The sequence below is a fragment of the Aythya fuligula genome, chromosome 4 (genome assembly GCF_009819795.1).
Source record: "Aythya fuligula isolate bAytFul2 chromosome 4, bAytFul2.pri, whole genome shotgun sequence".
NCBI classification, from domain to species: domain Eukaryota; kingdom Metazoa; phylum Chordata; class Aves; order Anseriformes; family Anatidae; genus Aythya; species Aythya fuligula.
Window position 1 is genome coordinate 51201663 of NC_045562.1, and position 70500 is coordinate 51272162.

At 37.6% G+C, this 70500-nt stretch overlaps 2 protein-coding genes across 2 annotated transcripts in view; one reads left to right on the plus strand and one right to left on the minus strand.

Moving 5' to 3' along the window:
* GUF1 (GUF1 homolog, GTPase) overlaps positions 1 to 14656 on the minus strand; it is a 17027-nt gene extending 2371 nt beyond the window's left edge. The window contains exons 1-15 of the mRNA XM_032185959.1: positions 14432 to 14656; positions 13354 to 13465; positions 11803 to 11951; positions 11470 to 11550; positions 10834 to 10911; positions 10372 to 10455; positions 9998 to 10062; positions 8735 to 8938; positions 7102 to 7241; positions 5810 to 5933; positions 5093 to 5225; positions 2780 to 2923; positions 1938 to 2071; positions 911 to 1012; positions 47 to 166 (exon numbers count right to left, since the gene is read on the minus strand). Of these exons, the coding sequence (XP_032041850.1) occupies positions 47 to 166; positions 911 to 1012; positions 1938 to 2071; positions 2780 to 2923; positions 5093 to 5225; positions 5810 to 5933; positions 7102 to 7241; positions 8735 to 8938; positions 9998 to 10062; positions 10372 to 10455; positions 10834 to 10911; positions 11470 to 11550; positions 11803 to 11951; positions 13354 to 13465; positions 14432 to 14569 (1808 nt within the window). The 5' untranslated portion in view covers positions 14570 to 14656. The remainder of the gene's footprint in view (positions 1 to 46; positions 167 to 910; positions 1013 to 1937; positions 2072 to 2779; positions 2924 to 5092; positions 5226 to 5809; positions 5934 to 7101; positions 7242 to 8734; positions 8939 to 9997; positions 10063 to 10371; positions 10456 to 10833; positions 10912 to 11469; positions 11551 to 11802; positions 11952 to 13353; positions 13466 to 14431) is intronic.
* A 22145-nt stretch (positions 14657 to 36801) lies between these two features.
* Positions 36802 to 51123, plus strand: YIPF7 (Yip1 domain family member 7). Its single transcript, XM_032187112.1, has 6 exons — positions 36802 to 36879; positions 39078 to 39194; positions 40119 to 40285; positions 42031 to 42176; positions 46597 to 46778; positions 50845 to 51123. The coding sequence occupies exons 2-6, from the start codon at positions 39079 to 39081 to the stop codon at positions 51005 to 51007; spliced, it is 774 nt and encodes a 257-aa protein (XP_032043003.1). The 5' UTR covers positions 36802 to 36879; position 39078; the 3' UTR covers positions 51008 to 51123.
* The last annotated feature ends 19377 nt before the right edge of the window (positions 51124 to 70500 follow it).

Here is a 70500-nt window from a genome sequence, read left to right on the forward strand (position 1 = left end):
AAGTTTTAAATAGCTTTAAAAAAAGTAAAACAATGGTTTCACTTACGTTTCTCTTGCAATTATTTTCTTGCCAATAGCAGCCTGAATGGCTATTTCAAACAATTGTCTAGGTATAGCATCCTTTAAACGTTCGCACAAGAATTTACCAGTAGCGTAAGCTTTATCACTGAAGCAGAAAGTTTTCATAAAGTCAGTAACTCCTCAAATATATCCGTAGAACAAAGTGTTTGAGAAAAGAGTTATAACAAAGGCTTTCATTTTATCTTCTAAGTTAAACCGACCAGATAACAAATTTACTTCTAATGAGTTGTCTCTGTATGTCACCAATTACAGAAAACTTTCAACATGTAAGTTTAAAATATTTGTAATAAATATCCCAATCATCTATCACACTGAAGCTGTACTGAAAAATTTCACAGCTTTAAAATGCTATTTTGAACTAGAGGGGAATTTCAAGGGGAAATTTTATTTACTGTTTCTGTAATAAGTAGATCATTTGACCTTTCATACCTACATTTTAGAAATATCTTATTACAATGAAAGTTGGGTGGTGTTTTAACGTACTATAGCTACCTGCTAATCAAAGTTATCCAACCATATTTAGCTTATGCATATACATAAGATTTTGGAAAGAGAAAAATGACAAGAAGTCTAGAGAATTACAAGACAGCATTTGAAGGAGGACAAAAAACAAGAAAGTTGATCACCATCCCTTTCCAATAATCCTGAGAAGTTACAGAAAGGAGAACTAACATTGTGAGAAGAAAACAAAGCAAGGAACTCACTCCTGAGACACTTATGTAAACTGAATCATTTTAGCAAGCATTTATCATATATTAGTAATACATGTTTTCATTGTGTATTAATAAGAAGTCTTAGTTCTTTAGAATAGAGAATCCAGTCAACCTACCAGTGTATGATAGTTGCCAGTTCTTCAACTGGATTTCCATTTAGAAGAATATCCATTTTGATAAGGTCTGCTGCCTGGTATCCTGCATCTTCATAATCAAAACTAAACAAAAAGTAACTTAAACATTAGTGATGGTTTTGTAAAAAATATATTCTGCATTCTTTGTTCATTAAATTTTAACTTTTATAAACAATTCTTAATGCAACACTTGAGCATGATGTTTAATAGTCTCACAGTAGGTCACTGTTATCCAAAACAACTCAGACTTCAGCACAGATAAATCTCGTCTCCAAGGCAGCAGAGGACAACATCTTACCTTCCAGCTACTAACCAAGGCAAATCAATCAAATATCCACACGCTTATTGCAATCTCTTCAAGAATATATTCAAACACTTGGAAGTGTCAGTTGGAAATTCCTTAAAACTCCAGTCAACAAAACCCTTCAATACAGCCTCTAAACACTGAGTATTGTAGATGTCAAATGATTCAAACGCTAACGTTAGACTGTTTTCTTCTTCTTACCCCTCTCCTTTGATACACTGTTTATATGACCCATATTATCATAATCTCTGAAAACTACATTTCCCTCTGAAAGAAGGGAAATTGTCCCCCTCTACACTGTCCTTGTGAGGCCCCACTTGGAGTACCGTGTCTCCAGCATGAGAAGGATGCAGAACAGAGCAGGTCCAGAAGAGGGCCACAAAGATGATCAAGGGCTGGAGCCCCACTCTGTCATTACAGATGAGAAAGACCCATGTAGAAGTGAGTGACATTCTGTAAGTCATACTGGATAAATAAGTATCACAAATGCAAACGATTATTAGGTAGTAATGCATATTAATTGTTTTTCAGATTTATTTCCACTCTTCTTCACATTGAATCTAACATATTAGGGTTGAAGTAGAACTAGATTTGCAGCACTAACAAAGGAATATTCTTTTTTATGCCCTTCCATGTTTTCTTTTTTCCACTTCCTCCTCATGGTCCAGGGCAGAGGGAAAAGGAAGACGGAAAGAATATAGTTACCTTGCATAACCAGAAGACAGAGACTTAAGAGCATCATAAAAATCCACCACAATTTCATTCAGTGGAAAAAGGTATTTTAGCATAACCCTGTGTTCATCAATGTACAGCATATCTTTCTGGACTGCTCTACGGTCCTAGACAATAAAAAAATATTTCAGGTGACCTTGAAACATTTTCTACAAATAAATGCAGAGCAGATTAAAATGAACAACTATCTGTTCTTAAAAATATTTTATGAATTCCTTTCGATAGATCATATAATTCTCTGTGCTAATATATATAATACAAAACAGTATAATTGTATCTTAATATGTTAGAAGTTAATAAAAATACTGTGAACAAATTATAAAAAGACAATAGACCTAGTAGTTGAAATAGTTTTAACTAAAAATATTTCAAATGCAGTTTGGGAAATGCATTTTACCATCACTATTGTAACTGTACTCTCCAGAGAAGCACTGTAAAGCAATATGAAGCCTCAGTAAGGGTTGACAAGTATCTTACTTCATTAATTTACTTCTAAAAGACCTAAGATCTTACTCTCCTGCTGCAGATTCCATTCTTTCAGAAAAAGAAAACTAGCTATGAACTTTTCTATTACACAGTGCTCAAGCAGGTACCTGATTATCATCGAGCTTGAACTTTCAGTACAGGGATTCCATACAAGTAATTTTACACAGTGTAAGATACAGTTTAAAATATTTTCCGTCAAAATAATTTAGTAATTACTGTCAAAGATAGCAATATATTAGATAACAGTGACATCTAGAATCTTCACTTTTTTAAAGTATGATATGAAGATTTTAAAAATGCCTATGACAAAACTAAAACCGTATACCAACCTGACACAAAACAATTATTTTCCCAATATATTCTTGAGGTGTTACAATAGTACCAAGAACAGTTGGCTCCAAATATTCAGATACTGAAAGTTTATCGGGAAACTGAGCAGGGTTGATAATGGTAATCTCTGCTTTACCATACTCCTGAAAAACAGACAAACAAAAAGCAACCGATACTGTTATTTCACAAGCAGAGTGAATTACATGCTTAGGAAACGAGACAAATACAGCACTGGAAAAGGCTAAGAAGTGTTTCAATTATTTGGGGACAACTGTGAATTACGGAACCCAAATTCACACAAAGCACAACTTTAAAAAGAGACTTCTACATCACATACAGCAGTTCCTGGATTAGCATATCTTTAAACATGTCACCTAGATCATCAGTTGCATAATGAACCAGAAAAACTGTTTTCTCTGAAATCAGTGAAAATGAAGACTACAAGAACAAAACACGATATTCCATTTCCTCTTTTTTTAAGTTCTGTATCAATTTCAAAAGGTTAGTTTCACGCATTAATTTAATTGTCCTTAAAAAATAGGGCACCTTTCCAGTTTTAGCTATGTAAATAGCACAACTTATTATGTACAGTGGTAACTGGAGTCTGTATGGATCAAAAGTACAATATTTTATACGGAGCTACATATAAATGTTATGGCTGGGAAGTCATCAATGAGGCAGCTGTTGTCCAGCATTTTTGGTTGTCCTTCACTGATATCTCTTATTTATTGTCCATTGGTAAGTTCCCCCACTGCCCTAAACATGAAATCATTATTCTCAATCTCTTCAGCTACTAGCATCAAAATTTTTGACACTAAAAGCTTAGAATCCCATGCAGTATAAGGAAGTTGGTCCATGTAATAACTTTGCAGGAATAGCTTAAGAGAAAATACAGTGTTAATATTATAATAATAAATTTAATTAGCCTAGAAACTATTATTCTGTTTTAAACACAAGTATACGTAGAGTTCAGACTCAAACGACTGAAGATTAACTTGTTTGGAGATTATTAGAATTTAATGTTTCCATGTTGGATTTACTATTAAATAACATTTTTTCACTTCTGAGCTTTGAGAACAACTGTAATAAGTTTGAATCTTGACAGTATAACACTCTCGCCTCTGTATCCCTCAAGCAAAGTTGGAAGAACTGAATACTCTTCTCTATATCTGGTTCCTGAAAGTGTTTTTGGGAAAAATGATATAAATTACTGTTCATTAGGATAGCCAACTAAGCATTTTATCCATTTTTTTTTTTTATTTTTTTTTTTAAACAGAAGTGCTCAGAGCTAGCCAGTGGTATTCACAAAAAATAGGCTTAGAACTTAAACAGTGGGCTTAGAACTTAGGTTTTTGACTCCTGTGCAGGTGTTTTCATTATCTAGCTTTTCCAGTTCAACATCCCTTTACGAACAGGAGTTATCCTTCTGAAATATGGACAAAAGGAAGGTTGTGTTTCTTATTTGTATGTGTATAACCCACCTGCACAACAAAGCAAGTGATTATATCACTTTCCTCAGGAAGACAGTGTTTTTGAACAAGGACCCAACATTCTGCACTGTTTGAAAACTTCATTCCAGTGTCCCATACCAGCAACCAAGAATCACCTATGCAACAGAGGTGTCAACTGCTTAATTCATAGCTGCTACACTTCCTAAGGGAAAAAAAGCTCAAAATAACTGCAGAAAAGTTCTACGTCTCAGAGGTTACTGTATCTGCAAGGTTTCTCATTCAAGTTCAGAATTCACAGATTTTCTATACTGTTTAGAAGAACGTTGAATATTAAGGAGTTAGCCTATTTGCAGTTTACTCTGTCAACAGATGTTCTGAAGTCCAGCTTTGTCTGCCTCAAACATGGGAATTTTCACTGCAATCTGTTCAATGAGCTTTGCATATAGCTGTATCACTCTGATAAAAAAAACTGACTCATCAGTTCCTGCTGCCAATCTGCAGTAGTGTTACAAGCTATTCCTAAAAACGTTAACATCTTCTGACTGGTGAAGTCTCAAGATTATTTTCCCTGCTTTAAACTCAGCCCAGTCAGTATGCACTCAAAACAATATAGCAGGAAATGTTGCATTGTATATAGTGTCATATATAAGGTATATTGTATGTTGTGTCCTCTGTCTTCAAATACAGGTGCACAGGTGAGCACTTCAAGTGCAAAGAGAAAAAAGTTAAAACCTATTTTAACTTAACAGTCTTAAGAAAACCATTAAACATCTATGTTTTTAATGTTTACCATAAAATAAAGTACTAGTCTATGTAAGAAAGTGTACATGCTTATTAGGAGGCTTTTAAGCTGCTGTTTACCTTTATCAACTTTGCTGAAGAAAGAACAGCTTTATATGGAACAGTAGGTGCAGTCAAAATAACAGACATATTATATTCTTGCTCCAAACGTTGATTAAAAACTTCCATATGTAAAAGACCAAGAAAACCTAATCTAGGGAAAAAAAGAAGTCTTGTCAGTCTAAGTATTTCTTTATCACCTGAAATTTCAGAGTGCTTTTTTTCTTCCCTCTGATATGTTTACACAGATAGTTTGGCAACGTCAGGCACAGGAAAGAACATTTAAGAGATTAAATAGAAGTCCTAAAAATGAACACAGTCTCTGAAAACAAACAGTATCACAACAAATTACATACTCCATGTGAATACAGAACATTAGAAAAACTTTTGATCTTTACCTATCATTAAACTGAATTAAAGCTTCTAATCTTTTACAAGGAGGCAGTTCTTTACTCTGAGGGTAGTGAGGTACTGAAACAGGTTGCCCAGAGAAGCTGTGGGTACCCCATGCCTGGATGTGTTCAAAGCCAGGCTGGATGGGGCTATGGGTAAACCTGGTCTGGTGGGAAGTGTCCCTGCCCATGGCAGTGGGGCTGGAATTGGATGGTCTTTAAGGTTCCTTCCAACTCAAACCATTCTATGATTTTGAATTCATTTTAGTTCAATTTTCAGTTGACTTAAATCTGCATTCTCAATTTGTGAACAGTTCCAAAAATGAAAAGAGTATAAAAGCCTCACCTCCATCCAGCTCCTAAGGCAAGGCTACTGTCACGATGAACTGTCACACTGGAATCATTCAATGTCAGCCTTTCCAAAGCACTCTTTAGATTATTATATTCTGTTTGATCTACAGGATACATTCCTGTCAAAACATATTAGACACAAGTGCTGTGATGGAGAGCTTTATCTTTACTTAGTCACACTTGTAGTGTGTACCTTTCAAATATGCCTCTTACTATGAACACAATAATAAAATCAGGAATAACTTACTTTGTTCTAACTAGAAATTTAACTTTTTTTTTTTTTATTCTGAAAAATATTATGCTATTGTACTTTAAAAAGTCTTCAGAAGAAAGTTTTAGATCACCTTGGAGAAACAGAAATTAACATTCAAACCATAACAGTAGAATAATCATCTAATAGTAGAATAATCATCTAATCCTTCACAGCTGTGAAAGATGCAGAACTGAGTTCAATTTTGTGCAGACCTACAATGTAAACAAACAGCTTCTGCATAAGTAAATGAGCAGACATATCTCAGGGATGTCCCTTCAACATGTAATTTTTTAAATGAATAAAAGCAGTTGCCTGTATAACTGCTGCTTGAACTAGGTTCCACTTTTCACATCATGTGTTCACATGATGTAGATTCCTCTTCATCAGGATGCAACACATGTACACACGAAAAAACACATTATTTACAGGATTACACTTTTCCCTTCTATATACACACACAGCATATGTAGTAGTTACTGAAGGTGGCAGCAACAACTCAGTAGAACTGACTGACCTTAGCAAGTCAAATATTTTTTAATTACCTTGAATATTAGCTTTGGTACTTTACCACATTTAACAAAAATGAAAAAGTTGCTCATTTCTTTAAAGAAATAGAGATTCCATAGTAAGTATACAGAAATTAATTATTATCAAGACGAAAAAGTCTATTCCAAGAAAACGGAATTAATTTTTCGAAGTGTTAATCCTTTTCCAGCTACAAAAACTACTGACATTAGAAGCAATAACCATGGCTAAAATTACACATTAGTCTCGTATTCATCTAAAACCAGCCTGCAATTATTATTAATCTTACCTGTTAAATCACAAACAGGCAAAATTACACAAGGGGAAATTACACAAAGCTATATAAATGGTGTGTGCCTCTGCAGCTTAATTTTGCTACAATTCTAATCCTTATAACACTTAATATATGCAGACATTAGAAGCTCTAATAGCTTTTAGAAGCCTTAACAGCTCTCCTGCTCTTGCTGCTGGAAAAAAAATGGTTTCCCTTTAATTAGTTTACTCCTCACCTGCAAAAACCATTGGCTTCGCTGACTTAAAGCCAGGCAAAGGCTCCACTGGCTGTTTATGCATAAACAGTGTGTCTCCTATTTGGGCTTCTGTTACTTCTTTCATTCCAGCAATCAGGTAGCCCACCTGTCCTGCATATCTGAATAAAATTGGGATTATATGGACGTGCTTCTTTGCATTATCACTATTTCCACTATTTTTCCCCAGTCCAGTCAGGTATTCAAATAAATCACCCCCCATGCAGAGTCCAAAACCACATTTATGCTGTTTCTGATCTGAGTTGTGAACTTCATCTCAGGGGATGAACCACGTGTTGATTCAAGTAGATGTACTTATGTTACAATTAAACAGCACATTTACTTCTGGACTTTGAATTATGTGCTATTCCCAATTTGAAAGCTAGAGCTAGTCAAGGATCTAAGATGCAGAAGGCAGAACAGTTCTTAGCTGCCACCACAGCAACTCTCATACACTAAAACAAAGACAAACACCCTCCATCAGTACGCTACTATGTTGAGGAACCCATGGCAGATAAAAAAACAGAATTGTTTTTGATAAGAAAATTAACTCCATCCTAACAGCAGTCCCATACGGTGCCATGGTTTGGGTTCATGACAAAAATGGTGCTGGTAACATAAGTCTTCTCACCCCCCCCGCCCCAATTCTCACTCTGACCCTTCCAGGCTAGCAGGTGGGTGAGAGGCTGGCAGGTGTCACAGCCAAGGCAGCCAAACTGCCCAAAGGGATATTCCATGCCACATAATGCCATGCTTACTAAGAAAAAACAAATTGCATGATCTTTTCAAGGTGGCCACTCACTGACTAGCTGGATTGTCAGGCTGCTTGTGGGTGGTGGTAATGACTGATTTTATGTTACTTTCCCCACCACCACCTTCCCTTTCACTTATTGTCTTTATGTCAGCCAATGAGTTTTCCCTCATTTTCACTTCTGATTCTCTTCCATGCCCTGCTGGTGTTGGGGAAGTAAGCAAGTGGCTGATTGAGTGTTTAATTGCTGGCTGGGTTCAACCCGCCATACATAGTAACATAGTCTCTCACTCGAGAATCCCCCAAGAAAGTCAATGTGTACTTGGAGAAACTGATAAGGCTTCTCCACTAATTCTGAAGTGCCTGATTTTCTTCCCACTGCTGCCATGAAGAGCCAGTTTCTGGAAGGTGTTGCATTCATGGATTTAAAGTTTTCCACCCTCAAAATATGCTGCAGTAATTACTAAGATGAAGTCCCATTCCCTTCTACTCTCAAACAAGATAGTTTCTAGAAATAAACTGGACAGCTAAATAAGAGTATCAAATGCTAGTTTTAAAAAGAACTAGCTGTCCAGATTTTACATGTACTGCAGGTACATGTAAAGGTACATGTACAGGTACATACAATGGCTCCCTCCCCCTGGTAGTGCCTGAAAAACAGTCCTTTAAAGGTTGTGTCAGCACACCCACAATGAAAAAGACTGACATTTAGCATTCAATTGTAAACAGTAAGAAAAAATTAAAAAAAAAAAGGAATAAAAAGCAGAAAACCCAGCCTCACTATTCAAAAACAGAACAGAAATGCAGGATTTTGCATCTTACATCAATTTATGATTTTTTCAATTGAAAGAAATTTTTACTTACAGTTTATCTGTTGGCTGTTCGTTTGGAGTCAGAATTCCTACTTCATTAACTTCGTATCTTTTCTTTGTGTGTGCAGAAACAATTTTATGCCCTTTCTCAATCTCCCCGCCAAAGAGTGCAATGTTAGCTATGACACCTCGGTAATGATCAAAGGTGGAGTCGAATACTAAAGCTTTCAATGGATCAGTAGTATTAAAACTGGGTCTGCCACAAAAGATTTAAAACAATACAGTTAGATTTATCATTCAATATGAAATGAAATAGCACCCCCACTCCAAAAGCATCCATGTTAATATAGCTAAACTATGGAGTAATTTTCAGTAAACAAACACATACCAGACCTCATTTCACTGTTTCATTATGTATTATGCAGCAGGTCTTTACATTTAGTTTTTCCTGTGTGCAGTAGTAGTATAAATAGAAGAGAACCAAACACATACCCATCATTCCCATTTCACAACAAATGGAACTGATGCATAAAATATTTTATTATTTAGAAACAAGATCTGTTATATTCCAACGATCAGACTTAAAAAAAAAAAAAAAAAAGTCCATCAACACTTTGTTATCTTTCATGGAAGCTTAAGCTTGGATTTCATTGTGATTTCTTTTAAACGATAATTAGCTAATAATTGTAGTTCTCATATTAAGTAATAGAAAAAAGCAAAATGCTGGTTTGAAACTTAACTGTAATTCAGAAGTTTTGTCATCAAATTCCTAGATAAAGTAAATGAAACTTAACTTTAAAATGAAACTTAACTTTAAATATTGAGTTCAGGATATGAAACACTAAACTCTTAAATTGCCTTTATCACTAACACCATAACATTCAAAAGAAATAATATACCCTCAAATACTGAGCTTCAGGGGAGAAATCAATGTCTTTAAATGGAAGCTATATATTCAATGAAAACATCTTTAGTGGCTTTCCTCTCAACTTTCGTTATGAATTGAATTCATTTCCCTCCCCTGCCTCTTAAGAAAAGAGGTCTTCCCTGCTGACATCCATTATTACTTTAAAAACTTCACCATAGATACACACATTCATTTTTTAAAAGGTATCTTAAATGTAAAGTGCCATTTTTTCTGATTTACCGTTCAAAAATTAGATTTCTAGCTCAAAAATTAGATTTTCCCCCTACCACCTCTTTATAAAATATAGACCTGATTATAAGTTAATAGTAAGTGTAAAGCTACTGCCAATATACTGTATAAATACAACTCGTGGTTCCCTAGATAACCTTACAAGGTATTGTAACTTACGGTGGAATCTTCTCAATGACCTTTTCAAGAACTTTTTCAATGTTTGTCCCTTGTTTAGCAGAAATCTAAAACAAACCCAACAGTAATTTTATCAGAAATGTGTTTTTCACTTATTCAGTATCCATTAAAAGCATTGTCTTTACTTAAGATAGTTTTGCTGGTCATAGACAATACTACCCATACCAGCAACGTGAAGCACAGGATGCTATTACTATGAAATGCTTACTTGATTATAAATGCCTGTAATGAATCAGATAAATACATGTAGACAGATGACAGCCTGTTGAATTACTTGTGCGTACACAACTTTCCTTAGCTAGGAAGTAGATACAGGTATACTAGCAACTATACTATAAACCTTTAAGAGATCTTACCCTTATACATTCATTAACAGGGATATCGAACAGTTTCTCAATTTGTTTTTCAACTCTTTCAGGGTCTGCATTTTTCAAATCAATCTGAAAAACAACAAATTGCCAAATACACAGGCAATGGCATCTTATGCACAATCCAGCAATGTAGTTCCAAAGCATACAAACAAAGGAATCTTCAAGTGTATTCACAATACTAAACGTTTTTAGAAAAAGATATGTATCAAGAACTTTTCACTACCATGTTTAAAAACTGTGCAATTTCTCATTGTTGGTTACAAAAATGCTTCTGCATGTATTTTAGGAAATAAAAATGAAATTTCCAGTATTTACTGTAAAATATCAAAGACAACAAATACAAAAGTTCTTATTACATACTAGTTATTTTTTCATTACATGCTCCGATTTAAGGACACATTATTCATTACAACTGAACTATTTAGTATGAAATTAAAACTGTATTACCTTGTTTATGACAGGAATTATTGCAAGTTGTGCTTCAAAAGCAAGATAGAAGTTTGCCACCGTCTGAGCCTGAATACCCTAGAAAATATACATTAGAGACATATAACACATATAATGTAGAGCTTAGGGATATGGTTTAGTGGAGGGCTGTTAGCGTTAGGTTGGAGGTTGGACTCGATGACCTTGAGGTCTCTTCCAACCTAGGAAATTCTGTGATTCTGTGATTCTGTAACACAGAATTTCCCTGTTTCTTTTTAAGCATATTGCATATTCTTTTTTGGCATATGCTACCTACTCCTTCACCTGGGCGATGCAAAGTGGTTAATTCATTATACATATTGCTGAGAAAGAAAATTCCCAAGTATCATTTCTCATTATCTGAAAGCAGAAAAATTAATAATGTATGTGTAAGTACATTTTTAAAGATAGCAATTATTTACAGATAACGCCACATTAAGGAAAAAAGAGCAGTCATTTGACCATCATAAATGATGGTACAATCATAAATATGCCATAGTAAGCACTGTCTAAACACTGTGAGAATATGTCCATATTTAAAATAATTTCCTTAAATAAACTTTGGTTTCCTTAAGCAAACTGCTGAAATTCTAAGCAGAAAAAAAGTAAGAAATCTACCTCATTTGCATCCACTACAAGTATAACACCTTGACAGGCAGACAGTGACCGGGATACTTCATAGTTGAAATCTACATGGCCCTGTGGAAAAAAAAAAGTTTATTACTTCACATATTTCTGGAGTCCTTTTCAAAGGCTTATATATTGTAACAGTTTAATTTGTGTATCTGTCCATCTAAAACACAATTCAACAAATAATAACAAAAAAATAAAAGCTAAAAAAGGGAAAGAAAACACTGAATAAACACAAAAAGCCAGAAGTCTGATAGATCATTTTTAAATATAAAGACATTTAGCTTTGTGTGATTGAAACACTGTTTGTACTTAACTTACTGGTGTGTCAATAAGATTTAAGAGGTAGTTTACTCCTTTATGATTGTAGAAGAGAGATGCAGATTGTGCTTTAACTGTAATTCCCCTTTCACGTTCCACTTGCAGTTTATCCAGCACTTGTTTATTACGGTCAGTTTTAGCAATTGTTCCTAAGATGAAAAAAGTTTCATTAGCCTCATTTAAGAGACAGGCTCTGCAAATAATCCACTCTTGAAAATGCCACTAACCAGAAGAACATGGGACTTGCAGCTTCCTGAATAAACAGGATACAAAACAGTATGTTAAGTCTAAATTGGATCTTCAGGAGTAGCTAAATAATTTTGATGTTTAAGTAAGCTTTAACTCTTATCACTGGATAGTAGCTCCATGGCTCCAAACAGTGTTCATCTCAAGGGCAAAAGGAGGTTTATCACAGAGTCTGGAAGACCCAAATTCAAAGCTCCATTCTATAGCATTCTATAGGAAGTAAAAATGCCCACAGTGACATTTATAAGGTAATAACAAATAATAACTTTGATCTAAAGCTTCTCTCCCAGGTTTTGTTTTACCTACTCCTTAAATGAGGAAAAGCAAGACTCTTCCAAAGGGTTTTTCTGAGTAACTAAGTAAAGCTCTACTCGTAAATTGGGCTCTTCTTGGTAGACACAGCAACTGCTTTATAGCTTACCTCAAAGCACCCTCTAAGGTAACCTTTGTCTCTCTCCTCCAAGGTAAGCTTAGTTTCTGTGTCAGTTATATCTATAGAGATCGCTTAGCACTTCTGTCATATTTTCATTTTGTAAGGGGATTTAGATTTCCTTCCCTGAATAACGACACAAAAATAAGAACACTGAAGACAGTATCTCAGGGGAGGCCAAAATAAATACCTCTGAAGAAGAAAGCAACACAACTGCACTAACACTTAGGGTGGAGGAAAAAGCAAGTCTATGAATCAGTTGAGAGTCCATAAAATTTACACTTGACTACTAGCAGTTATTCTACACACTAAATCTAAATCAAAACAGAGCTGTACTTATACAGGATTATCAGCTTCAGTACCAGTGAGCTGCTCCACCATGTAAGACAGTTGTCTACAGTTTGCTTTCAAGAGGGAAGCACACTTACATATTAAGTAAAAACAGTTAGTTCCTCCTTTCAATCGCACTTCTGAAAACTAATTTAACCAGAATGCCTAGGTCATGATCGGTCCCCTTTTGTCCATCCCAAAAGCTGGCAGTAAGCCCTATACTTGCTGTGTACTGGTCTAATGGATGACCAGTCAGGAATGACAGGAGTACCATCTTAAGCTAGGAACTACACTCCTTTTCAATCTCTTTCCAGAATACATTCCTTTCTTGAGAAGATTACACACTTTCTAACCCCTACTTTAACTAGGTCTCAACCAGAAGGAGAAGTACTTTATATTCACATATATAATTCTACAACTTTTGCAGCCTGAAAGTACAAGCAACTTACTGGTAAGAAGTACAAAGGTAATAGCAAATTTAGTAATAAAGCTACAGAAATTTACATATCAAGAGAAGGTGGTGTGGATGAAATTAGAACACTTACCTGTAATTTCCAGCAGTCTGTCTGCTAATGTACTTTTGCCATGGTCTACATGAGCTATAATACTGAAGTTTCTTATGCTTTCCACAGGATATGTTGACATATCTATTTTTTCCTGAAAAACAGAAATTTCTTTTCACAAACCACAGATACAATCTCTATGTTCAATATGACTAAACCTTTAAAAGAAATGTAGTTTTTCTCTAGAATACGCACAGGTGGAAAACCTTAAATTGTCACCAGTGTTTAAAATACTAGCATTTTAGTCATACATAAACATATATTTATTACTGTGATTTACTAGTTTATTGATCAAAGAGTATGCAAAAATGTGTTATGAAAAGTAGTATGTTCCTTTGAATATAGGAAGTTGGAAAACTTAAAACAGTTTGTTAAACTCCTTCAGAACAATGCTGTGACATTACCTGACAATTCAGATAGCAATGACAGCCTTATGATAAGAAGCACCTTCGTTGAAAAGGAAGCTAGAGGTAACATGCACTTTGGCTAACGTAAAAATAAATAAATAAAATTAGAAAAAGCCTGACTACCTTGGCTCACACACAGAAGAGGTCCAGCACTAAAACTTTCTTTTTTGTTACTCCTGCTCATTACAGGTAATACAACACCTTTAAGACTGGCAGCTTTGCTTTTCAAAGCTTTTGCAAGACCTTTTTTCATCAGGTACCAGGAGACCCCTAGTAACAACTGCTGAAAAAACTGATCCCTAATTTCAGAGATACACTTACTCATCTCTCTTACCCAGACCATGCTTACAGCTCCAGGCCTGACAGAAACAGATGTCTGGAGATCTTTAGCAAAGCCTCGAGACCTATGCTAGCATCAGTGCACAGCATAAAGGCACGTTATATGTTTTAAGCACTTGCAGGTGCCTCGGCTTGCAAGTCCAAGTCCTCCTACTGCCAGAGTGAAGGGGTAGGGCTCCTGCAACGGGAAGTCTGACTCGAGAAGACACCACCTGTTTGTAAAAACCGCCTTCTACACGCAGGGCCGTTAAATCAGGGACCCGCTCCAAGCAAATCCCGCGCACGCTACTCCGCCGCCACGGGAGGGGACTCACCTTGCCGCCGGAGCTGTAGGGCCGCCGGCACGCCGCAAGCCCCGCAGCCAGCCCCGCTGGCGGGCCCCTCGGGGCGACACCGGGGCCAGGGCTGAGCAGCCGGGCCCACCACGAGGCCGCCCGGCTGCCGAAAGCCATGGCGCCCGCCGCTGGCTCAGCCCCTCACCGCGCGGCCTCAGCCCCCATGGCGGCCCGCCTCCGCTCGATCTCCTCAGCGCCGCGGCTCCCTGATACCTCCCGCCCCGGCACCGCCTCACGTCCCGCCCGCCGGCGCCTAAGATGGCCGCCGCCACAGGAGCCGCTGGAAGCGCCCATAGCTGGTGGAGGAAGCTATATGGAAAACACCTCCGCCTCCTGCCCGCCCCTCGCGAAAAAAAAAAATAAATAAATAAAGTAAAAAGTAGTTCGGTCCCGCTGCAGTTACCGACAGAATCGTAGATTATCCTGAGTTGGTGGAAGGGATCCGCAAGGATCATCGAATCCAGCTCCTGGTTCCACACAGGACCACCCAAAAATCAGACCCTGTGTTTGAGAGCGTTGTCCAAACACTTCTTGAGCTCTGTCAGGCTCAGTGCTGTGACCGCTGCCCTGGGCTGCCTGTCCCAGTGCCCGACCACCCTCTGGGTGCAGAACCTTTCTGTAACCCCCAGCCTGACCCTCACCTGTCCCAGCTCCATGCCGTTCTCTCGGGTCCTGTCGCTGTCCCCAGAGAGCAGAGCTCAGCACCTGCCCCTCCGCTCCCCTCGTGAGGGAGCTGCAGGCCGCCATGAGGCCTCCCCTCAGCGTACTCTGCTTGGGGCTGAGCAAACCAAGGGACCGCAGCTGCTCCTCACATATCTTGCACTCTAGACCCTTCATCACATCTATTGCCCTCCATTGGATGCTCTCTAATAGTGTTACAACTTTTTTATACTGTGATGGCCCAAACTGCACATAGTGATGCCACATCAGTGCAGAGCAGAGTGGGACAATCCCTTCCCTCAACCAGCTAGCAGTGCCATGCTTGATGCACTCAGTATATGGTTGGCCCTTTTGGCTGCAAGGACATGCCGTCAGCTGTTATTAAACTTGACATCAACCAGAACCCCCAGGGGTTTTTCCACAGAGCTATTCTCTAGCCTCTCAACCCCCATTCTGTACATTCAGGCCTGTCAGCCTGACCTGAGTTCCAGGGAAAGTTATGGAGCAAATCATCTTGGGTGAGATCACATGGTACTTGTGTGGCATCCAAAGGATAAGGCCCAGACAGCACGGGTTCACAAAAGGCAGGTCGTGCTTCTCCAGCCTCAACTCCTTCAATAATTGTGTGACCAGACTGGTACATGACGGAAGGGCTGTTGATGTAGTCTACCTGGAGTTCAGCAAAGCCTTTGACATGGTCTCCCACAGTATTCTCTTGGGAAAACTGGCTTCCCATGGCCTGGACAGGCATACTCTTCTCTGGGTAAAGAACTGGCTGGAGGGACGTGCCCAGTGGGTAGTGGTTAATGGACTTAAGTGCAGCTGGTGTCCCGTTACAAGTGGTGTCCCCCAAGGGTTGGTACTAGGGCCTATCTTGTTTAATATCTTTATTGATGACCTAGATGAGGGGATTGAGTGCACCCTCAGTAAGTCTGCAAACGACACCAAGTTGGGAGGTAGTGTCAATCTGCCTGAGGGAAGGGTGGCCTTTCAGAGGGATCTGGATAGGCTGGACTGCAGGGCTGAGCTGAATGGGATGAGGTTTAACAAGGCAAAGTGGCAGGTCCTACACTTTGGCCACAATAACCCCATGCAGCGCTATAGGCTTGGGGCAGAGTGGCTAGAAGACTGTGAAGAGGAAAGGAACCTGGGTGTGTTAATTGATGCTCAGCTGAGCATGAGCCAGCAGTGTGCTCTAGCCAAGAAGGCCCATGGCATCCTGGCCTGTATCAGGAATAGTGTAGCCAGCAGGAGCAGGGAGGTGTTTGTCCCCCTGTACTCTGCTCTGGTGAGGCAGCACCTCAAGTACTGTGTTCAGTTTTGGGCCCCTCATGACAAGAAGGACATTGAGGCCCTGAAGCATGTCCAGAGAAGGGCTACAAAGCCGGTGAGGGCCTGGAACACAAGTCCTATGAGGAGCGGCTGAGGGAGCTGGGCTTGTTTAGTCTGGAGAAGAGGAGGCTCAGGGGAGACCTCACTGAACTCTACAACTTCCTGAAGGGGGTCAGCCTCTTCTCTCAGATAACTAATGATAGGATCTGAGGAGATGGCCACAAGTTGCACCTGGAGAGATTTAGATTAGATGTCAGGAAAAAAAAAATTATCTCAAGGAATGATCAGGCACTGGAACAGCCTGCCCAGGGAGGTGGTGGAGTCACCATCCCTTCCCTCGCAGTGTTTAAGAAGCACCTGGACGAGGTGCTATGAGATGATTTAGTAGCTTATTGGGTAGTATTGGTGATACGAGGATGGTTGGACTAGATGATCTTGTAGGTGCTTTCCAACCTTGTGTTTCTATGATTCTATGATACAGCCAAGGTTGCTGTGTCCCAAGTGCAGAATCCAGCATCTGCTCTTGTTGAACTTCATGTAGCCGGTGATTGTCCAGCCATCTAATTTGTCAAGATCTCTCTGCAAGGCCTCTCTACCATCAAGGGAGTTAACAATTTCACCTGGTTTAGTGTTGTCTGCAAAGTTAGTATTCATTTGAGTCCTGTACCCAAAGTCTTAGCAAGAACATTCCTCGGACTTCTTTTCTGTAGCTCTTTTTCTAACCTCCATGAAGTACTCAGAGAGAGGGAGAGCATAAATTTTATTCATTATCAAAATGATATTTTGTTTTATTAATCTCAAATATTACAAGCATACCACAGAACTGTCTCCATTATTTTTTTGCTTTTGCTAACAGTCCTTTTTCATACCTTAGGAACTGTGCTACTGTAATCATTACTGGCTATTCTTCAAACACAAGGAAAATGTGTTTAAATATGTTTGTCTTTTTGTCCAAATTCTAGCTTTCACAACAGAGGGGCCTCTAGCTGTTAATACTGATTTTAGAATTGCTCTTCAGATATGCTTTATGCAGGCAGTTCAGCAAGAAGCAGCAAAGAAAAGCTCTGATAGGTTAAGGATCAAACTAGACGGTTCCATTTTGAGCTTGACATGAACCAGCAGTGCACATTTGCAGCTGAGAAGGCCAACTCCATCTTGGGCTGTATCAACAGAGGCATGGCCACTAGGTTAAGGGAGGTGATTGTCCCCCTCTACTCTTCCCTTGTGAAGCTCCAGTTGGAGTGCTGCATCCAGGTCTGAGGCCCCCAGCACAAGAAAGATGTTGATCTGTAGATACAGCAGGCCCAGATGGAGATGATCAGAGGAATGGAGCACCTCTCCTATGAAGAAAGGCAAAGGGAGCTGGGGTTGTTCAGCCTGGAGAAGAGAAGGTTCGGGAGTGACCTTATTGCAGCATTTCAGTACTTAAAGGGGGCTTATAAAAAAGATGGAGAACAGCTTTTTGCTCGGGCAGACAATGACAGGTCAAGGGGGAATGGCTTTAAACTAAAAGAGAGGAGATTTAGACTAGAGGTTAGGAGGAAATTCTTCATACAGACGGTGGTGAGGCACTGGAAAAGGTTGTGGATGCCGCATCTTTAGAGGTGTTCAAGACCACGTTAGACGAGGCCCTGGGCAACCTGGTCTAGTGGGAGGTGTCCCTTCCCATGGCAGGGGGATTGGAACAAGATGATCTTTAAGGTCCCTTCCAACCCAAGCCATTCTATGATTCTGTGAATTCTATGATTCTATGATATTTTTTTCCTGAAATACTTATTTACAGAGGGATCTGTTGTCAATGCCTGCTGCATTGTCAGCATACAGCTTTCTGGCCTTCTCAGTTGTGCTTTGTAAAATTTTAGGAACAGAAGAATGGTGTTTTCTCAGAGCTGCTTTTCATGCATTAGTCTTTATCAAAGACTTTCATGGGTTAACATTGCCTTTTCCAGATATTCTTCTAGTCTATATTTTTCCTAATTTAGCTTGTAGTACTACCTGCATGTTTTTTTGTTTGTTTGTTTGTTTTTGGTTGTTTTTTTTTATTATTTGAACATTTTGCATTAAGGTTTCACCGACTTGGGAAAATATATGCAGGCCTAAGGTCATTCCTCAGCTTACATATGCTGGCTTTATCTTTCTCATTTGGGCAATATAATCAGAATTTCAGCTGTAGCTACATAAAATATTTCGGAAATGCCAATAGGTCACTTAGCTAAGAAAACTACAAATGTATTTGTCAGATTCACAATCTAAAGTCATACCAAATAAAGCAAGATATAGTGTATTTTGAGATTAAAACCATTTAAAGGAAGTTTAATAGCAGAATATAAATACAAAATTCATAAATTCATTTTAAGTTACAATTATTTCATTTCAACAAGCTGCATAAAAGTATCTGATAAATAGTCCAGACGATGCAAGACTTCTTCTATGTATATGAGCCAGAGAGCATGCAGTAGGAGCATGCATTTGCTAGGATAGTTTACTATGCTGTGCTGATCACATTGAACTCAGGTAGTAATGGGATAGAGACCTTTAGCAAATTCATGAAAATGTATAGGGAAGGAGAAGCATGTTCTTGAATGTACAATGAGTGTGACAAGATCCATGAATCCAAAGCCATGGTCCATAGCATACAAAGAAGTATAGCAGCCATTTTTGGAGAAAAACTTTGTTCTGGCTCAACATAGGATGTTTGATGCACTGCAGACATTGACTTACCAAAGTGTAGTAACAAAGAACTTAAATACATAGCAATCCTGTAACTGCTAAATGGATATTATCTTCGCTATCCTAAGAGACGGGAATACAAACAAATCTAAATCTTTGTTATATAGTCAAATTTCTTTATTAGTAGGAATTAAACTATGCTTTATAGAATATCTTGAAATGTCACCACTACAGAGCAATGCAGACAAAGTTTGAGGAATTCAAAAAAGGAAAACCCTTCAGAGGTAGCTAAATCGCACATTCAGAATAGCAGCATACGTTTTTCATTATGTGTAATGACACACACAAAATTGTGTAGTCACAAAAATACCCGCAGAAGCAAAAGTTATTACAAACCAAATAGTGTGACTAAGGTTGCGCTTACACTCCACACCTGCTCCTTAGAGAACCTGCACACCAGGCTGGCTGAATATAGCTGTGATTCAAGGAGGTGTGCTGGAGATGTTGCTGTATGAGCTCAGATGCTGCATCTTCATGCTGGAACCTCCCTTGGTGGCATGGTGTCAACAACTATGGAGTGAGTGCTGGTCCATGCAGAAAGAGATTGGTCCTTAATAGTGAGCTATTGGCAACTTGACCTATTTTAGTATTCTGAAATAAATTAGGATAATCAGGAATGGGCCTGCTTTTCAAGTATGACTCCTAGTCATGCCACAACAATATATTAAACAAGTTCAGATCACTGATCTTTCATTAAGCCACAGTAGAGCAAAGTAAAAATGTCACCTGTCTTTACCTTCATTTTTCAGCTTGCACAAATATGTGAAGCAAATGTAAAGATTTTTCAGCTATTTGCTTTGAGCTCCATATGTAATGAAGTATATTTACTAGAACACTTATGGAAAGACTTACAGTTCAGCAAAATAATAAATGTTTAAGTATTTACAGGACAGCGTATTAGTGGCATAAACATGAATTTTCAAGTGATCCATTTATGTGTCAAAATGTGATGGATGGATGTACACAATTAACATTTCCTGTACTCCAAAAGCCATTAGTTATAATGAGGGTAAATTAAATGTAGCTACCATTAGCTGTATTGACTAACATTGAAGCCAACTACATAGAATGATGAATTCAAATATTTATCAATTCATGACTGAAAATATGAGAAGAAATAAAAAAAAAAAAAAGAGAGAAAGAAACATAAATTTCTTGTGTAATTCCTAAGACAAGAATTTTAGTATAGCTAAGCATGAATGCAGTCTTATCAATAATTATTTCAGTTTAAGAGCTAATATAATTCTGACATAGTTTCAGATCAGTCAGTATTCTGTGTTATTTCCTGGCAATTGTGCTCAATAGAAGCAAATATGTTCTCTAATTGATGTGGTATCACAGCCTGAATTTTAATAGGGGCTGTATGTTTTCCTATAAACTGACAAAATTGCAGAAGTAAGCGTTTACACATTCAGTGATTTTAGTCATCTGCTAAACTTCCTTAAGTGTGACGGTCACACAGAATGGAATAGCATATCGCAATGCAGTGAAGAATAGGAAAGGTAAACAAGCATTCCCTCGATAGGAAAATATGAGATGATAAAATGCAGCCTAGGTTTCTTAGCATAAGATATATATATATATATACATGCACAAGATTGATAATGAACGGTATCTATGAAGCACAGCAGAAAGTATAACACTTTCTATTCAATCGGGAACATATCAAATTTAGAAGCAATCTTTGATAACGCTATGGGACTGTGGAAATGTAGAAATGAAAACAGAATAAGATTTCATGGTGGTTGTTAAAAAAAAAAAAAAAAAAGGAAAGAAAAAGAAAAAGGGGGGGGAAGGGTTTCTGTATATCCTTTGTAAGGATTTCTGTGCAAGAAGGTAGGTAAAGCAGATCAAAGATTTCTATTCTCCACCTGTAGTTAACTGCACATTAAATAGCCATGCCAAAAACCTTTTCTGTCACTGGGAGGCACAGCTGTGAGTAGGGGTGATTTCCTTACTGATAAATTTGGCAGAACTTTCCCCTTTCTCTAGAATGTGTTCTTCTAAGCCAAATTCACAGGCTTTCAATTGCATAGTAATGAACTGAATTAAAAGAATAAAATTTACCTTGGGGAAAAAACAACAACAGCAAAACACAAGTAAAACCAAAGTTAATAAATTTCAGCCTTGGAACTTCTAAACATTTCATATGACAGGTCACTAATACTCAACTTCTCAATGTATGTCTACACAGCAGGGTGAGGTACCTGAAGAGACACCTGAATTAAGTAATCTGGTCAGCCAGAGAGTTTCTTAACCAGAAGGAGAGTCACTCCGTTTGCCTCAGGTTACCTGTTTGAGTTTGACAAGTCCTTGTTGTTCTTGTGAGGACAAAAAAATAGATTTTTTTTTTTCTCCTTATTTTTCCTCTTGCAAGCAGAAATGTAAAGTGCAATGTCCAAACAATACTTGCCATTGTATCTGTGATTGTATACCTTTGTATACCTTATACCATTGTATACCTTTCTCAGCCAAAGTTAAGGTGAAGGGACAATGGTGCAAAGTGAAGGCAGTGGCTGGAGTAACTATTTCGTCTCTTCAAGTTGACAGTGAATTTCTGTTTTGGAGCCTTTTCTTGACATTAACTTGTCACATTACTGCAATATGTCAACTTGTTCTCAAGTTGTGCTTGAAAATGCAGCTTAAACTTCTATTTCTCAGCACTTTGTGGTGACAGTTGCCAAACATTTCTGCTGTAGCCAAGCTGACAGAAGTAGAAAACACATGTATTTCTTGCCCTAAAAATAAAATAGAAAAGGCAGTTAGAATCTTCCTGTCTAATCTTCAAAAGCCATAGCAGACTCCGAGTGAAATAACAGTGATTTAGTCTCTGAAAGTAAACACCTGAGATTATTATAGTCTGTCTAATGAAAAAAAAAAAAAAGAAAAAAAAAAAAAGGAAAGAAAATAAAAAAAAAAAAAACAGCTTCATTTTTTCCCCATAAGTCATGCCAAATTACATGCTTCTAGGCCATAGCCTACGGAGGAAAAAGAGTATAGTGAAATACATAATTTAACAGAATAATTGTTAGTTTTCTTCATACCGGATAGCTTTGTCATTTAAGACATTCATCTTCTACACTCTACTTACTAGAAAGACAATGCTTTAGTTCTGTATACTTCCCTGGGTTTATAATTCCGATGCATTTTACTAAGCAGTAATGATGAATATTTCTTCTCCTACCTCTCCCCCAAATTAGGTTATTAAAATAACAGCAGCTTTGCATGAGTTTACTAGTCTAATGGAAAATTGCCTGCTTTAAGGTTTTATTGAGGAGGCTTAATGAATGTTAGATGGACTCTCATCCATTAGGAGGAAATACTTCACTGTAGTGAGGCACTACTCACTGTAGTGAGGTTGCCAAGTGAAGTTGTGGATGCCTCATTGCTGGAGGTGTTCAAGGCCTTGGCAAACCTGATCTACTGGGTGGACTAGGCTACTGATCTAGGCAACCTGATCTACTGGGTGCCTACGGCAGGGGGGCTGGAGTTAGGTCATCTTCGAGGTTCCTTCCAACCCAAGCCATTCTATGATTCTGTGATTCTATTCACTTGATTTGGGTTTACAAAATAATGTTTTATAGGTAGCATCATTTTAACAAACTGCATATTGAGAAAAAATACGTGAACAGTAAAGATTACTGATGAGAGAAGTTTTATTTCTAATGAAACATAAAAAAAGTCTCTAAGACTTTCTGGATTTAGTTCTTCTTTTCCCTTGAATACATTCAGTAATTAAAGGATGACATCTTGATTTAGAAGGCTGTCAGTGACATAGAATCTTTTTCCACATGGGGGAATTACTCTAATAGCTAGCTAGTTTTAAATCTTTTTATAAAGGGATTCATTTCTGTTCTGACTGTACTTTCAGTTGCCTGTTGCCAAGACCATCATCAAAGTTTCTCTCCCATATAAGTTCTTACATGGTTAGAAGTCTTCCTTTAATCTCCACTTTGTAAACCAGACTAAGTTCCTTGAGTTTTTGATCCATGGAATTACATTTCTCTTACTGTTTTTCTTTCTCTATTTCCTAATTAGTTATTTTTCTTATCATATTTGGATAGTTTTCCCTTTATTTGTTTGCTTATTTGTTTTTCAATGAGAAAAGGCTGGTAGCATAATCTTCCCTTCATTATTAACCTGTTTATGTGTCAAGGATAAATTTTTGCCATAAAGTTTCTGAAGTTAATGCTGCCACTATGAAAGCAAAGCCTACTTTCTTTGTTCCTGGATTAGTAACTTTTTGTTTGACAACCTCAAAAATACCCAGGTTGGTTATGCTTGCCTAACAGTAGAATTCAGTCTGCTTTGCATCTGTAACACTTGTCCTTCTCATTATCTAAACAATCCTCTGTCTTTGTGTTATCTTCAAGTCTGTTGGAGTGACCTTCAAGTCATTTATTTATTATTAGATGACCTTCAAGTTATTGTTATCTTCAAGTCTATTAGAAGTGTATTCTAGAGACAATAGACAGAATTGTTCAAATGTATATGGCTAAGGAAAAACTCTGCTGGACTTCCACTAGAAGCACAAGTACTTAATTGTCATTTCCTCTCCCTTACAGAGATCTACACTTTTTCTATTGCGAGTGTTGTCTACCACCTCTGTCAACCCAACTTGTAACCTCACTTTAAGTAAAAAATAAGTTACTCTGATGGGATATTTTTCACAAATCCAGCTTGATTGGCGTTAATTATGTTATCCTCCTTTAATTTTTAATTATAGTCCCGTTATATCCATTCCATTTTTCTGCATATGATTGACATTAAGCTGACAGGCGTATAATTGTTCTTTTTAAAGCTGAAACACATTTTCTGTCTACCAGCATTCTGGAACTGACGCAGAATTTCAAGAGTTACTGAAGAGCAATGCACAGAGTCTTATCAGACAGCACTTTAAAAAGTTTTGTATGCAAATTACCTGACTACAGTGATTTTTGAAATTTAACTTTACAACATTTTCTGGTTTGCTATTGAAAGAGGGTTGAAAGAATTCAAACCTCATTATCTTTTGCATATATAGATAGACAGATGTACGTGTGTAGGTATGTATGTATGTGTATCTTCCTGGTTTGTATTTGGACAGAAATTAACTGTTCTATATAAAAAATATTATGTTTCATCCAAAAAGTCGATCACCTAATGGGTCAATATGATTGGAAGTCTTCTTCTCCTGAGGAATAGACTTCATTCCTTGAAAACTTTAAAAAGTCAGCACTTACCATCTTTAATTCTGCTAAACAATTCTCTTATGCGTCTACTGTTCTTATCTCCTTATTTACAGTAATTATTATCAACTCACTTTCTTTAATTTCTGGATTACTTTTTTCTTTTACCTTGCAATTGTTTTACCCAGCTGGGTAGCTGAACCACAACTGCTCTTTCATTCCCCCTCCTCAAAGGAAAAAAAGGAGAAAATACATGTACATGTACAATGAAAAGGGCTCAAGGGTTGAGATAGGGACGGGTAAATCACTCTGCAATTACTGTCACGGGCAAAACAGACTCAGCATGGGGAGATAAAAATAATTTATTGCTGATTAGTATAATCTGAATAGAATAGAGTGTTGAGAAACTAAAAGCAAACTAAAAGCATCTTCCCCCTCATCCACCCTCTTCTACATCCTCCTCCCAAGCAGGGCAGGGTAACAGGAAATGGGGGCTGCGGTCAGTCCTTAAGACTTTGTCTCCACCACTCCTTCACGGTCACTCTCTGCCCCTGCTCCCTGTGGGGTCCCTTCCACGGGATCCCATCCTCCTGCGCAGGCTGCCCACAGGCAGCAGCTCTTCAAGAACTGCTCCAACACAAATCTGTACCATAGGGTCCATCCCCCAGGAGCAAACTGCTCCGGCACGGGACTGCCATGGGTGGCAGCTCCCCCCAGACCTCCTGCTCCTGTGTGGGCTCTTCTCAACGGGCTGTAGCTCCAGTGGGGCCTGCTCCTGTGGGGGCTCTCCATGGGCCACAGCCTCCTCCAGGCCACATCCACCTGCTCGACCAGGGGCTCCTCCATGGGCTGCAGTGGGGAAATCTGCTCCATGTGGGACACATGGGCTGCAGGGGGACAGCCTGCTTCACCAGGGGCCTCTCCACAGGCTGCAGGGGAACTGCTGCTGCATGCCTGGAGCACCTCCTGCCCTCCTGCTGCACTGACCTTGGTGTCTGCAGCTCTGTTTCTCATTTCTTGCTCTCCCAGCTGCTGTTGTGCAGCAGTTTGATTTTTTCCCCTTTCTTAAATCTGCTCTCCCAGAGTCCTATCCAGCATTGCTTACTGACTTGGCTCTGGCCAGCAGCTGGTCCCTTTTTCTGACATAGGGCAGCTTCTGGGCTCTTCTCATAGAGGCCACCACTGCAGTGCCTCACCTGCTACCAACTTTGCCATGTACACCCAATACATACCTTCACTTCCCCTCTGAGACTAATCTTTAGCTTTAACTAGCCTCTGTCTTCAGGGACTACACTGTGGTTCTTTAAGCAGCTAACAAAATGCTTGTTGGTTCTGGATTTCAGACAGAGCCTTGTACCCTAGGCCCACATTTATGTTCTGTTATAGTTAATGGGTATTAGAAGCAGAGTCCCCAGAGCAGAATATTTTAGCTTGTTTAGTTCAGGAACCATTTTTGCTGTCTTTCCCTTTGTTAATGTAATTCAGTGATTATTTTTCTGAGTTAAAATTTAATAGTAATAGCAATACTGCAAGAGACATTCTGCAATTAGGTATGAGTGCAAACAGAGCTAGTAGAGGCAACAGATTTGCTTGTTCCTATAGAAGATCGATCTTCTGTGCTTGTACTCCTAGCTTGTAGAACATAAAAGTGAGCCCTCATCTGTCATAACCATTTATTTTAACCATTTAACAAATATATTGCTTAAACTTTTTGAAAATAACAATAAACTCTTTTAATGATTTGGGGCCTCATAAACATTACAAAAAAAAAAAAAAAACTTTTCATACCACACATTTCCCATATCTTCCATCAACATGTCTCAGCCCTGTATACAACTTTTTTAGGCTTGTTAATACTGCTTCCAGTTTGACCTGAGTTATTTATTTATTTATTTATTTCCAAAGTAGTGGCTCTGATATTGCCTTTTTACAGAGGCTTTCAGTCAACATAAGTCAGTGTGAACTGTCTTTCAGGACAGAATTTGGTTCTTTGTTGTTTGTATAAAACAAACAAGTATAATGTTATTTTACATGTATATCTTCACAATAGTTACCTGGAAAACAGGTGATTCAATGGTTAACAGAAGGCAGCACAAAATTTATTTTTTTAATTATATTTATATATTTATAAGTTTATTATATATTATATTTATATAAAATATTTGTAACCAATGTTACCTGTGTAAAAAGATAAATAAATAGTTTTATTTAAAATTACTCCAGTCAGGCAAAGAGTGAATAAGTCACTGAAGCAGGAACACCTTTCAGCTCCAGCCATCCGTGAGAATGAGTACATACTAGTTACTGATATTTTGAATAGTAGAGAACCTGCAACATCAGAGTGATAATAGATTCTGACTTTCATATTAAAATGCTTTTTTCAAGTTTGCTTTGGATATGAAACTGTCAATATCTCTGTACACACAGTGATTTTAATTACCACTGCTTTGGTGAGAATAAACACTGCTAACCTGTATTACTCTGTCATGTCTGTAATATGTGAGGCCTGGAGATGTATTTTTAGAATACCAGAGGTCTACTCAGTGATGTGTTGATCAATGCATTTTACATATCCCTAAAGCATCTTTTCCATGGCACTAAAACAATAAGATTCTGAAGTGTGAGTCTGCAAAGGAGATAATTCATTTTGTTGCAGTAGTGTTTGTCTTTGAGATGGCATGGAAGACAGCCAGGTCTCATTAGAGAAGGACACACCTAAAAGAGAGAAGAGGAAGACCACTCACTATGATATCCAGAAATATATCAATTTTAACTATTTAATTTGAAATGTCTGTTACAAATTTTATACAGGTATATGTATATATATATATATATACATATATATATATATATACATATATATATATATATGGAATAGTTTAACTAAGAAAATTATGTCAAGCAGCTACAGGCACATTGTCAAAATCCCAAGCTCAGGTTTCAAGACAGGTCGGGAACTTTTTTCCTGAGTGTCCATAAGCAATTCAAGTATGCTTATGGTTAATAGGACAGCTATCCTATCATGTGCTCCTGGTCCACGTCCACCTTCAAAAAATAACTTCTGAGCTACTACAGTCTATTGAGAAACTTTTCACTTTCTCTAAGCCCAATTTGCATTTGAAGTCTGAGGAACTCCTCTGTTACTAAGATCCCTGGGGAATAGGTATTTCTTTTGGTGTCACTGTGATTATGCCAGTTGCTGTCTGCTGCAGCTGCTCAGGCTTCCTTAGGCTTCCTTCCAAGACACACGTCTGCTCTCTGTCCTCATTTCAGGGATCACTTGACTCTTTGCCTTGGGAATAAATGTTCTGCATGCCACATGAAGTGTGTCACGCAGTAACATACTGTCACATCCCCATTTCTCCCCACCCCAAGGTCTTCTGTTTTCTAGTTGGATCCATTTCACCTGCTGCCCAACTGCTACTTGAGTTTTACCCTTCCCTGGTATTTACTAGCAAAAATAATTGGAGTCACAATTGCATTAACTGGGAATATTGTAAAAATGTGGTACTGCAGTCATTGTGCTTACCTCAAAGACTCAGTACTTCCCCGTGACAGACATACCAAATAATGTTTTCTCACAACTAGTGTTCAGTTGGGAGCAGCTCAGCTTCAAAAGGATAGGAACAAACTTTGCCAGACTGCTAGAAGAATGAGTTTAGATTCTCCTAGAAAAGGGAAAGTTGGCCAGCCCGTGACTTAATTTAACCTATGCAACAGTTGCCTGTGGAGAACATATCTAATAGGTTTGTGTAGTGTCTTAGTTTCATCACTACATTCCTGCCACCTCAGCCAGCATCGCAGCTACGTGACTTCTCAAAACTGTAGTGAAACAGCAGCAACTAGGTTTCTCAGAAAAATAAATAAAATAAAAAATAGGTCAATTCTTAAGTCATATTTTTATAGGTCAATTCTTAAGTCATATTTTGCGTATATACGGGTTAATATAGCTTATTTTATTTTCAAAAAAAAAAAAAAGAAAAGAAAAGAAAAAGCCTCACTTTAATTTCCCCATTTGTCTAATAGAACAAGACTTTACATAACTTGACAGACCTAACTCACACCTATCTCTTAATTAATTAGATATATTATTTAAGGTAATTTATCACAGCAGTTCAACAGAATAAGAGCATAAGATAACTCACACAGGGCGATATGAATGGTTTGCCCAACCCAGTGTGCTGCCCAGTGGCAGTAGGAGGACATACTATTTACCAGTAGCATGCAAGCTTGGACAGTACAATCAATCCCCTTGCCTTCAGTCATGCTCCTCTCTGCCTTCCTTCCAGCATGCAGAATCCCAGCCTTTTTAAACACACAAAATAGCTGCATCCCTTTAGTCATTATTATTGCCATCCCTTCTTAATTCTAGTGGATCATCATCTCTTCTTAAGGCCCTATTTTCCTGAAGCAGAAAAGACAATTTAGCACATGTTTAAAAATGAGGGCCCTTTATATGGGACAGTCCTGAGGATGACAACAGTAATTCAGCAGGGCATATGAAGCATATCTGGAGGAAGAAAATCCATGTTCCTTGCTATTTCTATTCAATTTCCTCCAGACATAGATCAGGCCAAGGTCATTAATCCCTATTTTAATTGCTTTTCTTTCCCATTAACTTGTCTGTGATAGAAAGCTTGATTCATCCAGCTGTGGAGAAGGGACAATTAAAATCTTTTTGATGGTTATTGCCTAAAAAACAGTTACAAGTTAAAAAAAAAAAAAAGTTTCTGAGCAGAAGAGAAAGGATTGTTCCTATTAGACTTAAAGATATTCCAAAAGGACAGCTTTGAGGATTTGATTTTTAAAACCTAATATCTTGTGAATTAGAGTTGTAACTCTACTTTATATTTTCAACAATAATAGAAGGATACATGTCTTCTGTACCATTGTTTATTACTATTATTATTATTATTGTCCATGTAGATTTCCCTTGAGCTAGCAATATCTAAGCTGCCTGACTTGCCCAGCCAGATAAATGAATGTGTTTGAAAATTACATGTTATATTTCTGGGTACTTCTTCGATCAGTAACAATAAATAAGAGTTGGTTAATCATGTAATTCATGACAAGCTTTTCTTTTTTATCTTTCAAAAACGGGATTCAAAAAGAATAAACTGATATACAACAAGAATTCTAGTAAACCTTGCCATAAAACTTTTACATTTTTTCCCTTCCTAGTTATTGTTCTCTCCTTACTCAGCTTAATTCTAAATGCAGTTACTAGTGAATAGTGATAATTTTAATAAGCACTTCCAAAAGCATTTCTCCCATTAGACTTTTGTATCTGATATCTGTACACCTATAACTGTGTTTTTATTTTGTTGTGGATCTTTTCTGTTTTGATAGGAAAAAATACCTTAGTCTCTTAGTTTCTTGAACTTATGCTGTTGGCTCTTAGCCATTAAGTTTTTATATTCTTTCTATATCCATCTCTTATAGTGATGTAAAAAGTAACAACACATAAGAACTGGGCTAAACAAATATTAAATGATATTCAGGTGCTGAAAAGTTTGGGTGTGTGCTTCTCTTTACAAATATGATTTAAATTCACTTTTTTTTTTTTTTTTTTTTTTCTCATGCATTAACATTTATTTGATTAAATACTTTTTCTTTCATAAACCACATCTTATTTTTCCTAATATAATTATCAGAAAATAGTAAGATTTTTTGCACTGAATTTTCTTTGCCTTGAAAATTAGATGCATGGGGCACCTAAGCCCCAATACTTAAGATTTTACAAACTTATAAGCAACAAGGTCTTTATATAAGGTCTTTAATTACAGCACGGGTTACAGCACTAATCTGTTGCTTGGATTATGACTGAACACACACTGTGTCACGACAAGCCTGTACCCTGGATGACCTTAGCTGAGACGAATGCTGAACTCAGATCTCTTTTGCTCCAATTTGGTATCCAGCATTGTGGCACTGTATGGAATTTACTTCTGGACAAACATGGGTTATGTTTTTCCTATTCAAATTGTACAAGGTCCAAAAAGGCCATCCTCACGTGTGATTTTGCTGCACAAGGGAACATGCTCTGTGCCACTATCCCGTTTCTCTGTTAGGAGCTTGAAGGACCTATGTTACACCTCTCAGACTTTTGGCAAGGTCAGCTAAAGAGAAATTAATTAAGAGGCCCAGATTAATTATTTGTAAAGGCTTTCTCCCTGTGATTTAGGTTTATTTCCAAGATTTGGATTTATTTCCTCTTCCCTTTCCTCCCTTCCTGTGGGAGCAAAATAACAACAGTCTTTTCAGTCTTTTGTCACATGCTTTTCTCTTCTCCTATCATTTCTGTCCTGTACAACCACTATATGCATAAAATAACAGCAACAAAGCAGCATATAACTCCAGAGGTCAATTGTCTGTTTTACAAATCATCAACAACTTTTTTTCTGCTTTTTATATATCTCCAAGCCTGGCTACACTACTCTGTGCATAATTACTTTAGGCACAGGAAGGAAACTGAAATTTTGCCTGAGAAGCCCTGTAAGGATACTGAATACATCTATGTATTTTCCAAAAAATCAAACTCACTTTCTGGAGATAACATTCCTTTTAGGCAACTCATGATCCACAGATTATGGACACAAAATGCTGCAGCTGCTCCTGTGAAACCTTTAGAGCATATGAGCCCATGTGTGCTTATTCTGAAGAAATAATTACAGTTTGCCCTTAGGAGCTTTATGACCTCCACATAGAAAAAACTTTTTGCTGAAATGTTATCATCTCTCCTCTTCTCAGTACAGTTTCAGAAGATTCATGGGGATTATGTAGGATGCATGGTTGCAGTTTAGCTACCCTACGAAAACCCCTATGATAAGTAAGGAACAATACTTCTCAAATGTTGAATAGCTTGTGCTTGTTAAAAAGCATGACGTTTTATTTTAAAGCTTGTGGTCTTATAGAAAACTTGTCACAGAACCAACATTTCTATGAATAGTAGTAAAACTCTGTCCTAGGTCTGTCTCAGAAGTTTAAAATTCTGTTCCCACATACATTGTTGACTGAGTACATTTTAATAGGTTGCCTAAACTCTCTTTTAAACTAAAACAGTAACATTACTGGCTTCCTGGGGGGGGAGGGGGGGAACAACTTCGTGGTCTAATGTGCAGAAGTTACTACAGAAAAAGGTAAAAGATTAATGTATTTTTGTGTGTTAACTACTAGAAATATAAATTCTGTTAGTATAATGCTAGATACCTTCACTTCAAAAAGTATACCTCAGAAAATGAGTTTTCTTTTCTTCCTCCTTAACTGTGATTTATTTTAATTTCAAATTTGAGCTCTCCTGGAGTGTAGATACATATCCTTTTCATGCCTCTCTAATGTCTCCACAAGAAGATTTGAAAGAAACTGCACTAGACTGTGACACAACAGAAAGTATGTGGAAAAAAAAATAAATCACATACACACCAAATATATATTTATTTATTTATTATTAGCTTTTCTTTTCTGAGAATCTTGTTTTCTATAGATAAAAGACTACTGCACCATGCTGCTTATCAACAGTAAGACTGACCATATGAGTAAAAAGAGAAAGTCTGTTTAGGCTAAATTTCTGTCTTCATTAAGGACAGTGACTGGATGCAAGGGAAAGAATATGAGTGTTTCCTCTCAATACTTTCTTAGTCTTCTACGCTTACTAGCTCATGGACTTCTTGAATTGCATACTGTTTGTCTGTATTTAGTAAGTCTTAGTGGATTTATCTTTCATGGACTTGTTCTAGATTCATACAAATATTCTACGTGCATAACTTCCTGTGAAACCCATGCACCTTTACCTTTTGTTTCTTTATTTTTTAACCTAATACTATCACTTTGTGGGTTTTATTCTTCAAAAAGATAGAGTCAGTCTATCCCTACCCACCATGCCACTCATAATTTTGTAAACCACTTTATATAACCCCTCCACCAATTTTTGCTTTTCCAGGCCAAGAGCTCCTTGCTGACCTGGTTGTTCCTCATGTGGAACCTATTCCATGCCCCTCCTCTCATGCCCTTCTCTCAGGACATAAGATAGCAGAATGAGACTTATGCACTATTCAAGCTGTCAGTGAACCACAGATTTATAGAGTGGTGTAATGATGTTCTGTTTTATTGTCTTCTCCTTTCCTAATAATTTCAAACACCATTCCATTGTTTTTGACTGCTAGTGAGTATTGATACATAAAACCAGCCATGCAGAAACACATAACTTCTCACTTGTTTGTTCAAATGTAACAAACTGTTCAGCATAGAGAATGCAATTGCTACTTCATTTGGATTTTACTTCCTTTTTTTTTTTTTCTTCGTCCTCTTACCCACTCTCTGAAGACCTATCATAAGAAAGAATTAGGATGTTAAAATGGCTGTGAGCCCTGTATGCATAAAATTTAGTAGACACTTTAAATAATTAATTTGGTAAAAAATTATTTTGTAGAAGTATTAAATGGTATATTTCTCAGCAATTAAATTTTCCTCTTTTCTTTAATAACATATTTAAATAATGTCCCACTTATAAAATTATTCATAGGACCTGTTAATGTAAGTAATTCAGTTTAAAGCTTACTGAATTAATCCTTAACGTGATTAATTTTTACATTTAAAAAAATACAGAATAATTGACTAATTATTATAATGGATTTGCCATGGTCATCAGTTAAATTTGAGTAATAAATATAGGGTTAAGCAGCTGATTCATTCTATAGCCAGAATTCCATGGCCATTCTATATAGCCAGAATTCTATAGCCATTCCATGGCTATGTTGTTCCATTTAATCTTGTGTTATCTAAATTTAAAAAAAAAAAAAAAAAATCATTACAAATTTTTAAAATACTTTAATTAAAAAATAAAAAGGAAAATGAAGTTGTCTTCTTTGAAAACTGATGTTATTTTATTTTTTCCTGCTTTGTCTTTTCATTCTTTTGTGTGTGTGTGTGATAGAAAAATCAGGAATACATAGGAAAAGTAGTCAACAAAAAACTAGAGAATAGGTTCTGTCTTTCTTGTAGATTTTTTTTCCACGTATTTCATGTATGTTAGTCATCTTTTTAATACTCACCATCTTCAATCCTTATTTTCATTTTTCATGGTTAGACCTCATCCATTTATTTTTTCCACTGAATTATTAACATCTTGTCTACCTGTCAGTCAAAGAAAGTGTCGTTGTATTCTTTGTGTTCTACAGTTGTATTCATTGTATTCTAAAACCTTGAGGTACAGCACTTTATTTTTTCCTTATGTGTGCCAGCCTTCCCCATTGCGGTGGGTCAGTGACATCTGTCACCTGAAGGAATATTCAGCTCAGGCATCCCTTTGCTCTGTCTACTGCCTTGTGCCAATAAATATTGAGTATGTGCTCTTTTCAGACCAAATTTCAGTATTTAGTGTTTGTGATAGTCATCTGTTGTGAGCATGAACACATGTACATGAACACAGAGGTAAACTTCTCTGTGGTCAGATGTAGGTGTCACTGTGAAAGTTTCCAAACTCATTGAGTTTCATTTTACTTTTAGAATCTCTTCTAAAAGTAAAGAATCTCCTAGTTATTTGCTGTCTATTTTATCCTAACAGATTCTGGCAAAATCACCCTGTAACTGTCTCTGATTAATAGATTTTGCTTCAAGGTGTCAAGGGTTCAAGTTTTGCAAAGTTAGTTTTGCAAAACTTCTGTCCTGCAAGAAACCATTAGAAAGTCACCTCCCCCTTTTACAATTGCATTTGAGAGATGTCAGATAGCAAGTATTTAATCAGTATAATGGCTCTCCTATTAAGTAGTGATGGTTCTATATTTATTGAAGTAAAATCAAGTAAAATGTCTTGTATAAATATAGGTCATCCGTGGTTACCTTTCCCAAATACAAATCTCATTTAAAAAATAAATTAGTTTGAAATTACCTAGTTTCCAAAAGACCACTTTGATTGGATTCATCGATTCAGTTATTTATTATTTGAGCCCATAATTTGCTGGGATTAATCTCATGTTGAAGGGCCAATAATTACTCAGGGCATCTCATTAGTCTTTTACAAAATGGCATTTTTACTTACTTTTGGTCTTTTCAAACTTTTCTGTTGATTTGTAACTTCTCAGTGTAGAAAGTTCTTAATTAGTTTTTTCCAAAACTCTTAGATGCAGAATTTTAAAATATGTATCTGAAAGAAAATGTTTGAATATGCTCTATGTAAATAGAATATAAAACATCATTTATAGTTTTTAATTGATCATTTCTGTCTTTTTGTTTTATTGATCAGTTTTTCTTCTGGTAGAAGAGTGACAGTATTGGTACTATTCTGCCTGTTTCTAATAAACTTGGAAATTCTTTGTTTCTGTCGATCATTTTTCTATCAAATACTTATTCTTCTTTTTATTGTTTAATCAGTTTTCTGCATCATCATTTCTAACTAGTAGCATTTTCCATGTTTGTATATTAGTTGTACATTTATATGTTTATATACACAGGGATATTCATGTAAGTTAAGTTAAAGTAAGTGTAAGTTAAAGTATAATATGTATAAGGCATATAGTATTTCAATTTTATATATTGATTTAAATATATACATATTTCAATTTTATTTTCTCAAAATATGTATATTTTAAATCTACCCATGGCTTTCTTTTCTAACTTTTATATGTTAGACAGCTATTAAAATATTCTTCAACAAGTCCCTTCTCCCAGTCACTGTATTTTTTTTCCTATTGCTATTCCTTCTTCAAAGTGTGGTAATTATTCTAAGTCCTTATCTAGCAGCCAGTATGCATATATGTATGCACATATTTGTATACATGTATACATATATGTATGTGCATATTTATTTATTTGTATGGCTGCTTCTAATTGAAAGTAGTAAAAGTAGCCATACCATTATTTGTAATTACAGAGGCATAACCCTAACAAGCAAGTATTCTTTATTCTTCTATCCCTTTAATAATAAAATTAAAAAAAAAAAAAAGAATTATCTTCCCCAAGGGTAGAAGCTAATCCTTTATCATTCCCCACCCTGATTTGTTATAAATAAGATTAAACACTACTGTCTAAATAAAGATGATTAACCATTCTCAAAATTAACAATTTGCTAAGAACTGAAAATTCACCTTACAGCAACATGGAAATGGCGTGACAAAAAAATTAACAGCATGAGGGACTCTTAACAACAGCTATAACAAATACCATAGTTAACTTACCCCCAAATTAGCAGAAATAGATGCTTTATTTTACTACTTACCACTGTCCCTCGGTTCTGGTTTCTTTTGGGGATACGTACTGAATTAAAACTTAGTATACTTCATTTTTGATTCTTTGAAAATGCACCTATATTATAATTGTCTGTAGGTCATGTACCACCAGGGCATGATTATTCTCCTAATGAAATGGAAGTCATTTGGCCTTCAACCTCACAGAATTTAGTATGCACCTGAGGCACAGATTAATGGTCTGATAATGCATCCCATTTAATGCCCCATTCTTTAAATTAACCAGTCTAAGTGCTCATTGAGAAACTATCCAATAAATAAGTGAAAAAGGCAGCACCTGTTATGACTGGTTGAGTACCTGGTATTAAAGTATCTGGAAATAGAAAGCTTTCTTTGAAATTTAAGTACTGTTTCAAAATTTGTGCTGTAGGTTTTCTAGCTGTTAGGACTGTAGAAGAGAAGTTCCTAAGGCTTTGTGTATAATGGGTCAGAAAAGTGGAGGGGTGCTGTGCGGGGAAGAAAAAAATAAAATAAAATTAACTAGGCTTTCATGTCTGTACAATCAAAGGCCCTCTAATAGTAATGAAGAGGGTTCATCATCTATTAAATGAAGACTTGCCACAACTGTGGTGTGGTGGGTGCTGTGCTGTGACAGACCCTCTTCAACCCTAGGGCTGAAGCAGTGGGGCAGGGGAATGTGTCTCGATGTGCCTTTGACTTTGGGATGGACCTGTGTTTTAAACACTTCTGTTCTTTCTCTGTCTGCTGTTATGGTCCCAGCAAGCATCATGTTCCCTCCAAGATGCATGCAACAACCAAAATGTCCTTCTGCCAGCCACAAAGAACAGCTTTAAGGCTACATATGCAAGGCCCAAAATATACCCTACAGGAATAACTGCGAGAAGCATACCCCCTCCCCCCAAAAATATATTTACGCTACTACCTTAAGGGGTAATACTATGTATTGTTTTAATTGTTTAATGTCTAAAACCTTAGCTTATGAGGGCTCTAGCAGGATCTTTATAAATACCTACATAATGAAGAAGCTCTAAAATGCAATCTAGATTATTGGGCTGAAATATATGTAACACAGTTTGCTCATTTTGTTCTGCTTTCCTTTAAGATTTCTATCCTTTGTGCTTATTGTTGTTAGCTCCTTTGCATGTGTTGTTAAATGCTGTCCATGATATTGACAGGTTGTGTGTTTTTTTTTCCTTTGCATGCATCTGTTCAACGATCAAATTTAGAATCTTATAAATAGAACTAAGCTCATCTCTGTTAAAAGCAAGAGGATATTTTAGGTGTTTTCCAACATGTAAATTCAACAGACTGGAGTTCCCATCGAATACATTAAAAAGTAAGTAACCTTAGCCCCAACATTTTTGAAAATAACTTTTATCTTTTCTGAACTGTACCACACAGATTGCAGCATACCTAGTTAAGTAATTATTTAATTCTTCATAGTGATAGCAAAGGACATTAGAGACTTACTGTAATTGAACTATTAGGCTGGAAGTACCAACTACAATTTTTAAATATATTCCTTGTAAAATCTTTATTAAACAAATGTATAATTGGTCTGAAATTACAAATAAAATGACAGTCAATAATTTAGTACAATTAATTTGCAGTAATTCATGTTTACAATATAGAAGTTGTTTTCTTTCCTAAATTTAGAAATCCTGCGTGATTGCTCAGCAGTAAAGAAAATAATATTATATAAGTCTAATTTCTACTTTGAATGTTCCAGGTAAATGAAGAAATTAGGACACCACAGATTTAACATGACTATGGAATACAGTTTAGAAACTTTAATATGCAGTATTCAAGGTCCCTGATGAAATACTAATCTGCGTAACTTTTACCTTACAAACAGATTTGCAAAGATCTTTTCTGTAAGCACTATGTACCTGATAAATGTAGATATGCACTAAAAGTGAAAAGAGTGTTTGGCCAATGGCATATGGGATGTTGGAAAAGAAGACAAAAGTAATGAAAAGAGGAAATATTAGGGGACAGTAATATCGTACGTGAAAATCTAAGTGAATCATACATGGTTATGGTTATGAGTCAGGTCATTTAGCTTCATATGTTTTCAGAGTTTATCCACTTAAATGTTAGCTGACTGGTGAAACACATACCTCATCTGTGCATTATAGATGTATACATCTAGGCAAAGGTCCCACTCAGAACTTTGCTTAAAACACCAAAGTCTGAAGGCTCAAGGGGATCTTAGCCACTTGATGTGAGGGACTAAAGATGAGCACAAAGTAAAATAAAATAAAATAAAATAATAATAATAAAAAAAAGTGAAGTAAAAGTAAAGACCATCATAAAGATAACAATGAGGTAAAACAGAGTCAGTTCTTAATCTTATGGATACTCTTACTCAGGGCATGGAATTAATTATCTTAGTATACCTTGTAATTTTGATGATGTTCTGTGGATTTATAGTTAGCTGTGTTAATAACATAAGAAACAGCTAAACCTAATCTAAGAATTACTAAAACATCTGTGCAATTTAAGACACTGTATGACTATGAAAGCAAAGGTACCTGATGTTTTCAAGAGCCAATGTGCCTCTTATTTCTTATGCTGCTTACTTATGACCTAGACAACCAGTCCTGCGTATACACAGGATATGCAATGTAGTCCCATTGTGTGCAAAATTAAAATAGTTCAAAACCAGGAAGGACCCTCATGTACAAGAGTGAGTCCTCAAAGATATCCTAGGTTACCTCATAGAAGAGAAAACAGCCTAATTCTTCCTGTCTTAGTCTAATCAGCCTGTGAATACAGAGCTGAGTATGGGTCAGCAGGAATGAAAGATGTGTTTACCACATCTTTTCTTGTTTTCTTTAATATACAATCCTCCTATGCTATCCTCTTCAAAGTCATGTAGCTAACCAGTAAGAATGTTTCCCTGGTATTCTTAATATTCTAGATATAGTTTCCTTGAAAGTAAATCACAATTTCTGTGACTATATATATATATATATATTTTTTTTTTTTTTTCCCCAGTATTTTCAGATGGTCATATGTAACAATGCAAAACACAGAAAGATAAAAATAGTAATTGGTTTTAAAAACTAAAATAGTTCTTAAATCCCCTAATTTGTAAGCATTCAGACTTGACCACAGTTTTATTTTAAAATAAGAAAATGAAGGGTTTAAAATAAGAGTTTACTCGATATGCATTCTTTCAAAATTACTTAAGTAATTTTTAATAACACTAACAAAGCAGGATGTCAAGTGGTAGTTATTGGAGTAAATTTCTTTCTCCATTCTTATTCTATGTAAATTTTTTATACAGTAATGTGGTAACAGATGTTTAATTTCTCTTTTTATATAAGAAAAAAATAGAGAGTCCATTTTTGTAAGTTCCAATTTATCATGAGTTTCTACAAAAAAAACCTCTCTTGAGTTTGTGGCTTAGTTATAGTAGTAAACTTTTAAGTTTACTATTTCCTTTTCAGGTTAGGAAAGGTCAAAACATAGATATTTCCTTGCTCAAAATACTATTTTATCAATATTCACCATCTTTTTTCTCACCAGAATGTCAAATTTTGAGCAGTTTCACTGTGACTTTTACCAGTCCAATTACACCATAGATGACCAAGAAGAAGGTTACAACAGTTATGGGTCTAGCGAAAATCTTAGTGCAAGAAGAAAGTAAGTATGCTTATGTATACATATATTTATATATATTTAAAAATTCAGATGAAATTAATGACAAAAGCATGCAATTGCAACAGAAGGATTGTGTAATCAACACAGCTGAAGTTTTAAGGGAGAAATAGAAATGCAGTAGACAAATGGAAAGAATCCCATTATTTCATTTTTCCATATATTTTTTTGAAATCTTTTGGTGACTTCTGTCCCTGGGAGAGGGACACTGAAGAAAAGAAGTTCTGAGTTTCCCTTTAAGGAGATTTCTACTTGCAGGAGTCTGGACATTGCTACAGTCTTCCTGTTCAGCAACTGATGGATCTGGCTGGTCCCAGGACTTGCAGAGAGTTGAAATGGCACAGACCAGGTCAAATCAACAGCGTTCCTCCCCGTTGTCTTGTTAGGTATCCTGGCAAGAAAAAAAAAAAAGAAAAGAAAAAAAAAAAAAAGGAACAAAAAAAACCACTGCTTAAAGCTAAACAGCCAAGGCTCTTTAGTCACTTTTGCCTGTGCTGGTAGTGCTCTACAGAACCTGTATATCACTTCTGGAAAATCTAAGGAAACAAAGAATAGAAACAAAGAATCTAAGGAAACAAAGAATGCTAAAGCACTGAGATGGAAGTTAAAGGATGAGAGATTGGCTCTAGCTGTCCCTGTGCCTTCTGGTCATACAGAAATAAAATCATATATAATAATAATTAGGGAATCACAGAAAATAGAGCAGGAAGAAGTTTCAGATCATCTAGACTTTCACCATGTCATAATTACTTAAAATTAAACCTTTCTAACCCCTAAAGTTTTGGTATCTGTGCTACTATTGAAAATAGTTGAAAATGTAAGTCATGGCACACAGCTGAGCAATTCTAAGGTGCCATGAAGTTGCTCATTGCCATTACTTGTTTTACTGCGGTTTGTTTCTTGTCTCAGGTGCCAGAGAGGAGACCAACCTCCAGCCAATGCTTTTGTCCCCTCGGAAATGCTTCTGCCCTCTCAGAGTTACACGGGTCAGATTTTACAGCCGACATACAGTCCCAACACACTCTCTCACCTTAGCTACACTGATGGTTTTGACGAGGAACCTCCTTTGCTAGAAGGTAAAAAATAAAACTAAGGACGATGCATGTACATGTGCTTTTGTTTGCTAACCTGCATCACTCACTAGAGCATCTACAGCAGAACTACCCTGCCTGGCTCTTAAGCTTGTTTCTGTGTATGCAGCCTGTATGAAATTCAGTCATCAGTCCCTAGTCCCCAAGCCTACATTTTCTTTTCTGAGATCTGAAGGGATTCATTTGTTCTTATGACGTATAGAGTGTATACTTTACTACCACTAGATGACAGCATAACAACAATTTTTGCATTCACATTTCCAAATATTTTCTCCAATCTGTGTTTACTCTACATGCATATTGGAACATCTATAATTAATAAACATTAATAACAATTTCTTTTGCATATCTAGTCATAAATTTAATAGTTCAAAGATGCTAAATAGTTTGCTTCAGTGGGAAAGAAATTGAAAAAGCTGCATTCAGCTTCAATTAGTTGAACGTTTATCTACATGAACAATATCATTCTTTATGATGATTGAACCATCCTACTGTTAGTGGTTGATTTGTAGATGATCATTTACTTTACAAAATACTGGTACTGCATTAAATTTAAAAAAAAAAAAAAAAAGAGAGAGAGAGAGAGAGAAATTGTTGGTGCTTACTTCAGGATCATATAAAAAGAGCATATGCAGCCTGCTCTTGTATTCTAGAAGACAAATGAATATTTTGCTTCTTCAAAAATACTACTAAACACTTAAAAATAGCAAGATCATTTGATTTGAAACAGGTAGCTGCTACACCTCCAGTTCTTGGTTCTCCAAGTGTTTAACTCCAGAGGCAGCTCACCCTGTGAAAAGGATGCTGAAATACAACTGCTTCTGATCCACAGTGCTGCAGAGATGTTCATGACTGTGTGCCAACTAAATCTGACTAAAGACAAACATTTTAATACAGAACAACTTTATTTATATAATGTTTTGGCTCAGCTTGAAATGATGAATTGGTGGAATAAGGTAAAGATTTAACTTTCCAAACAATTCTAACACATTGCCAGTTTCAGTAATTCTGGCACCCAGTTCTGAACCTAGCTTTTCCTTGTTGGAGCATCTTAAGGAAAATGATTGTTCTTGCAAGCTGAAGTGTTTCCACAGAAGTTTTAAGAGAAATCTTTGCCCCAGTAAAGTTAGTGGCAGAATTCCCATTGGCTTTAATGGGGAAGAATTTTGTTCTCTTTTCAGGGGTTCTCAGTAATTACTTTTTAAATGCAAAAAGCTTATAAAGCAGTCTACGAAGAATTATTAACTTGCCTTGAAGGGAAGAATGCCATTTTTAAGTGCCTCTGGCACTTCAGGCTTAAGATACATCTCTTGTCAGATTTACCAGAATTAAAGCATATATCTGTGTCTTCAGTGTTTCAGGGTATCTTGAATTCTGCAGTTACTGTTAATTAACATATTTTTCAACATCTGACTTAGTGTAGCTTATATATATATAAGTTTTAAAAAATATATATAGGAAAACAAATATTAACTCCAAAATGCTAAAGGCATTTTTTGGTTCACTGGGTGTAATAAATATTGCCAATTTGAAATCAGAGCTGACTCTCAAATATACTGGATGAGCAGGTACAACATGTTCATACTACAGTATATGTCATCCTACAATATTATCTTCATTAAAGCGATTAATTTGTTTTGTTCTTTTGGGGATTTGTGGTATGTAATGAGTTTTTGTAAAAGTGTTGTTTTCTTGTAAGCAATTAAATGTCATGGAATTTCTCATTGCAGAACTTGGGATCAATTTTGAGCATATATGGCAAAAAACCTTAACAGTTCTAAATCCGATGAAACCTGCAGATGGCAGCATTATGAATGAGACGGACCTCACAGGACCTATGGTTTTCTGTTTGGCCCTTGGAGCAACGTTGCTGCTGGTAGGATGTGCTAGAAATTTACGGGATTCCTCTTCTAACAAGATAACACCTTGGTGATAATGTATGTGAAATAACAGAAGATGTAGTACTGGCATAAAATGAGTCATTTGCTGCCATTTGTCCTGAGATTTTATATAAAAGGTCTCCTTGCTTTAAAGTACATAATGCTTAATTGTAATGTGGATGTAATACAAGTGAAGTGATGTATTACATCACTTACAGTGGAAATAATATATTTTTTTTTTTTTTTTTTTTGAGGGGGAACGAGGGGGAAGTGTGTTTGATATGAACAAAGGACAGATTTGCACTGTGTATATATTGGAGAGGCTCTGAGCACTTGACACATGGCAGTGTGACCTAGATAGGACCTTACAGGGAGTTTTCAAAGGAGGGAATAAAAAGGTGTGGCACACCAGACCAGTTTTTCTAATGCTCTTGCTACTGTTTTTAAATTACCTTCCCTCATGGTTATTCTGGGGAGTTCAGAAATCAATATCAAAAATACTTTTATGTAACTAAAATAATTCCAAAAATAAAACCGAAACTTCTTCCATTTCCCCCTCAAATTTGCAATACCTTTCTATAAATTTTGCTATCACTTTCTTAATTTATATTCATTTTTTATATCATCTGCAAAAACAAATATGATAGCCTGGATTTAGCCTCTTTTGTCTTTATGAATAGAGCTTTCATACAGGAGGAATGTTGAAACAGAGACTGTACACTACTCCAAATTCATCTATTTATCACTGACAACAGGGGCTTTACAGTGCTGCCGAAGTACAGCTCTGATTGTTGGCAACAATTTGTCTGACAGGAATAAGATGGGACTGGAATAAGATGGGACTGTTCTGGGAAGGGCTTTGCTGCTCTAACAACTGAGGTGAGAGAAATGGGACTCTAATTCTCCATTTCCTGTATGATAAATAGTGCTGAATCAGGAGACTCCTGCAAGTTCTTACTCAATTTGTAATGGCAGTCCAGTACCTTGAATGTGAGAACTGCAATATAAAAGGCAAGTGTTAGTATTTATGCCCCTATAAAAATAAAAATCTTTTAAAAGGGTAAAAGCATCAGGAGGAAATGGAATAAAGGGAAAAGAAGGTAGGAAGCCAGAGAAGACAGGCATAATGGGAAAAGCTTTGAATTGATTATAGCCAGGAGGATGGAAGGAAAGCAAAAAGGAAAAAAATAAAAAAAAAAAAGACAGTTGCTGTTGATTTTTCTTCATGGACAGTGAAAAATTGTAATGAATATTTAACTACTATAATCAAAATAAAGCATTTTAATTACGATATTTATTCTAAGATATTAAACATTTTAAGTGTCATTAGAAAAACAACTATTTTCAGTACTCCAGCTTTTGGTCAGAAGAGCTCCTCTGACACAGTCTAGTGTTTTTGTGCCACAACTTCACAGAAAAATGTATATGAGATTTCCACCACCATCTTATAAATTCATGCTGTTCATTTTTATTTTGGATACATTTGAATACTAAAGTGGCTCTTCAGCCATGTCAACATGATGTCCTTCTGTACTTGAAGAATTCTTTTTTCATAACAGCAGGAATATAATCTGGTTGAGAGCTCATTTTCAAAAATAATTTATAATTTATTTGTAGGTGTTTTTTTTTTTTTAATTTTTGAAAAATATGCAAAGATATTTTTCAAACAGTAGCACTACTTCTGAAACACAGAGAAAAGGAGAAAGGCTTTGTTAACCTGGCAGCAAGACTTGGTCTTCTGTATGCTGGCAGCAAGCAGGGCAGCCCCATTGCAGGGAGAAAAACAACAGCAGTGCGAAAGTTAGCATGCTTTGCATTTTACATAGTCATTTGTCATCGGTCTTCTCCATACCCTGAAAGTAAGAGTAGCAGTACCCACTCCAGGCAGATGCAAACAAGGTCTGACTTTCTTCTAACCTTGTTCCTTGTGCAGGACAAATTTAGTGCTTTCAATTCATCAAAGCCTGCCAGGCTAATCAAGCCTGATTCGGGTTTTGCTTACAATGCTGTGAACTGGGAGTATTCCCATGTGCGTGAGTCAGTGTAGAATTTACATAAGTTAGGAACAGTGAGAATCGGAACCAACACGTTCAGCTGCTTTTTTCACTCTCTTGGTTCCCTGCACCACAAATCAAGCATTGCACCAAGTGGAGATTTCAGTTGGCTGCTCCTGCTACTGCCATCCCTCTCTCGGTAATTTGGTAGTCTTAGATTAAGCTGCTAAACAGTGCTGTGTGGAATAATTAAAAACACTGAAACAAACAGCTTAAAATATTAGTTTACAGTAGTTGTATCTCTTTGAGGCAGAGCTTTTCTTAGTAGGTTGATAGTAAATGCTGCCCCAAACAGCTGCAGATGTTATGCTTACTACAAAACTTTAATGACTGCAATTGTGGCAGAAGATAGTCTGAGCTAGTATTGCTCTTCCACACCTTCTCTAGTTGTCATTAATTTTATTTGGTGAACAATTCTTTCCTAAATGTTTTAGACCAGGAGTATGGAAATGCAAGCAAAGGACTCTGTACCTAAATAAGATTTCTGATGCTGCTAGTTCAGGGATGGATTATTCTATCCATGCTTTATGGTGGCATGCACTGTCAGGAGAAAGGCCAGCACTTGGAACAATGTGAGGATATGGGCAACCTGGCTGTACATAACCTCAGCCCAAGGACTGGAACCAGAGGAGAGTTCAGCAATGAGCCAGGCTGAGTCAAACTACAGGGTGAGAGTGCTGATGGAGTGGCAGGCCTTACTAGCTGAGGCACTTATCTTGGTAAGTGAGCTGGCACAAACCTGCAACTTTAGGACTTCCAATATTGTGTCACCACTACATTAGGCTCTCTCCTCTGCATTGCTTTATATCTGCCCAGCTCAAATATTGTTGGCAGATGGTGATCGATTCCCACCAAAAGAACGATATAGGAAGGTGGGGCAGAGAAGGAAGGTTCTCAAAAATGGTTGATTTCCCCCAGGATTATTTAAAACACGTGGATGAGTAGATCCTCTCAATCCTCCTTAACCATCATGGAGAAGATACTTGGAAATATTCCAAACCAGTAAAAATCTTCAATAATATTTCCACCTTATCTGTCACAAGAGAATCCAACCCTAAACTAAAAAATTAATTTAAAGCTGGGAACCTGTCTTAGTTTTGATTCTCATGCATTTTATCCTATGCAATACATGTGCAATATATAAGTATATACACAAACACACCTGTGGTTTAAGTGTGTATATATGTATTGTTATGTGTTAAAGAGATGATGCACCACTGCCACCAGCTTTTTTTTTTTCTTTTTTAAGTTGAGGAGTTTATTTCACAGTACAGAGTTGAGAGTTGAGCCCCAGGTTTGATCTATCTCCTTCATAAATGCTTGTTATCTTCAGGATACAAAGTTCTAAGACAAAACGAACAAAACCATATTTATCCCAGATCACTGGTTATTTCTGATGTACAGATGTTAAAATCACGGTATTGCATACCTGGCATTCAGTAGTTCATTTGTTAGAACCTTGAAGAGAGGGGAAAAGATTTAACAATCTATTGGGAGTGAGCAATGCTCTCATGTCTGGAGGTGATCCTCTGAAACTATGGCAGCAGATGAAGAAATTGGTGGTGTTGTGGCCACTGTTGTACTAGTTTTGTGTATAAATTATAGAACATCAGGCTCCAGGCTGTCAGACTGGTACCTTTCACAGGCACTAAACTCACACAAAGGAATAAAACCTGGAAGAAAAACAAACAACCAAACAACAACAACAAAACACCTGGGGAATTTTTCTTTCACTGAAGCACAAAAGAACACAAGCTGACAGTTACTACTACAGTAGTGTAAAAAAAAAAAAAAAAAAAAAAAAAAAAAAAAAAGCACAGGTGTTTTTTTTTGATTGTTTGTTTGAAAGCCTGCTTAAAGCTGTAATAAAATGAAAAGCATATAAAGTAAGTGGGGTTATCATTTTACTTAGGATGCTTTTCCACAGCCCTGTGTATTGAAATTGTAAAGATTTTAATTTCTAATATCTTTGAAATTGTAAAGAATAGATTTTTTTCCTAATGGAAAAATGTGTTTTCCATGTCCATAATTTCTTCTCAGTTTGTTCCAAGTTAGACCTTTCCAAGGCTCTCTAACCAACTCATGTTGTACCTCAGAGTCCAAAGACAGTAAGACTGAGAAACAGCTTTATAACTTTACATTAGTGACAAGCGCATTCTCACAATTTCATCTTGGAATGTTTTGATGCAAAAATCACCCAAAAGGAGCAGTCATGATTTACATTTGAACCAATGTAGGCAAAGTGGGGAGAAAGGGATTGTCAAAAAGAAAAAGGAACAAACTTAGTGCTTGCCTTCTGACAGCCCACCATCTTTCAATCTCTTTTTCACTTCCTACACTTACTTGCTTATATTTTTTCCAGGCAGGAAAAGTTCACTTTGGCTATGTGTATGGTGTGAGTGCCATTGGGTGCCTTGCTATACATGCACTACTGAACCTGATGAGCATCTCTGGAGTCTCACATGGCTGTGTTGCAAGTGTTTTGGGATATTGCCTGCTACCCATGGTGATTCTGTCCACTGCTGCAGTTGTCTTCTCACTACAGTAAGTATCAGTGCATGGCAGCAGGATTCATATGAAGCACAGAATGTTAGAAGGCTAGTGTCATGCAAAAAGTTTTGGAAATAGTTGTCTAGTGAATTTGGGCTTCCAAGTTTTACTGAAGAAAAACACCATTCTCTCTCTGTGTGAATAGATGAAATATGTGTGAATAGATGAAAATGGGCAAAATGGAAGAGGGTGGGGTGTCTGTGTTTGAGAGAGGTTGTATAAAATTATTTTAATAAAAGTTCTTAAATCCATTGTTTTCCACTTAGACCGAGAGTAGCTTTGATTTTTGCAGCAGCCTCAAATGTGCTTTTTATTTTGAAGAGCCAACAGTGTCTAAACTCAGCATCAATTTTAAAAGCAATTCACAGACTTTGGTTTTATACAGCCGGTTCTCCTGATCCTTTTTTTTGCTGTTGTTGTTGTTGTTCATAGTATCAAGCTCCCATCCTTGTATTTCCTTTCCTTCTATAGACTGACTTCTGTGTGACAGAATGAAATAATCAGGCAACCCTTAATGATCTGGAGTATTAGGACAAACGCTTAAGATATAATAGTCATAATAGTAATGGTATAATTGCTTTGAAAAAAACAAATGCAGTGTTGTATGTATTTGTGTGTGTGTGTGTGTGTGTGTGTGTGTAGGAGTTCTCAGTAATATACATATGAATTAGGAAATTTGCATGCAAGCCTTTCCTTTCTTCTCATTCTGTAAACCTCTTGAGATACAGATTGTTGACCTCCCTGTTCACATACAGCAAAGTACAAGGAAGCTCCAGGTCTTGCCTGAAGGCTTTGAGCAGTGCTTTTTTTTTTTGTAGTTAACACATAGTTAATAATGGTTTTCCTCCTCAGTCTTTCTGAACAAGTTTTAAACCTTCCAGTCTGCAAATTATGGGACTTACCAGTTGATGAGCAAGAAGGTGACCCTGTTTTGACCTTGCTTTACATGGTAAAGCAGCAATTTTATGTATGCATTTATTTTTTTAAAGAAATGATATAGTGGTATCAAGATTTTAGCACAATCCTTGTTGCATGTTTCTGCAGTGCTATGATGGGTTAGCCTGACCATATTCCGTGTATTCAAGTGTTTCTGAGCTGTCCTTGACAAGATGGACAGCAGTGACACCAAAGAAACCACTCACTCTCTGTTCTCCTATGCTTCCCATATTTGCTTGATTAACCTGTTTAATAATCCACCTGAATAAAAGGTGTTGATATGTAATCATAGGACAGATGGGGCTAACTCGAAACCAGCTGTTAGAACTGCACAGGGTACTGTTGTCTATACAAGGAATTCCCAAGCATGATTATTTGCTTGTAAAATGCTGTGAATTTAGAGAAAACACATCTTTTGAAAATCCATAAATAGTGTACTGAGGTAGGCTTTACAAAATTAAGCCATTATTTCTGAAATGAATATTTAGTGGCTGTCTACAGCATTCTCCAGTCCTTTCTCATTCACTATATTAAACTGCTTGAACATAGCAAGTACTGAGGTTATCTATTCCAAAAAGGCTTTTAAAATCAAGTGGCAACTTTTAAATCCAATGTCTCATTATTTTTAATTTTAAAAGTTATTTAAAATAGCAGAGGAGATACAGCAATGATCTTTTTTTTTTCAAATGCAAAGACAGATAGTAATGCAACAATTGTGGTATTTATGATTAGCTATTTCAGTGTTAAATAGGAATGAAGCAAAAAAATGAAACATGTTGACATATGTTGGTTGTTGAATGGCACCAAATAGAAGACCATTTCTGTTATTCAGACTTGTGTGGAAACAGACTGCCTCAGAGCTTTACTTGTGCCTATATACATGTATGCTCATATCATATCAGAGCCCAAGCTGATTAGGCAACCTTTTTGGGAGAAATATCAGAACATGTTTTTCCTGGGAAAAAAAAAAAAAAAAAAAAAAAAAAAAAAAAAAAAAAAAAAAAAAAAAAAAAAAAAGAGTAAGTCTTCACTATCAAATCCATGAACAGACTAGCCATGGCATCTCCTTGACTAAACAGTGAAGGAAGTGAGTGTAAAACAGGCAAAAGGAATTCTTAGACCCAGCTGATGAAAAGGATCCGTGTGGTGACCATATCTGAAAGTTGTGAGAGAGAAAAGTGGAGAGGCACCACTTATGTCTGCCTACCCCAACTCATCCTTCATGTCATTACACCCTCAGTCCTCTAGGTCACTGTGAGCACAATACCTCCTTCTTGTCCCTCTCCTGTGCATGAGGATTTGAGCCTCATGGACACACCAGACACATGCTCTTTGCTAAAGCTAGACCATTCCCATTGGCAGTTAAATCACTGTTAGATCAAGGACTGAATATATAAGTGCACAGACATATCTCGGCTGCAAAATGATTTTATGTCACCTTTCCATCCTTGCTCACTTTCAGTCCTGAAACAAACCATGAGAGGCCTTGTGGTCGAACAGCCACAGCTCTAAATTATGCTACCCCATAAACAGACGTTATTATGATAGCCCCATAAACAGACGTTATACTAGCTGAAAATTATCATTGGGCAGTGTGTTCCTGTTACATCCTAACCCTCTGACACCATGGGTGCCTGCTCACAGAGCCATACATACCAGCTCTGAATTTCTGGCTAGATGTTTAAGTGAGCACTGTAGAATCTCTACTTGGAGCAGAGGCTTGGTTTTCAGGGCCCAGTCTAATTTCCCTGAATACCACTGTACAGGTATAAAAGAACACTTCAGCTGAGAATACTAAACCACACAGTCTTTAATGTTTTATTTCTAATGGACTGGAGTTGCAAGGAGGTGCTGAGTCATCTTAAAATCAGTTTTCTCCTTTCTCCCACAAAGTCACAAGAGTTGAGAACACCAAGTATTGGCCTGGCAACTGTATTGCCAAGAAGTGTAGTATAATTTTATGTGATACAACTGCATTAAGTAAACTGAGGTCCTTAAATAAGGAGAGCTTTACTCATCATGGTTTAGATGCAATAACAAGATTAGTGGAGATTATTTTTGATAAATGAGCCTAAGGAGGTATAAGTAGTCTGTTTCTCACTTCTGCTTCTGTTTTGCTGATGGTTTGAAAGAATAGAGCACCAGGAAATCATTTAGCAAGTGGCAAAGGTTCATTCATTCTGAAGGTCTTTGAGATTGACACAGTGAACGTGTGTAATGCAGCAGATCTCATTATGCACCTCAGCAGCATGTTACACGCATGAGCTCATGCATTTTACAGAAGAAGACTGCAAATACAGAGTGCAAATAAAGCATATGTGAAACATTATTTATTGGCATGGTCTTGCTCCTACAGGGTTTAATAGTGAGGTCTTTATAATCTGCCAGAATTTTTCAGTGGGCTTTTGACCACAGTCCCATAATTATCAGTTCTCCTGGCCACCCTGCACCTGAGAAACAGCAAAATTTAACTTCAGAATAGCTCATCTGTCACCAAAGGGCCATGTAGAAAGCCACAGTGTGGAGAAGGATTTCTTCATGAGCAAAAGACCAGCTGGACTCTCTCCTGGGAGCCAGTTGACACCTACTGTATGGTCAGCCAGGGTGTAAGTCTTTAAGAGCCACACTGCTGCACCTCAGAATCTGAGACACGCTTCAAACCTTTGACACATATTACAAAAATATATTGCTTCCAGGTCACCAGGCTGCCGATAGAAGACTAGGTTTGTAGTGCCATTACAAATCCTAACAAATTCTGCTTGATGATTTTTGGCTGCAATAAGATTTTCACTAACTTAAAAAAGATCTTCAGCTGCTGCATCTGATGGAGCCCCAGAAGACTTACCTGGAAATACACTTCTCCTTCCATCAGTATGACTGATGAAGCTGCTATTCTTATCCACACTGAAGAAATTACCTGTTAATATTTTAATTAATTAATTTATTTATTTATTTTCTGATTGGACTTCTGTTATGTCAGTCAGTCCTTGGTTCTGCCACTGCCTTCAGCCTTACCAGTAATGAGTTGCCAGACGTGAGCTTGAGTTTCTAAGTTTGGTAAGATTTGATACTACATGTGCTAAAAATTGTACTCTTTTTTTATTATTATTTTTTTATTTTCTAGGGGGATCCTGGGAACTTTGTTAGCCCTGTTTATTATTGGATGGTGCAGTTTGTCAGCGTCCAAAATTTTTACTTCTGCCTTGGCCATGGAAGGACAGCAGCTTCTTATTGCATACCCATGTGCTTTACTGTATGGACTCTTTGCACTTCTGGCAGTTTTCTGAAGTGTATTTTCTGATAGCCTTATTACAGTTTGTTTATGGTTGTTGGAGGGGTAAAAGGTTATTTATTTATTTTTAGATTGCCTAGAATTGCATTAAGTTCTATTAACAAAATTAGATTATGCAACTTACCTTTTATTTGCCTAATGGCTTGTAATAAAATAATAATAAAAAAATAAGTAACAGGTATATGACTACATTGCTGATGTTTTGAAAATCCTACAGCGTAAAGAAAAACGTTTGTATTGAGAAGGTACTAAGAGCAAACAAATAAATAAATGTTAATTTTTAAAAATATGTTGTCTTCTAAATGTTTAATATATCTAATATATTAAGCAGAGAGTAACTGGAAGCAATAATGCAAATATTTAATGGACCTAGTAAATCAAGTGAAAATACACATTTGTTTCACAAAAAAAAAAAAGAGAGAGAGAGAAAAAAAACCTGCTTATATGATTATTAATAATGTTACTGAATTTATATGTTTTTTATTATTTTTATTTTTAACAGAAGAGTGAGTGGCTCTGCTTTGTGATGTTGAAGGATTGTTCAAGCAACAGGAAGAACAGGTTGCTACAACAGAGGAAGGAAACTAGGAATGTCATCTTGTTTTATTTTTAAGAGGTGTTGCTGTCCAAAACATTATTGTACTGTTTTTAATGTACAGTAATGTTACATTTTAGAATTGCCACTAAACCACCGCCTGCTGTCACTGCAGAAAAGCACCACACAAAGCAAATGCAGCTCCTAAAAATGTCTCCTGAAAGGCAGAACTGTATTTAAGCAAACAAAATACAAACCTCCACAATGTTATCTGCTCTCCTGCCTCCTCTCTCCCCCCCCCCCCCCCCCCCCATCTATTTGCTGCTTTCAGTATTACAGGAACCCAACATTTTTATAACAGCAATCAAGTACAGAATACACAAGATGATGTTTCAAAATATAATAGTAGAAGTATCAAGCCATCCAGAGGAAACAGAGATGTGAGTGCAGTCATAACAAGTGAAAAATCCAGCAGGCGGTGGTAGAGAAAATAAATGTAGCTGTAGAAAAGGCTAGGGAAAAGAAATAAATGAAATAAAGGGAAATATGAAGGAAATAAATGGCAGCAGACTATTTCATCAGTGTTTTAGTGTGTCTTCTCTCTTGATTAATATTTTTATGATTTTAATTATTCTCCAATTTAGTCATTATTTTGAGCTGTTAAGTGAAATGCCTGCAAAATATTTCTCTGTCTAGACAGAGGACCAATGATTCAGTAAAAGAGTCCTGGTACTGCAAAAGCACTTATGCAGAAGCTTAACATGAAGAAGCTGCTCAATAATATCTGGAAAGAACTCTCTTCCTAATCTTTTTCATCCTTTTCAGGTCAGAGGTAAGTTAGATAATCAGTTTGTCCTCATACTAGTGATTCTGTTTCTGAATTGAAAGTGCCTTTGGTAAAAAATATTTCCCATTGCTCCCATATTTGTTTTTTTTTTTTTTTAAGAGCGCTTGTGGAAACCTTTTTGGAATTCATTGTACTAAACTCCAGTGGAATTAATTCATACAAGTGGTCTTAAGAAGTAAACAAAAGATCATGTGTACTTAACCAATCCTTAAAAATCACAACTCATTTATATAAAAGGATTTGTTGCATTTACCTATGTCTTTGTTGCAAGGCTAGGAACACAGGTGCGGAGAAGTAATGCTGGACATATAACCTTGGCAAACTGTGGATATACCCTAGCAAACTCTGGATATAACTACACAGGATCTAGCTGTATATAAGTGGAAACATCACGAATTTAGAAGATCAGCATATGTGAACACAACAGATTTGGCCCTGCTGCATTAGGGAGTAAATTTGCCACTAATGAGGTGCAGAAAAACACATCAAGTGACTCAAGGGTATGGTTATAAAATCAGACAGTTTGATTTACTATGCACTAATGGCATTCTTACTTCTGAATAGGAAAAGATTGATATGGCTTCACTTCTGGAGTTCATAAAAGATTGTTGAGAAACATTTAGATCCACTTTTGTTCCACGCTTCATATTACCATCCATACAGACTAAAACAAGTATAAAATGCCTCTGTTCTACAGCACTTTATATTCATTTTCATCCCAATCTACATAATATGAATGGCAGGAGAACCAGTGAATCGAGCCATCATTTTGTGTTTTGATGTCATAGATGGGTCAAATTACTTACAAAGAAAATGAGCACCTTGAAAATTTCCCACTATATTTACAAAGCAAATGCTAGTCTAGCTACAGTGTTGTTTGTTATTTATTCTCTCAGAATTTATAACATTTTTCTTTCCGTCACCAAGATACATTTGTCTCATTTCATATACCAACTTCGTAATTTTAATTATTTCTCTGTCTTTACTCATTAGCCATGCTAATTTCCTTTTACCTTTTCCCAACATATTTCCACCAAGTGATATGCACTGGTGCTACCTCCCAGCTTGGTGTCCTTCAGGGGTCTCTATGCCACCCATGAGGCACCTGTGAGGATATAACTCTCTTAGCCATCCTCCCTTGACTTATTTTAAACAAGAGTCCTCTTTTTAACATAGTTCACCTTTCTGAAGTTGAACACAGCCATGGTGCTGCTTTTGGCCCCAGTATTCTTGTGGTTCCTCAATCTAAAAATATTATGGTCACTATTACAAGCCGTTACTTCCTGTAAAATAAATGTTATTTTGATCTAAAATAAAACCAGTTCAAAACATATATATTCAGTAACACAATCTCTTTGAGCAGGCCTTCCCACTGCCACCTAGCTTTTCTGTACCTTGTCTAGGCCATCGTATTTCACTCCCTCACATCATTCCATGAAAATTTAAATACAAGCCTGGCAAGCTATTGCTTTCAACTTGCCAAAGAGAGGATTATAAAATAGTAATGGGTCAAAGACTGATTTTTAATTCATGCTTCCCACCCTGAAAATTTACAAAAACAGAAGACTTAAACATAAGCTTCAAAGAAAAAGGAAAAGAAATACAGTTTTGGAGGGGGAAAGTTGCTGGTCTATGTTTTTTTTTTTGTTTTGTTTGTTTTTATTTTCCTCACCATGCACATGAAAGTTCAATTCTGAATGTGAAATTTTTACACAAAAATGTGTTGTGACTTAGTTTCTTTATTTTTTTTATTATTTATTTTATTTTTTTTTCAAATGGTGGTACCAGCACTGGACCCAGGTGGTACAGAGGACAAAGTATTTGCCTGTCTTCTATCGCATTTGCTGTGTGCCAGATGTCTTCAAGGTCACCCTCAGAAACTAGCCTGCAGCATTTTGCTGTACTCTAAACATTTTGCTGTTGTATTGTGTCAAAATGCAGGAGAGTATTAAAGTGAGCATATTGTGAGTAAGGGGAGACTGTATCATTGGCTCAGAGTATGCAGTGATGGTAAAATGGGTATCTGAACAGCCACAGCTGACAAATCATCAGGTTGCATCTAGAGAACTGGTCTCCTTGGCAAGCCAAGGCCCAGGTTAGTAGTAACAAGGTCCTATTATTTATCAAAAATCATCTTGTCAGATGTCATCTTTAAAAGGTTATAACGCAGGCCTAGAATAGTTTAACTGTTGGTGAACTGAATTGACGATTGAAAGCTGTTGACACAGTAAATTGGGCACATGCTGCACTTCTTGGTGAAATAGCTCCCTTAACAAAGGGACAAAGGGTAATGTTTTCTGTGATTTTTTTTTTATATATATATATACACAGGATTATATACAAAAGCAGTGAAACTGATTTCACGATTGCATTGAATATGTCATATGAGAACAAAACATGACAGCTGTGTCTTGTCCTAGACCTCTCATGCCACCATGTTTATTTTAGTCCCTTGCTAAACAGCTGTCTTTATATGATGGCATTTTCTGTCCACTAAATGAGCTTAAGTGAATTTTGCAGTAATGTTGAATTACTGACCTTTATTCATATCCATAATGGCTATGAGTGAAGGCAAAATTCAATAAATTGTGTCTGCTTTGAATTTCCTTTTCCTCCCCTACTGTCAGGAGCATATTTAGTGGTCAAACTGATGTGGGCTTGTTCATGCCTGGTAGCCAAAAATATGGATATATATGATAGGTTGCAAGGCAGTGAAGCTGCAACAAGTTCTGGACACTGCTTCTGAGGTCATAACATTAGCAATCTAGTGGCCCAGCCTGGAAGATGATGTACATTCTTTCAAAGAAATCAGTGGTTGCAGCATCTGATAAGACTTATGGTGAGTCACTACACATAATGGCAAAGATCACAGTGACATGATGCATTTGGTGGTTATTGTATTTTCTGATAGATAATGAAAAAACACTGGATTGGCAAGGAATGGGCTACTGTTATATAAAGTCTACAAACATAAACTGGATAATTAATGTCAATCTGAATAGATCACTGTAATATGAAACTGACTTTTACCTGTGTTGGCAATACTAACGGATATGTTCCTTTTCAAAATCTGTTCTCTGTCAAAATTTGTCCTTCACTGATTCCATGTTAATTTAGCTGCCTGCATGTTTATTCTAAGCAAACTACAACAATGCTGTTAGTACTGATTTTCTAGCTGTAGGCCATGACTCATGTGGTTAAACAATCTCACCTGCTCAAGGTTCCTGATGGTGCATTTTTAAGAGAGGTCAGAGAATGCACAAGGGCTACGTTTTAGTCATGTTTGCCAAGCAATTTTGAAAGAGTAACATCTGTAACAGTGACAATATGTTTGCTGTGATTACCAAGAACATTTATTAGACTTATGGTTTCAACGTTAACTTAAAAATGCCTGATGACCTTGGTGCTGCACCACCGAACTAGATGAATGATGCAATTCACGGTGATCTACATACAGCTGCATAATAAAGACCTTGGACAACACATCCCCTCTGCTATGGCAGCACTGTAGTTATAATTGAAAAAAATATATATTTATTATCTTCTTTTGGCATGATATTAAGTGCAGTGGTAATGAGTGAGGAGGCCACAGAAACGCCAAACATGCACAACTGTAAACAGACCCCGTGCAAAATCACCACTTTGCAGAGAACAAGGGGTAGATTTTCAGAGCCACAAAGGTCAGTCCTGCTGAAAGTCACTGAGAGCTGAGCTCGAGTGTATACTTTGGTGATTTTCCTGACAGCCTCTCGACAAGCACTCCTGAGCAATCAAGGAACAAGGAGCCACCAGGTTACCACAGTCAGTCTCCTGGGAGACTAATGACCCACGTGTAATTCTGGGTAGAGACAGCTGTAGCAATCAAGCATATGAAGCTATCCCCAAATGTGGCTGCAAAATGTGATCCCTGGCTAAAACAGTGCCTTTGTTTTATTCCAATTTATTTAATGCTCATCCCTGGACCTTGAGTGGTCCCAGCTTGTCTTACTCGAGTACCAGCTGCTTTTTGTCTCAGCTCTAAACGTATGATACAGATTCTGACAGGGCTCTGGCTTTGCTTTACAGCTTAGTAAATTGTTGTTTGCTCTCACTTTTGACCCTTAGCCTCTCTCCCTACTATATCTCTTATCCCAAATTTCTTCTTCTTTCTGAATTTAGCTTTCATGTCTTCTGGTTCCAAGTTTATTGTTTTAGTTATAATCTTTACCTTTCAACAGTCTGGATCCATGCTGTATTTCATTGGTGCTCTACTTCCCTTCTAGAAAATAAAGCACAGAAAGGAAGAAGGAGTGCTAGTGAGTAATGTGAGAACATTTCTGGAAAAAAAAATAAAAAAATCCCATTAGCACTTGACCATCATTAGTCCTTTTGGTCTACTTTCAGTGAAATTAACTGTGCAGTTAGGATTATATGTCATCTCAAAAGTAGTACTGATAGATAAACCTCTAGTGTGTTTTATGAATAAAAGTAGTATATTCAATAGAATACCTTCTTGAAGCCCCAAATACAATCAGGACCTTAGGAATGATACAATTGCATATCTAGATGAGAAGGCTCCAGAAAAGAACATCCTAACATATAAGAGGCATAAAGTGATGCATTAGATTTTATCTCCCCATTGTAGAACAATATGATAGTTGTGCATTACTGTTCAATCACTCTTCTGAATTGCTAACTGAATGGAGGAAGTACACTGTTGATGCACTGCAGAATGTGAAATAGTTTAGGCAGTTATTCCTTGTGAAAAGTAGTAACGGCACTTGGCTCTTCAGAAGAAGTAGGCGTGATAATGTGATCCACTTTAAAGTGCACTTGTGCATTTTGCTTGGTGAGTCAATTTGCTGTAGGAAGATGATACTAAATGACACTAATAACCACAGAAAGGATGAGTGCAGCATAAATTTGCTTATATTTCAGACATTGTGCACATGGTGCATAGAGATCTGCAGAGTGTTGCAGAGTAGCAGCACTGCGATACATCTCACCTGCATAATGAGTGCTGCTGAATAACTGTTGGCACTGCGTAGGAAACCCTTTGACTGAGATATGAGCATACCTAATGCTTCCTGCCTTGTAAAAAGGACCACTTCTCAAAAGAGGAATTCACCCTGGAGACACATGAATTTCTGAGGGCAGACGCTGAGGTGATAGGTTTAAAAGAGTGCTTTGCTTCACCATCACCACTGCCTATATACTTTATTGTCTCTTTCCAGCACACTGGTCTGATTATTGACCACATCCTGCTGCAGAGGTGGAGGCTCAAATCACTTGCTAAGATCAGTTGCTGAGAATACCTCGAGGTGCTGCAAGGATCTCCTCCGTGTAAGTGTCCATCAGAGCTACAAGCTGGGCATGGTGAATAAAGTGGAGATGTTTTTGCTAAGACAGAGCATACCCACATTGCTGTTGTCTGTCTCCCTGCTGCTCTTGGCCAGAAGATATGTGTATGCACAGCAGTTCAGCTCCTGTGCTACATCTGTGGCTTACCAAAGAGCTAAGTTCTTGACATGACCACAGTCCTTACAGGTCCTATGTCTGGGACCACCACATGAAGTATTGCATGCATTACGTGATCAAGCAGAAAGAAAAACATTTTCCTATTTCACTAATTAAAATTGAACTTTCTAACCATTATAGCAGCTGAATAATCATAGATTTGATCAATCCTCTACCACAAAGGACTGACAACATTTCTGATACAACAGAGTGACTTTCAGCAGAAACTTTAATCTTTCTCTCAGTAGATCTTTCAAATGACTGTACTGAAGATATATACACCTATCTTAAATGGTAGGTGTCATATTCTGGGCAGTGGATGTTTGTTTCATGTACAAATATTTACGTACTGGCACAGATGCTAAAGGCACAGTAACAATCTCCTGGTTTTCTGGTTTTGAGTCATTAAGTTACAACAGAGAAGATGATGCAACTGAAGCCACTAGAAGACACCTAGAGAATCTAGTTTCAGATTTGACATGTGTAATGCTGATTGCTGGGGAAGAGTCACTCTATGCATGCCCACTTTCTCCCATTCTTTGCTAAAAAATATAATTTTGGCCACTGTCAGAAATGGGATACTGAGCCAGATGAGGCTTTGAGACCATCATTCTTATGTTTATAATTATTATTCTCATCCTCACCGTTATTATGTAGTGCCTAGCTGCTAATCAACAATGATAGCTAGGCAAGGTACAAGCAGAGAATAGTGCCTCTTTCCCATAACAGCTTATACTAGCAAAATATGACTGTGATAGCAGTGCACAGTTGATGTAACACTGCATTAAAACATGGCAAAGCTTTCTCTAAGTATAGCCTGACTGGTGCACCCCAGAAAGCATTTTGCTCTGTAATCACTGCAGTATGGTACTAATGAGCTTGTTAGGATTTGTCTGTTTTACTGCACAGTTTACATACTTTGTGCTGTTGGAGTACTTCAGTGTTTTCTAGCTATACCAGTGGTATTTGTGTTCTGATTGCTTAACAAAACTGTGCTGTACATATAAAGAAAGTTGTAATGCAGACACAAAGCATGGCAACAACAATAATATCCTGTGTGCCTACAAATCCCAAGGCACACAATGGCATGCATTCAGATGTGAACGATCTGGACAATGTGTAGCTATAGGCATCAGTTTGTACAAAAATTCCGTTTATGTAAATTTCTTGTACAAGTTTTTACTTTTTTTATTTTTTTAATATCCCAAGGAGTTTAGGGTGAAAGGTTTTGTCTGCAAGAGAAAAGGGATAGTAGTTAACACAGATTGTGGCTGTGCTCAGAGGTTCAACTCACACTGGATTTTCTATGGGACACTGGGCAGTGGTTTGGGCTTTGAATCCCAAAGGTGTTTAGTGATGCATCCTGCTGATTTTCTTGAGAGACAGGCATCTGTCAGGATCTGGTCTTGTGATTCCTCAGTGAGGATAATGATAGTTTCACATTTCACGAATATACTGTGGGGAGCGCTTAACTCCTTAAAGGTTACCAGGCACTCAGCTGATGGAGCCTAAAGTCAGTTCTCATAAAATAGTAGTGAAGAGCCATTTCCCAAACTGTCAAGTTATCTTTTCATTGGGACACAAGTTCCCCATGACAGATGGCCTCCAGCCTACCTAATGGTCTAGATACCTAGATACCTAATGGTCTGCATCTCATCTGGGACAGCCCTTATCATGAATGGTGTATTGCCTGCCCAGCCTGCTGGAACCAGATGGCTAGCCTCAGGCCATCAGCATGCTGTCCTGCTTGTCATGTTCTCCTCCTCTTTCTGTGCCTTTTCCCTTGCTGCTGTGCAACACCTTGCTTCTTCCTAGTGGTCACATCTCCCTAGGATGAGGAAGAAAAAAAAAAAGACCTCAGAGTCCCCCTCTCTCTACCTTTGGTGATCCTCCAGGGATCAACATGAAGAGTGGAAAATACAGGTAGACAAAGATTAAAATGAATAGGAAGCAATTTGTAAGCAACTCACATTCCTTGTTTGAGTATCTTGATTTTAAACGAAGGGGTTACATAGATTATTGGCATGAGGAGTGTGTCCTATATCACAGCTGAGAACTCTCGAGTGGTTTATGTCAAATTAAATTCAGCATTCAAACCTGTGTATGTACTGGCCATTGCAAAGACTTAGCTGTCTGTCCCACAACAGCTAAGGGTTAGAAATGGCTTCTACCAAAAATCAATTCTTAAATTCAGACTCCAAGTCGGAGTTATTGAATGACTCTTACCTAGACATTCAGCATCCCCAACTTGTGATGTGACCTGGTTTATTGTGTTCAATTTAGTCTGTCTTGCAGGTGTCCTGACTTGTTGGTTTGCAGTCACTGTGTGCAATGATGACTTCCAGCTGTGCACACAGATCACAACACCAGGTTGGCTGGCAGAGCTGGATCCAGCACACTGCTCCTTGTTAGATGGAACTTGGTAAATTGCTCAAGTGAACCCTACAAGACATTACTTCAGTAGTTCTGAGATAAATTGATGAAGAGCTTGATTTTATAAATAGCCTGTAGCGTTTTAAAAAATCAAACATCTGTAACTCTATTAGTCAGTCTGTTTCTGCAGGTATATAATCAGTTTGATGAGTTCCAGAAATATCTTTACAGCCAAATCCACTAATACTATTATTATGCAGTCCAGTGTGACAAGATAATGTGCATGGTCAGCAGTAACTCATTGCTACAGTTAATCCATCATACACTGTTGATATTCTGTTTATTAACAACTATTTATAGTATCTTCTCTTTGTCCTTGACAGGGCACACTCTATTTTAGCAAATAGATGCACATGTGATTTTTTGATAGATCTGGTGGAAAGTTTTCATATCACAGGATCACAGAATTTCTAGGTTGGAAGAGACCTCGAGATCATCGAAATACGAAACACTTTTCCTGACAAGTTTGCCTATTTGTTCAAAGCAGAGATACAAATCACCTTTTCATCTTAACAAACAGCAACACAGCCTGAGTATTGGAAATTTGAGGGGGAATTAGGGTTTCAGCAGTCATCAAAACTTTGGAAGAACTGGAAAATCCTACCCTGTTTTACTTCAGTAAAGTAGAATAGAATGGAATAGAACAGTTCAGTTAGAGGGGACCTACAAAAATCGTCCTGTCCAACTGTCTGACCAATTCAGGGCTAACTAAAAGTTAAAGCGTATTAAGGAGGGCATTGTCCAAATGCCTCTTGAATGCTGACAGGCATGGGGCATCAACCACCTTGCTAGGAAGTTAGTTCCAGTATTTGATCACCCTCACAGTACATAAATGTTTCCTACTGTCCAGTCTGACTCTACTCTGGCCCATCTTTGTGCCGTTCCCATGCATCCTGTCATTGGTTATTAGGGAGCAGAGGCCAGCACCTCCCTCTCCCTGTCCCCTCCTCAGGATGTTGCAGAGAGCAGTGAGGTTGCCTCTCAGCCTTCTTTTCTCCAGACTGGACAACCCAAGTGTTCTCATGCCTCTCCTCATAAGGCATGCTGTCTAGACCTTCTGCCAGCTTTGTTGCCTTCCTCTGAATGCATTCAAGTATCTTAATATCATTTTTTATATTGTGTAACCCAGAACAGCATGCAATATTCAGTGCTAAATATAGTGGGAGAATAACCTCTTTTGAACCAGCTGGCTTAGCAGTCTTTACTGCACCCCAAAATGTAGTTTGCCTGCCTAGCTGCCAGGGCACAGTGCTGACTCATGTTCAGCATGTGCTTAATTGGACCATGTTTACCGAAAGAAACCCCCACACCAACAAATATCACTAGGCGGACAGCAAGTTTTGTTCAGGCATAGGCACAAATAGATAAGACGACCAAAAAGAATAATTTGACAAAGCTGGACTGTTTTCAGTTTCAGGAATACAAAGCTGACTTAAGCTGTTATGTCTCAAATTTCAGTTGACTTGGATCACTGAAAAAGCACTGTGTAGTTTTTTATTACTTGGAAGCATGGAGAAGAGGAAATTGTGCTATTCTCTATACTTTATACAAACACAGGGAAATAGTTCAATGCCTTCATCACAGGAGTGCTTGTATTATTTTGCTTATCCCTTTCCTCATGCAATTGCATTTTATAAAGTTGCTTTCCATTATTAAGTAATTTGAGCTGAAATCAAGCAGCAAGGAAAATGAAAGATAAGATTTTCTGTCAGTCCAAAATGTTTCTTTCATACCAATTAATCTGATGCTAGGCAAATACTTCTATAACATCAAAGCAATTAGACTGAGTAGCATATTTTCATTATTTTCTTTTTAAGTCTGCTGTTCTTTAGATCAATTTCTAATAAACAGCAAGTAGTGAAAATAGTTTTTTACCTCATTTGGATCCTGATCCATCACTACATCTACACTGTCTGTCAAAGAATCACAGAATGGTTGAGGTTGGCAAGACCCTCTGGAGGCCGTCTGGTCCAACCCCCTGCTCAAGCAGGGACACCCACAGCAGGTTGCCTGGGACCATGTCCAGGTGACTTTTGAAGATCTCCAAGTAGGGAGACTCCACAGCTTCTTTGGGCAACCTGTGCCAGTGCTCAGTGACCTGCACAGTAAAAAAGTGTTTTCAGTTCAGATAGGACATCCTGTGTTTCAGCTTGTGCCCTTTGCCTTTTGTAAATCCATCAATCCAAATTGTCATTTAAAGTAATAAGGAATACTGATCCTGTAGGCTGACCTCCAGGCTAATGTTGAATGTACAATCCCATCCACAGGTTCCTTCAGTAAGGGGAATTAGTCTTCCCTCCAAGTCCAAGAATGATACTAAACACAACTTACTCATGATGGAAAACTAGTGCAAAGAAGATCAGGTTTTACTCTTGTGGTGGTTTAACTTGGGTGGGCAGTCGAGCTCCACCACAACCTCTCTCTCACTCCCCCTCTCCTCAAAGAGGAAGGGGGAGAAAATACAACACAAAGAGCTTGAGGTTTGAGATGAGAATGGTTTAATTAAGGGGAAAGGGAATGGGGAGGAAAAGAAACAAAAGAAACAATAAGGCCATGTGGAAGCACAGAGAGAAGGAAAAAAAAATAAATTATTCTCTACTTCCCATCAATGAGTGCACTTGGATGTGCACAAGTCGATGGGGCCAGATGGGATCCACCCAAGGGTACTGAGTGAACTGGCAGAGGAGCTGGCCAAGCCACTTACCATCATTTATCAGCAGTCCTGGCTATTGGGGGAGGTCCCAGTTGACTGGCGGCTAGCAAACGTGACGCCCATCTACAAGAAGGGCCGGAGGGCAGACCCGGGAAACTACAGGCCTGTCAGTTTGACCTCAGTGCCAGGGAAGCTCATGGAGCAGATCCTCTTGAGAGTCATCACGCAGCACTTGCAGGGCAAGCAGGCAATCAGGCCCAGTCAGCATGGGTTTATGAAAGGCAGGTCATGCCTGACGAACCTGATCTCTTTCTATGACAAAGTGACGCGCTGGGTGGATGAGGGAAAGGCTGTGGATGTGGTCTACCTTGACTTCAGCAAGGCTTTTGACACGGTTTCCCACAGCATTCTCCTCAAGAAACTGGCTGCTCTTGGCTTGGACTGGTGCACGCTTCGTTGGGTTAGAAACTGGCTGGATAGCCAGGCCCAAAGAGTCGTGGTAAATGGAGTCAAGTCCAGTTGGAGGCCAGTCACTAGTGGCATTCCCCAGGGCTCAGTGCTGGGGCCAGCCCTCTTTAATATCTTCATCGATGATCTGGATGAGGGCATTGAGTGCACCCTCAGTAAGTTTGCAGATGACACCAAGCTAGGCGCGTGTGTCGATCTGCTTGAGGGTAGGAAGGCTCTGCAGGAGGATCTGGATAGGCTGCACCGATGGGCTGAGGTCAACTGCATGAAGTTTAACAAGGCCAAGTGCCGGTCCTGCACCTGGGGCGCAATAACCCCAAGCAGAGCTACAGGCTGGGAGATGAGTGGTTGGAAAGCTGCCAGGCAGAGAAGGACCTGGGAGTGATGATGGATAGTCGGCTGAATATGAGCCAGCAGTGTGCTCAGGTGGCCAAGAAGGCCAACGGCATCCTGGCTTGTATCAGAAACAGTGTGACCAGCAGGGCTAGGGAGGTGATCGTCCCCCTGTACTCGGCTCTGGTGAGGCCACACCTCAAGTACTGTGTTCAGTTTTGGGCTCCTCGCTACAAGAAGGACATCGAGGTGCTTGAGCGAGTCCAGAGAAGGGCGACAAAGCTGGTGAGGGGCCTGGAGAACAAGTCCTACGAGGAGCGGCTGAGGGAGCTGGGCTTGTTCAGCCTGGAGAAAAGGAGGCTCAGGGGCAACCTTATTGCTCTCTACAGATACCTTAAAGGAGGCTGTAGTGAGGTGGAGGTTGGCCTGTTCTCCCACGTGCCTGGTGACAGGACGAGGGGGAATGGGCTTAAGTTGTGCCAGGGGAGTTTTAGGTTAGATGTTAGGAAGAACTTCTTTACCAAAAGGGTTGTGAGGCACTGGAACAGGCTGCCCAGGGAAGCGGTGGAGTCACCATCCCTGGAAGTCTTTAAAGGACTTTTAGACGTAGAGCTTAGGGATATGGTTTAGTGGGGATTGTTAGTGTTAGGTAGAGGTTGGACTCGATGATCTTGAGGTCTCTTCCAACCTAGAAATTCTGTGATTCTTTGATTCTGTGAGTGGTTTGGCTACATCCTGGGAAGCAGGGCCTCAGAACGCGTAGTGGTTGTTCAGGAGGAACAGCCCCCTCCCTCATGAGAGCCCCCCTTTTTATTGCTGAGTGTGACATCAGGTGTTATGCAATATCCCTTTGGTTGGTTTAGGTCAGCTGCCCTGGCGATGTCCCCTCCCCATCACTTGCCCACCCCCAGCCTGCTGGCTCCTGGGGGCTTGGAAGGAGTCCTGATGCTGTGCCAGCACTATGCAGCAACACTGGAGTGATATCAGTGCTGTTCCAGCTACAAGTGCAGAGCACAGCACTGTGTGGGCTGCTACAGGGAAAGGTGACTCCATCCCAGACAGACCCAACACAACTCTGAATTACACTGCAGTAAATCTGGAGTAAAGTCATTAAAAAATATCAGTGAATGGATCTTAGGAATATCAAGACATGAGATGTCTGGGCAACACCAAATACTTGGATAATGGCAGGGTTTAGGCTTAAGGACTGAAAAAAAAAAAAAAAAAAAAAAAAAAAAAGAGTTTTTGACTTTCTATGGAGTGTAAAATAACTGTGACATGCCTGACAAGGAATAGTTTGTGATAGCAAAATTGCTTTCACGTTTTTAATGAAAAAACTTGAAAGCAGATTCCTTCTGGTTCAGACAAACATTAATCAGTAGAAGCAGGTTCTTGTAAATAAATTAACTGATGTCGTAGCCTCCTGTAAACTTTTTTCTCTTCACAAGCTAAGAAATCACAATATACCTCAGGGAAAATGGTCTTATTTGGTGTTAGAATCTAAAGACGTTCTCAAGAAAGAAATAAATACAAATCAGAAGTAAAATAAAATGCTTGTCTCTAATGAAAAGACGGAGACTGTTTGATTGGATTGTGATTCTTAGCATCTACAAAATTGAGGTCACTGTTGTGAAGGGGATCAGTCAGTTTCTAATCTATTTCTTCAGTGCAGTACTACCAAATCATCAGAAAGTTATGGGGAGAAGTCCAGCAGAGCTTGAGGCTTGGGCAGAATTCATTATTCAGTACCAAACTTTCCCTTCATGAGATGCATATTTAGTGCAGCGGCTGTATTTGAATCCATCAAAGAACTCTGCTTAGATCCCAAAGGTTTTCCTTGATAGCACTCTGAAAGGTCTTTTGGAGGTGTCTAATCTATAGCAAGTCTGTATGTATCCTTAAGGGAGTCAAGGAGTATACCTTTATTTACTTTTAAGGCTGTTTTTGTAAACTAACAATGAAAAGATTTACAAACATTACAGATGAAGTCTGACTACTGCCCCCATAAATCACGCCTGTAAAATCGCTTCCCCAAGCATTATAACGCACAAAGTACATATATTTACTCCATGGGAAAAAAAATAAAAATAAAAATATAGAAATAAAAATGTTTCCCATGATTATTTCTACTGTCTTGGTGAATGCCAGCCTTGATTTCTCTCAGTAAGTTCTGCCTTTAAATGATCACCATGCTTTCCACATGCAAAATGGAAGAATGGTTTGAAGCTTTGCTACGTAACCAGAATCCTCATTGCCTTTCATGCTTGTACACGTTTTTTGTAGAAAAAAAATCAGTTCTGTTAAACTATTTTAACCATCAGTGTAACAATCCACTTGTAGATTAAGAACAGCTTTCTATATGTATTTCTACTGAACTGAGGGGAGAAAATGACAGAAACACATCACAGACTTATAGAAATGCTGTTTAGAAGAAACAAAAAAGGAGCACGTTGTCCAACTACGTTGCCCCTCTAAGGGTGACTATCCCCAACACTGAGTTATATCAGCCAAGGCTTTGTCTAGCCAGGTCATGATTTCTTCCAGGTATGTCTGCAGCATTCATGGGCAACCTGTTCCAGTACTGCACCATCTCCTGATGTCTAACCTGAACCACCCAAGCCATGTTTTGTTGCTATCACTTCTTGTTATGCCACCTACCACAGCTGAGGAGTTAGGCTCAGCATGTTTATAAATTCTTCACTCAGAGGGTACTGAGGCACTGGAACAGGTTGCCAAGATGCTCCATCCCTGGAGGTGTTCAAGACCAGGTTGGATGAAGCCCTGGGCAAGCTAATGTAGCTGGTGGCATCTCTGCCCATGGCAGGGGGGTGGAACTAGATGATCTTTAAAGTCTCTTCCAACACCCAAGCCATCCTATGAACTTCAGAAGAAAAAAACTTCAGAAAGCTGAAGGCTGCCCTTAGGTTGCTCCTTAAACTTCTCCTTGCCCGTCTAAACTAGTTTTGCTCCCTCAGCCTCTCTTCATAGGGCATGTGCTGTGAATACATCTTCTATCTTCTAACATTGAGATAATTATCAATATTTTTGTACCAGAACTGCCAATAACTTCAAAAAAGTAAACATATGAGATGATACATAACTACGTGTATTTATAATTAAGGCCTGACAGTCTACTGAGATATCTAAAAAGCTCTGATTTAATGAGTCTCACCTTACCATATTTTAGTGAACAAATAAAATTAGACTGTCTGCTTTTCTTGTAAAAAGTGGTCGTATAACACAAAAGATTGTTGGTTGAAGAAAAAAAATACAAAAACCTGTAACATATACAGTAGAAGTTCAGATCAACACAAAACACAAACCACTGTCCCAGGAGGACATTATGAGATGACTTCAGTTTTGTCAGCTTGTAGATAGCAACATGGCAGCCACTGGGAACATTATAGCAATTCCACAACTGTTTAATTTAGCAGACAATAAATGAAGTGTTATTTGTTCCCTTTACAAGTGGAAGGGGGAAAACTTAAAATGGAGTTTGGTACAAAGTATGCTGTTTCTCTAATTTCACAGCAGAGCAATCAGAGACTACTTAAAACCACAAAGTTTTGGAAAAACTCAATGCTTCTAAAGCAGATATCACCCGCCTGGGTCTTATTATATTGAAGGTAACATAAAACTGTAAACAGCATATGCTGTGCTTCTGTACTGTAAAACAAAGGGTGAGCATCCTCTGTTTCAGAAACGACTGTAAGAAGCTCATTTGTAATCAGCAAGGTATAAAATTCCTGCAGATTCCTAAAAATGATGAACCCCCATGAAAAGTTAGCTATACTCAACACAAGGCATGAGGGATCTTTTACATTAGAAATGGAACTTTGGAACATATGAAAAACAGGTATGTGCTTGAGTTTTACCAGTAAAGCTTGGACATACAAAACATATATTCTGAATTTCTGTATAACTCTGGTGAGGCTATCCAAGCAACTTTAGTCATAAACATAAAGGTGCCTCAGATATGTAACAGTACTCCAGATATCCATTTTGTAGAAACTAAGCTTTGACAACACTGAGCAGTTCAGCATGTATCTTATGCCTGAGGCCCAGTAAAATTCCCAGACTGGACATCTAATGTTTTTCTCACTGGAGGAGGCCAGTCTGCTACAGATGTTAGTATTTATCTCCTGCAGAAGGCAAGCAGGAGGAGCCTCCTAGGGCTAGAGTTTGAACAGTCATTGAAAATAGTAGGTACAAAATTATCTCTGCATCAGAAATTAACCCTCCATGTTATTCATCCTGGCAACATGCTTTAGCCTTTGACTAGAAAGTATTAATGGGTCAGACATTTCTGGTGTGCCAAGATTTTTCCCTTTTTCTGTGCTATGCCATTTTCATTTGTCACAGAGAGAAACAATGATAAAAGTACATTTTAGTGTAGTTTACACTGGAAGATTTGCAAACATAAATTCTGATTCAGCAATTATATAAATATTTTATACAAAATATATTGGAAGAGATCAAGAATCTTCCACATGATATAACTTCTTATTATGCTGGGGGAGATGTGGATCTAACTCAGGTAAGAAATCAAGCTGCGCCTCTCCCATTACAGCACTGAGTAAAAAAGCGGCATACTACCTCCGTGCTAATACTCTGAGCACAGGTAAGTGACAACCAGTTTTGGCAGCTAGCATCCATGCTGAATACTGAATTCAGCTTAGCATAAGGAACTGAGTGTTTCGCAGCACTTAGGAATGGCTTGTTAAGCTTGCTGGCCTTTGTGAGCCCATTAATTTTATAAGGGAGCTTAGATGACTAGCTCTGAATATGGATTCTGCAGAAAGTTAAATACCACAGCTATTAGGATTAATCCACCCCCTCCAGGTCTTCTCTAACCTTAGGGGAAACACCTCATATATACCCTTAACAAAAAAAAAAAAAAAAAAAAAAAAAAAATCAGATACATATACATTCAGAGCAATAAAGGCTTTATTTTCCTTCTCCAGACAGGTCAACAGAAGGCTGCCTAACAAGTACTCAGTTAGTACAGGTAGTAAAATGAAAAATTTCTGCTTGTATTCACTCTTTCTCTATTTTTTTCTTCCAAGGGTTTTCATTTACTACCTGTATCGTCTCCAAGTTATAGTCTGTCTCTGTTCTTTCCTGTTCTCCCTAATTTTGGTACTTCATACCTCTTCAGTATTTGTACTTCAGGTACTGAAGGTACTGAGGTACTTCATACCTCTTCAGTATTTTCAGTATTCTTCAGTGGTATGTTTGCACTGGTAATTTCTATTTTGATCAGCAATTGCTTTAATGTAGTAACCTTCTTTTCTAATCAATAATATTTCTCATTACTGCTACTTATGTCACTGTGTTGTTAGTGTAGCCACAAGTCAGGATTAAATATCTGCAAATACCTTGATCCCTTGTTGCTCTCTACAGCATTTTATAATTTCTCCAGTTGTTATTTTGTTAGTGCAGCTGTGTGTTGGGGCTGGCCATATGCACATATATGTACCCTAACAAGAGTCTATTGTGAATCTAATACATGTCATATGTATTCCTCACTGTAGTGGAAGATTGATTTAAGATGTCCCTATTACAATAGAAGTACTGTGTGGGTATTCGGTTATCTGTCATTCTTGGTTAGCACAGGAGAAATGTTGCCTCCTCTGCACTAACTTTTAGATGTTGATGTATAAACCTTCAGGAAGTTTCTGCCAGAGATGAGAAGTTTATATCATCGAAAGCTGCCATGATACAAGAACTTAAAGTTAATTTAACTTGATTCTCCATATGAAGGAAGAGTAATAATTCATACATAGAAGATAATCATATTATAAGGACTGTTGACTTCTAAGTTTCTTTTAGATTTGTCCAGATTGACATAAAACCTCTTAGGTTTGTCTGGAGAATTAAAAAAAATTAACTGAGGGCTGTATTTGGTTAAAAATATTCAGTTTCTTCTTTCCCCTTTTTCACCCATTAAACAATAATAGGAAAAGATTAGCAGCTTTCTCTGTCCTCACTGAACTCTCTCTGCTTGGAAGATTACTGCTGTTGACTTTGGCTGCTCATATTGACTGCATGTTTGCATTCATTCAAGCCCTGGTGCTCTGCCACTCTAAAATGTTTTCCCTGACTGCAGGAATGTCCTTCAGAAGTCAGTCTCCAAGTGTAGCTCCTACAACTCCATGAGGAGGACTCCACAAAAATTACATGGATCACTAGTAGAATACATGCTTATATATGTATATATATATATACATATGTCCTGTATATACATATATTTTTGTAGTTGATGACTACTGCAAATGGCTTGAATTATTCCATATATATTCAGCTAATTCAGCCCAGATGGTGAATTCTTAAGACTGTTCTCTTCAAGGACAGAGAGCTTCTGAACAGATTGTACGTGACAATAGAAATCAATTCATGCTCAAAGAGTTTCTATTATTTGTCAGAAGAAATCATATCAAGCATGTAACATCACCTCTTTACTGTCCTGCCACAAAGAGACTGACTGAAAGATATATTGAGACATTTCAAGCAACCAGTGGCAAAGCCCTCCTGGAGATAGTACCTTTTTAGGTACTATCTCTGGCCTTGTGGTTTGAACAGGAGTCTCCCGTAGAAAAGCAGTAGATTATGTCTTTGAATTGTTTTCATAGAATATAATTTAAGGTTTTTAACATCAACAGAGTAAGCATTAATGAGTTCAGCAACATGAAAACTGAGGAAACAGTATTGTCATTTACTGGT

What these genes read in the sequence shown, in the direction of transcription:
- YIPF7 (XM_032187112.1), top strand. Translation starts at nt 39,079, where the DNA reads ATGTCAAATTTTGAGCAGTTTCACTGTGACTTTTACCAGTCCAATTAC. An exon ending in AATCTTAGTGCAAGAAGAAA is followed by an intron (nt 39,195 to 40,118) that starts GTAAGTATGCTT and finishes TTCTTGTCTCAG; the next exon opens with GTGCCAGAGAGGAGACCAAC. An exon ending in GCAGTTGTCTTCTCACTACA is followed by an intron (nt 46,779 to 50,844) that starts GTAAGTATCAGT and finishes TTTATTTTCTAG; the next exon opens with GGGGATCCTGGGAACTTTGT.